The following is a 72089-nucleotide window of genomic DNA, read 5'->3' as shown; positions in this document are numbered from 1 at the left end:
CTAAAAAAACTCTTTATTATGCTAATTAGATTAAAAACGAATTTGCAAATTATATTATCTTGAGCCGACCCTAAACCCTAACTCGTTATTCACGTAATCGATCATATAAATTCAATTAACCTTGCAGTTAGTATCTCAGCATCATCGCCGTCCTTAACCCTACGCTTAATCGTGTTATAATCTTCTGTGGATCGTGTTTTTGATCTCGTCTAGGCCGGCTTCTGTTTCGTCAATTAAACCTTCATTTAAACGTTTTTGAGGTAATAGAACAGATGTTAATACTCGTCGTCATACCTATTTCATTAACCCCAAGGTTAATCGGCCAATCGATTAACGATTTGGCCGATTAGGAATTTAGGGTTCATGAGCTTTTGGGTTTAATTCTGTTGCTGGTTATTATTTTGTTTGTTTGATGTTTATAACAAAAGATTTGATAGTTCAGTTGGTCATGCGTCTGTTTAATGGGTACTGGGCTGGAGTGCGCGGGTTCGAACCCCTCCAGACCCGTTTTGGTTTGTTGTTTTTGAAAAATTCATATTCATAACATATAATTTGGTTTATTTATCAAACAATATTGTATATGTTAAAAATACAATAAATAATCAGTTTTTTTTATATAAAACCGACATATTAACGAATCACTTTTTCGATATATGTTAAAAATACAATAAATAATCAGTTTTTTTTATATAAAACCGACATATTAACGAATCACTTTTTCGAACATTGGAGAAAACCATATATATGTATACATTAATCATTAAAAGTTTTGATTTAAAAAGGTTTCGTTTATTTAAAATACATAATATACCCTCTTATTTTACGTAAGTATTTACATGTACCATTTATTATAACTTTAACTAAAAAATACGACTTATGAATAAAAGTCTTTTATAAGTGATTCTATTTTATATAGATTATTATTTACAATTTCAATTGATAAGTACTCATTATTTATACATTTTAAATAAATTATTATAACTTTAATATTTTTTTATTAGTTAAAGAATTTATTTTACCTATAAAATTATCTTTTAGAATGAAAGTTTAAATAAATTATTTTGAACTCAATACCCGTTCATATCTTGAGTATCAATTAGTTCATCTATTAATTCGTTGTGTCCTTCGATTATAATTGCTATTTAGGGATCTTTTCGTTGATCATCGCGACATGCGTAACTCATAGTATTCGTTTCTTTATCAACTTCCAACCCTTGCTTAACCACTAAGGTGAGTATTTCACTCCTCTCTTTTACTTATTTTTAACCGTTTTGGGGACTTATGCGTTCGTAGATATTTTTATATTATATAGTACTCAACCACAACTGTTTATCCTTGTGTGTTTATCAGTTTGCCTAACTTGCTATTTGCTTGCTTATTTTTATGCTATTGCTTACTTCGGCAACCGATGTCCATTTTTATGGCACGGTTTAGTCCTTGCTTGGTAACCAATGTCCATTTATATGGATTGGTTGAGCCCTTTCTTTATGGTTGATTTCTTTATGGTTTGCTTTCTTTATAATTGTTTGATTGTTATGTGCTATGGCTTATCTGTATATCTCACAGGAACAGTTTGCACTTTTATTTATTACTATTATAATGTCACAAGTCTAGTGTTATACTCACTCAACCTTGTGTTGACAAAACTATATTATTTTCAACGCATATGCTGGTTATCGTGTGACGTGATTTTCAAGATTGTTTGAAGCAACTTAGGATGCATGCTAGAGAAGAAGATACAATAATTTAATTTTGAATGTTTGTTGTAATTGTTTATTTATGAGTTTGATGTACTTGTTTATTTAATTAAATTTGATAGATATTGTCACATTTAATATTGCATGATAGTACCTTGAGAGCTGTGACAATCAGTTCACGCCCCGGCATTTCCGCCGTAGGTTGGGGTGTGACAGATTGTGAATCAACAAGGAATCCAAGTAGACCCCGGTAAAATTGAGGCCATTAAGAATTGGCAAGTACCTAAATCGCCGAAAGAAATTTGCCAATTTTTGGGATTAGTCGGGTATTACCGACGATTTATTGAAAACTTTTCAAGTATTGCTCAACCTTTAACCCTCCTAACTCAGAAAGATCGAACGTATGATTGGGGAGAAGAACAAGAAATGGCCTTCCAAACGTTAAAAAAAAAGTTGTGTGAAGCTCCAATATTAAGTCTGCCAGATGGAACTGAGGATTTGGTGGTCTATTGTGACACATCTCGTAAAGGTTTAGGATGCGTACTGATGCAAAGAAAGAAAGTAATTGCATATGCTTCCCGACAATTAAAAGTACATGAGAAGAATTATACGACCCACGATTTGGAATTGGAATCAGTTATCTTTGCCTTGAAGATCTAGAGACATTACTTGTATGACACCAAATGTTCCATCTATATTGACCACAAAAGCCTACAACACATATTTGATCAGAAGGAGCTGAATATGAGACAAAGAAGATGGGTAGAACTTTTAAATGATTATGGTTGTTAAATTAAATACCACTTGGGTAAGGCCAATATAGTAGCTGATGCTTTAAGCCGAAAGGACCGAGTCAAACCGTTGAGGGTACGAGCACTTGGGATGATTGTCCAAAGTAGCCTGACCGAACAAATTCGTGTTGCACAAGTCGAATCCTTAAAAGAAGATCAATTAAAAAGGAAGAACTACACAGGAATGAGAAGAATTTTGAGAAGAAAATCGACGAAATATTCTATTATAAAAACTGGGTCTGGATTCCAACACTTCATAAACTTCGCGAACTGATTCTTGATGAAGCACGCAAATCCAAATTTTCTATTCATCTAGATACTAATAAGATGTACAAAGATCTTAAAGAATTCTACTGGTGGCCTGGTATGAAAAAGGATATAGCGATGTATGTAAGTTAATGTGCAACTTATGCAAGGGTTAAGGCTGAATACCCAAAACCTTAGGGAATGTTGAAACAACCCGAAATTCCCCAATGGAAATGGGAACAAATTACCATGGACTTCGTGACGCACTTCCCAAGACCTCTCGAGGGCACAATGCCATTTGGGTAATTGTAGGTCGATTAACCAAATCCGCACACTTTATTCCAATCCGTAACACTTACTCTACCCAGAAACTTGCCCAGATTTACATTGATGAAATTTTGTCTCGACACGGAGTACCTCTTTTAATTATTTCTTATCGAGACAGTCATTTTACTTCACATCTCTACCCGAATTGACCTGAGTACTGCTTATCGTCCCAAACAGATGGCCAATCTGAGCGAACTATTAAAACCTTTGAAGATCTACTTCGTTCTTGTGTACTGGTTTTCAAAGGAAACTGGGATCAACACCTCCCGCTAGTTTTCTTACATAACAGTTACCACAGTAGTATACAAGAGACACCTTATGAAGCATTATATAGGCGAAAATGTAGATCGCCACTTTGTTGGACAGAAGTGGGTGATGCTCAAATTACAAGACCTGATTTAATTCAGGAAACCACCAACAAGATCCACAAAATTAAACAAAAATTGAAAGCTGCCCGTGACTGACAAAAGAGTTATGCCGATATTCGCAGAAAACCGTTATCTTTTGAAATAGGCGACAAGGTGTTTTTGAAAGTATCGCCGTGGAAAGGTGTTATAAGGTTTGGAAAGACCAGTAAATTTTCCCCGAGATACATTGGACCTTTCGAGATTATTGCAAAAATTGGTCCCGTAGCCTACCGATTAAAACTACCCTTAGAACTGAGCACTATTCACGATGAGTTTCATGTATCGAATCTGAAAAAGTGTTTGACTGATGAAACGACAATAGTACCACTGGAAGATGTTCAGATTAATGAAAAGCTCAACTGCGTAGAGGAACCGGTGGAAATTGTGGACGGGAAAACCAAACAGTTACGACACAACAAAATATCATTGGTAAAAGTTCGGTGGAATTCTAAACAAGGACCCGAATATACTTGGGAATGAAAGAACGAATTCTGAAAGAAATACCCACATCTGTTCCCTAAAAGGAAAACCGATGACACATTAAATTTCGAGGACAAAATTTCTTAACGGGGGGGGGGGGGGGGGGTGTGACATTCTTGATAATACGAGGTATACTATATTCACTACGTAGCGAGTAAACGTAAATCGGTTAATTCGTAGTGCTTAAACGAGTAACCGACTGATACAGATTATGACCAGTATATATACTGAGGGGTCATATACGAGTTATATATTATAGTGGATAACATATTGATATTTAGGCACCAGTACGTTTAAAACCATTTAAACGAAAAAGGTTTCGTTTATTGATACGCTATGAGTTTAAACGCAATCGCTAACATCAAACGAGTATTGTAGCATCAATCAAGCCGAAAAAGATTTTTAGAACACTTATATGACATGATTTAAGCAATACATGAAAATATTTTTGGTTTTTACAACAATTTAATATGTTTTTATTATTTTTCAAAAATGAGTAAAAACCGTTCGTTTTCGCCCTGTTTGTCGCACCCGAACTAGTTTTTTTGCGAAAAACTGAACCCGCACCTAAATGGACTAGAAATTTACATATTCTCATGCAAAATAAAAAAAAAGAAGAAAAAAACAAAGGTAAAGGACCCACCCCTAAGTTTCGATCGGAACAAAGGGGGATTCCCAAGTCTTCTTTTTTCTTCATTTATAAGCATTCCCAAAGTCCCCAATTTCCATCTTTCTAAGCTTTTATCCCTGCTCCATATTTTTTCTCTACCAAACCAGCCAAGAACTAAGGTAATAACATGTTTTTAATGAGTTTTTAACATGTTTTAATCCAAGGATTAGAGATTGATTAGTAAAAACCATATTTAATCATGTAAGAACCTTCAAACTGGTACAAAACATATTTTGATGTTAAACATGTATAAAAAGTATAAACATACAATTTTTTGACCAAAAACACGGATTAGAACATGAATATGACGTTTTTACGGTTCAAAAGTTCGGTTTGAAACCAAAACCGAAACCCTAATTAAAAAGGTTTTTCTATGGATGATTTATGCTTGGTTTGATGTTATATGATATGTAGATACACTTACTTTGCGACCGAAGACCCGGAGATTCGTTTAAAACATCGAAAATCACCGAAAACCGACAAGGTAATACCGTATTACTCGTTTAGGGGCTGTTTGTGTTTCAATTGTGACATGCTTGTTTTTAGGTTATGAAACTTTTCAGGGATATTAGGGATCACATAAATGAGTTTCTGTTAAAATTTGGTAATTTTTCGATAAACGGAGAATATTTGGCGAATTTATTACCTTTTATTGGCGTTTATTCGGGAAAAATAGGTAAACTTCATGAAAAATTATGAAATTTGTCTTGAAACCTAGAATTGTTTTTTTAAGAACACTGGAAAAATTTAAGAACATTTAGAGATGTCTAAGTATCTTTGTGCAATTGTGTTTTAATCGAGTTTTAATAGCCGAAAAATGCGCAAAAAGGCATTTGGCCAAAGAGTTAGATTCTAGAGATTTTTCACGGGCTATGTGAGGATATTGAGACCACTTGGAAAATTATCGAATTTTTCGGATGTCGTTTGGTATAAACGGGCTATTTATTACTAAATTTTAACACATTAAATGAATTTTTATAAATAGATAATTAATCAAAAAATTTCTGAAAATATTTTTATAAAATTCTCCATATTTTAATTTATTTTTACAAAAATTTCCATAATTTATATTTAAGTGCATAATTAGTTATGATTAATCAAAGATTTAAACTATATATTGTTTTAACGAAACCGGCAGTTTTATGTTTAACGAACTGACTGATATGTCAAAATATCAAAAGTGGTCAAATATCATAGTTTCAAATGAATTTGATAAAAACGAACTTTTTACGAGAATTCCGGACAATTCGGGTGGATTGTACGCGTTTTGTATAATCAAACCCGTGTGAAAACGGAAACAAACCCTGTGATCAATCCAGATACCGAAACCTTAAAATTCTTTTATAAATTAAATCATTTTATCAATAAATATGTTTACTTAAGTTTATGTGATCTTACCTAATCCCGAAATACATAAACAATCAACTTGGCTATGCTCGGAAAACGGTGAAACTGAGCCAAATATGGTTTTCAACATTTCATAGTATACAACCTCACAATCTAAGACTATGGTCATGTTCTGGGCCTAACAGCTATACCCAGACTAGTTATACAGCCCGATTTAGCTTAAACATTGTACTAGTATTAACAGTACGATACCGGTTATAGGATTCAAGCTATAATCGAGACACATTACTTACTGATACGTATTACCAGCTTGAACTACGCAAAGGTGAGTTTCACGACCCCACTTTCTAAACCATTTTACGAACTTTTGGGGTGGAAAGCAAGTTTACATATACTTATATACTTGAAAACGTGTGATGATGTGAATTATCTAAGTACTAACACTTGAAAGTCCCCACAAACACAAGTGATTAACTTCGTGCCGGTGACGTGTGGATAGTACTATCGGTTTGACAAACCCAACTGACAAGGCCGGTGGGGTGTGCCGGAACATGTTAACCCAGTTGCACATTGTCATTTAAACTTATTACATACTGCTATGTGGTGTTAGACATAGTACATACTTGGGGCAAAGTGGCTGCTAAATGCCAACGGTAGTGCATGGGCAGGGGTGGCCATGTGTTTTAGCTCGTTTCGGTTTCACTTGTGGCTTAGTATAATACATCATACACATACTTATATACATATATACTGCGAACTTTACGAACTCGTATACTGATTTTGTTCGTACTCGTGAAACTTGAAACTCACAAACTAGACGTAGTTGACCCGTTTTAACATGCTTTTCAGGTAAGCCGAAGTTGGAATGAATTGCTTACGTGCTTGGTGTTAGAAGCAAAGTTGAATAGCTGTGAATAGATGCAAATACGTACTAATGAATAAGAAACCGAGAACTGGTTATGTGATTTTCATCTAGTTTGTAAACTTAGTACCAACCCATGTAATATAATGTAAGTTAGTTTGTTGAATTTCTTTATAAACAATGTGTTTGATACCAGAGTTATCTGTTACATTCCCGTATTACGCTTCCGCATTTACCTAGTCGGGGTGTGACATGTGGACTCGTTCTTATTGATACGAAATCAAAGTACTTGGGTAAGTGTATGATCATACTAGATGAGGATATATAAGGATGAGATACCAACCACCAAACATAAAATAAACAATTAAGAACATAGAGCATTATCATAGAGCATGCAATAATCACACATAAACATATATTGAATTGTGTTATAAATAGATAAATAAATAAAATGAGTAATTTAAATAGGGTACATGCCACCCCCAAAATTTAAAAGATGAAAAAGGGGGATATGTAAACTCACATGAAATATATGTTTATGTGTGATTATTGCATGCTCTATGATAATGCTCTATGTGCTTAATTGTTTATTTTATGTTTGGTGGTTGGTATCTCATCCTCATCTATCCTCATCTAGTATGATTATACACTTACCAAAATACTTTGATTTCATATCAATAAGAACGGGTCCACATCTATTTAGTTGTTTGCATTTTCATATGAATTGTAATACTCATCATTTACATATGAATTGTGATTTCTCTCTCTCTATATATATATACAAAACTAAAACTTATGTATTCTCACCAACATTCGTGTTGACAAACTCTATTTTTATACATGCTACAAGTACAAGTAATTTACATTGATCAATATTGAAGATATTAGTTTTACCATAGGATATTCATTCTAAACCCAAAAAGTATGATGTATTTATTCTGTATATTGAATTTGTGTACTTGTTTTAGTGTTAATGAAATTAATTAGTTATTGTCGCTTTAATTAGTCTCTTTTGAGCTACTGTCCAATCAATACGTTACTCCCCGGCATGTTCCACCTTTGGTCGGGGTGTGACAGATTGGTATCAGAGCCGCAGGCTATAAGATAGGTGGTTAGATATAACGGCCTAGTAGCATGCTTAGGGTCCCTATCTGTGATATGCCTTTACGTGTTTGCACCCCGAATTATATTATTGATTGCAGTATCTTAAATAGTATTTAATGATTTTATATTATTCTTGTACACAAAAGCAAACACTTAATCCGAGGCTGTGTCTCACTCTCAAAATTGTTTACAAACTTTAGAAAAAAAAATGGAAAATTCCTTAAGAAATCCCGCCTTTTCACTCCCCTCTCCTTGATGAAGATTCGTGTGACGGATATGTAGTAAATTGTAAGAGTGCCACACTTGTTTACCGAACACTTGACACCAAGGCTTGCGAGCCTAAGGAAGTGCAATGCGCATAAATCTCAATCAACCGTGAGACCCGCTTGCCTTCTTGGAGTGTTTAGTAAGGGTGTGGAACTTATTAAGAGAAAGCGTATTACACCAAACGAATCCGAATCTACTATCCTGTTTGTATCAAACGTGGTCATGTGACGATCACACTATTAAATCAACGATGAGATTTTTGTATAACTTTTTTTTTATTTTGTTAAAAATGAATATTTTCTCAAATTATCAATTTCATCAATACTCTAAGTTAAGGTTATTAAAATTGTATTTTGTATTCTAAGTTAAGGTTATTAAAATTTTATATTGTATTCTCATGAATTTTCACAAAACTCGAAATCTCACATAGATATATAATTTTTTTCCCAGAACATATCCCAACAATCATCTCTCAACTCCAAAATATGAATGCTCCTAAATCATCCACAACTCCGAACCCAATTGCTTGCTCCATCAAACAATACAATAGTGCCAAACCGCCCGAATACTTCGGTATCGACGGTGCTACTATTCTCCTCCAATGGTTTGAAGAAATGGAGAGCGTGTTCCTCCACTGTGAGTGTCCCAAGGACAAGAAAACCACTTACGCCTCTAGCGTACTCAAGAAGAATGCCCTCAATTGGTGTAAGGGTGAGAAGCACACGCTTGGCGTCGAGGTTTCCATTGCCTTGCCATGGGATGACCTCAAGAAACTCATGCTCAAGAAGTTTTGCCCGAAAACATGAACTTCAGAAGTTGGAAGAGGAGTTTTGGAATTTGAAACAAGAGAGTGGTAATGACACCATCTACAACGATCGTTTCCATGAACTGAGCCTTCTCATTCCCCACATGGTCACTCCACTTAAACGTTCAATCGACAACTACATCTCGGGTTTGCCTATGCAAATCCAAGATTCCGTCCTAAGTCGTGACACTCAAAACCTCCATGATGCCATCACCTTTGCCAGTACCCTCACCGAAAACCACGTTAAGGTCGGGATCTTAACGGGGAAAAATTCCAAGAGGCTCAATTATAAGCCTGCATCCGAGCCCACCGGAGGACCCAAGCCCGAATCTTCCAAACCCGAGTCTTCTAAGCACGAATCCTTGATGTGTTGTAAAACACATTGACTTTCCGTAGCATTTTTATCATATTTTAATTGTTTTTAGTTTAATTATTAAGTCTTTTTGGTTTGTTTATGAGTGATTTTACAAAGTTGAATATTTATTTGTAGGTTTATAGAAGATGGTGAAAAAAGAGGCAATTTGGAAGAGTTTAGGGGCCTTTTTGGTCAAAGTTTTAAAGTTTAAGCAAGGCCCGGTCCAAGCCCACTAATTAAAAGCCTTATAATATATTATATTAAGTTAATATCAAAGATAATCAGCCATTATTCAAGCCAATACCCGAAATCACAAAACCCTTGCTTGGGCAGCAAGGGTTGCGATCGGACAGCAAACAGCAGCCGCCGGCAAAGAGAAAAAGAAAGAAAAGAAGAAAGCTGTTGGCGGCTGAGGGCTGTGACGGCTGGAGGAAGAAGAAGGTGATCTTGGGCAGCTGCTAGGGGCTTCAAACATCCACAAATCTCAGCCATAAACCCTAAGTAATTGATCATAAACTTTAAGTATTGTTCAAGAACCCTAATTTGATTGATTTGGTCTTTTGTTTTACATTGTTTTGCAATTGATTGATAGATTGACTTGTTATTGATTGAGTTTGGATCTTGAATGAGTTTTATCATGTTTATATTGATGTTTATGATGTTTACTTTGATTGTTTGTGGCTGTCCAAAATCTATGTTAGGCTAATCTTGCTTGTTCTACCTAGGATAGATGATTGTTGAGTAGTTTAGACTCGTTTAATGGATTGTTAATGTTCAAGACTTAAATTATTGATGTAAAGTTTAACTAAAACATGAATTAGATTGTGTGTGATGGCTGTGTTTTATTTGTTATTGCTTATAATCCTCTTGCATTAGTTAATTGAATTGGTTTTGATTAATTGATTGCTTGTTAGACTCTTAACTTGGTGTTTCGGGTTTATTTGCGGGGTGTACAACCGTAGGGATAAGTGGGTAATATATCATCTAAAATCAGTTAAAATACACCTTCTTTGAGACCGAGAGGTGATAAGAAGTAACATTGTCTCATTGCTTTTACTTGTTAGAATTAAGACCGCGCAAGAGCGGGTTTTGTCTTGTCAAGTTTGAGTGTTTATGTGCAATTAGTTGGTTTAATTTGGGTTAAGTTAAATTGTTCCTCTATCCTTGGTTGCGTAGTATTCGTCTCCATTAGGATAGTGTGTCGAGGAGACCGAGAGGAGAGTCGACATTTGAACACGTTAATAATTGTTTGTCCGGTTTGTTCTTTAAAATCAACTAAAATAAGTTAGAGATTGTTAGAGAGACTGAGAGGTAATTTGACTTTCTTAAACAAGCTTTGGTTGTGTCATCTTTTATAACCGGTGTCTTGAATATTTTCAATCCGTTGTCTTGTTATTTCTTTCAACATGATTCATTCCTAGGTAGACGTTTTTACATATTGAATTTGCACTAAAGTTTTCTAGAAGTTTCTTGTTAACAGTTTTCTTTTAATTAAGTTAAGTAGTTAAATAAAATTTTAAAAATTAAATAAATATTATTTTGGTAAGTCTTAATTAGAGTTTCTTAATCATAAACTTTTTCACGTGTCTTTGAGTTCGACATCCGGACTTCCTTGATGCTATACTATTTATGATCGGTACACTTGCCGGTTTTGTGTGGTTTCTATAGGATTTTCGTTTTATAAATTTAAAGCTTAATTGTGATTAGTTCTTTATTTATATTATACATTTTCACACATCAATCCTTCAAGCACAAAAACAATAACTCTCCCCACTACCGCAACAATAAAAGAAAGTCCAATTCCCATAACTATGTCTTGGCCCAATCGCAAACCCAACCCACCAAGAAGCCCTACACAGGACCCCACCCATTATGTGATACGTGTAACTTTCACCATTCGCCTAACCTCAAGTGTCGACAATGCACCCATTGCAATCGATTTGGTCACCTCTTTACCACATGTCATGAACGCAACCAACTTTTGATGCAACCATTTACCTCACCTCCTACCCAACCCCAAACATTACCCCATGCTCAACCATTTACTCAGTCCCCTCAACTATTAGAGCTTGTTACAATTGTGAAGACCCTAGCCATTATCGCAATGCATGCCCAAGACACACACTCATGAACCAAATTCAATCCTACCCAATCCAAGCTCAACCCATCCAAGCAATTCAAGCCCAACCCATGCAACCAATTCAAGTCAACCAAATCCCAATCAACCCACCAACCTCAAGTGACCAAGCTACTCAAGGACATACGTGTTACATCAACGGTTCCCAAGTCTAAGCCTAACCAGTTATGAAGACATGCTACGGAAAATACATTTCTTTTAATTAGTTCTTTTCATTTAAATCTAATGTATTGACTTCATTAAATCTTCAGTTTTGTTATGAGTGAGAATTTTGGTTATTTATAACGGCATTCGATCTCTCAATTATTCATATCTTGTCGTTTATTGCACTATTTATTGTTACACAATTTATTATCATGATTTAAGCGGTCTATGACCGGTTATTTACCAGGACTATGTGCATGGTGATGTGCATAGTTATCTAATAGTACCACATTTGTATCATAAACTATCTATGACCGATTTCCTACAAACGTTTTGGAAATTGGGCTATGAACATGTGTTATACATAGTCATCTAATAGGAGTCACATGTATAAATTTTATTTTGATATTTTAACACACGGCTACCCAAACCCTCCAAACTCACCACATTCTCATGGTACTCTTTCCTCATCATATCTGATTTTATAATCTTGATTCAAAGCCTCATCTAGTATTATATTCTTTAATCATGTGTTTTGTTGACCTATTTATGTGTTTAGTTATTCATGAAATTTGTTTTCACCTCAAGTATTTCAAATACACCGAATGTGTAAGATAGTTATATAATTTCAAATTTTCCTCAATCTATTTGTTTCACCTTGTTTTATTACTTTCGTTGATTAACTTAATAATTCCGTTATATTTTGCAAATTTGTTTACTAGTTATTTATGGTCGTCAAAGTCCACTAATTTATTTTGTTTCATCACTCTTGACCAAATAATTACCTTCAATTATCAACTAAAAAAAAGTTTTCTTCTACTTTGTTTTCGAACCCGCACAACGGGACGAACCATGTGCATCATGTGACGATCTAAATAATTATGAGTGCACGCATAATTATCAAAATCCTCGTATGTAAGTCATGGTGAATACGATTGTGTGTCATAACACGGAATCTAGGGTGATTTTGGGTAACGGTACAAATATCGATGTGATAAAGGCATGGTGGATACGCCGCTAGTACATCCTATATATAAGTGTCCTTATCATGTCTTCCGTTTGTAGCGTTATTTGGGTCACCTGAAGATCTTTGTTATTTATTTATTTTTTTATATATAAAAAAAATCTCTTGACAATTACCTTATTTCTTTATATTATGTTTTTCTATAATTTTGGGATAAAATTTTCAAAAAGTTGTGAATACTGTAACATTCGTCAAATTTAAAACCCGAAAACCCGACTCGTTTATTGGTCCCAACAAGAAAGAAAGGGGGGGGTGGCTGCTCGACGGGAAGAAGGAGAAAGAAGAAAAGAAAAAAAAATAACTTTTAAACATATTGCATTTTGGTCCCTGGTCTGTAGGTGTGGATTCAAAAGTGGTATTAAGTTAGATGGGGGGGGGGAGTATTATTGCATATAGTTCATCGTTATTATCAATAAATAAATAAACGAAGTATATATACTTAAACGAATGCGGGAATTTATTTAGTAATGAATGTTCGAATAATAAATGACGCAAAAGAGAAATAAACGGGTCGGTTTTTCGGGTTTTAAATTTGACGAATGTTACACAATGAGCTAATAGTGAATATTTTCTTTTTACTAAACTTGAGACCAACAAGTGATACTCGAATAAACTTTATATGTTATTATTATTTTTGTTGTTATTATATACCTCAAAATTAAATGCATCTCATAACACAAATTTGAGTAATGAAATATCAATATTAAATTTAAATTCAAGTTATTAGAATATGTGATAAAGTTTCTTTATTTCTTTGTTTGGGATTTGGACAGTGACGTAGATAGAGAAAATTTGGCCAAGGGTTTATAGGATTGCATGGAAGTGGGCCCAGATCTCTAAACTCATACCTAACATTAATTGGGGTGTGAAGTAATAGGGCACGAGCATGTGGTGTCGGCAAAAGTTAGTTTATAAAGGATTTTTAAGTTCGAATGAAAGGATATAGAGAAAAGACCCATTAAGAATTGGAGAGTTTTTTGACAGCTGTGGTCATATTATTCTTTTGGTTTGAAGGTCGTTTAAGTAGTTGAGGCATGTTATCACTGTCAAGGGCTACAGCAACGAAGGAGCAATATTTAGGGTTTGCTATTTGTAAAGCCTCGTTACCGGTGCTCTACTTTGGACATTGGATTTACTAATAAACACAGTTCTAAATATCATATTTAATTAAAACTTTACGCGGAATATAAAACTTTCATAACATTACAATAATAATTCATAACTTGACTTAAAACATTCTTGTCTTTCACATCAAACATAAAACAACTTGCTTCATCAAATGCCAAACTTTTATTCTTCCACCATGTCACACGCCCATCTTAGGCCTGAGTGTATGACAAACAGTTGGTACCACATTTGTAAATAAATCAGAGTTACGTATTAAAAGCGGAACTCTTGAAAATATGTGGATTAAAATATAATATTTACATATACAAAGGACGGGATTAAAAGTTCCCGTATAATGTTTTAAGGTTACTTGTTTTAATTACAAAACCACCATTTTCTTAATATTAAGTTTAACAAAAAGATCCGAGCCATCAGATATCTTAAGCACTTCGCCATCTCAAGCACTAATCTTGTTTACCTGCAAAATGTTAAAAAAAATATTTCAGCAACGAATGCTGGTGAATATGCTGACGCTAAAATATTTTCTTTTTACTTGATCACCCCTCGAGACATAACTTAGGTCCGGCCCATCATGGCTTAGGAATAATCAAATTTTAAAACAATACAATTTATAAACTCAAGTCTCTACACAAAGCACCCCAGCAAGCACCGCAGCGTTCGACATTACTTAGGTACTATATGTATACACATGGTCATTACTCCCTGCAGGCGAGCGTGACTATAACCAAGTGTAGTGCGATGTGCCCACCGCATTTTACCACATATGTAAGGATCCAAACAAACGTATACTACAGCCTGAGGGCTAGATTTATACTCTTGTTTATAAATGTTTTAGAGACACTTAGTCTCATGTAAAAATTTTCATTTAATACATTTGACTCATTTGAAAACAAGTTTGTAAAGTTGGGGCGTATTCACCTTTTTGAATTTGAATCGGCTACAAACACCGTCCGAGGGTCTTTCCCGTTGCTATCTTGCACCTATAGTACGAGTATAACATTCTGTTAGTCGGATATACAAACCGGCTTAAGACCTTTAGTCTTTTATAATATTTACCTCGATGAACCTTTAGTTCAAATCTTACTATCTTTACTTTAAAACCTTTAATTAAAAAGTATTCTTTTTCTTTTATAAATTAAAAGTCTTTCTTATAACTTATATTCTTTTATAATATAAATCTTTATTTTATTTTCCTTAAACCCTACGTTTTTCTTCTCTAAGAAACGTATTCTTTTCTTTTCTTTATTATTTAAGAATAGTTACTATTACTTAAATAATATTCTATAACAAACAATCATATAATATAATCACATTGATAAATATATATATATAGATATATTTATAATTCTATCTTTTCTTTTCTTTGTTATTTTCTTTTATTTATCGAGGCATCGAGTATAACCTCGACTTAAGGTTTTAGCCTTTATTTTATTATTATTTTATCGGGCATTATGCCTAACTTTGTCGGCTTATAAAACCCTACACACTCGAGCAGCACTTCAACGCTACTTTGCCTTCTTTTTCTTCTTGATCAAACCCTTATTTCAACACTCTTTCCTTGGCACACAAAACAATGTACACCAACACTTCACCACTCGTCGGCACGCTTTACGAGGCGAGTTTTCAAGGCGTCGGGGATGGCAACACCTTCTTCGTTAGATCGTCGTTGGAATGAGGCACGAACTTCAAGGAAAAGGGCACGAAAATCGAGGATTATTGACACAGATTTCAAGGTGATTCGAGGGTATAATTCTTAGGTTTAGAGAGATGCTAGAGAGATGATATGTGTGTGAGATTTGAGACGTGAGAAGCATGAACCCGTAACTTGCTATTTATAGGCAATTTCAGGGGCCCATCGAGATACGTGATGGCCTCCCTGGATCACCCGTCGCGTATCGCGGTGTAGGGTCGCATCGTCACCATCTAGACATGACACGTGGCTCCACGTGGCAGGTGTTGCGCCACTTGGTGACACGTGGCGAATGTGCTGCCACGTGGTGACACATGGCGGAGGTTGTGCCACGTGCGGACACGTGGCACGCCACATGCCTTGAGTGTTAGACAACCCATCGCGATACGCGATGGGTTTTTCTTCTGATCCATCGCGTATGGCGATGAGTCAGGAAACCAAAATTTTCATTTTAACCTCTTAGGTTTGGAATTTGACAGTTTTGGTCATTTGACTTTGGAACTGGGTTATTTTTTATCCGATATTTTCACGGTGTTACATCCTCCCCACCTTGAAATAATTCTCGTCCTCTAGATTGCTTCTTAGAACAAGTGGGGGTATTTCTTCTTCATTTCGAACTCAAGTTCCCATGGATATTTGGGGCCTCTTCGTAAGTCCCACTTTTCTTTCCGAATTTTCAGGGTTCGTCTTTTTAATTTCTTTGTTTTCGAATCTTCTATTTGAATTGGTATTTCCACAAATTTTAAGTTTTCATTTATTTCAACGTCTTTTAATGGCATAGATGAGATTCGTTGGCTAAACATTTACGCAGATTCGAGACGTGGAATACATCGTGTATCCCTTGAATTTCCTCGGGTAGTTGCAAACGATATGCAACAGTACCAATTCGTTCAAGTACCTCAAAGGGTCCAATGAATCGAGGACTTAGCTTCCTTTCTTACCGAAGCGAACTACGCCTTTCCATGGTGAGACTTTTAAAAGATCTTTGTCACCAATATTGAATTCCAACGGCCTACGACGGATATCGCGTAACTCTTTTGGCGATCACGAGTCGTCTTAAGTCGTTCTCGGATTTGTAGAATCTTTTCGGTGGTTTCTTGGACTATTTCAGGTCTAGATAACTGATTGTCTCCAATTTCAGACCAGCACACGGGCGTTCTAAATTTTCGACCATATAAAGCCTCGAATGGTGCGGCTTGAATACTTGTGTGATAACTATTATTATATGAAAATTCCATTAGGGGAAAGTGATCATCCCAACTTCCACCTGAGTCTATCACACAAGCGCGGAGCATGTCTTTCAACGTTTGAGTTGTCCTTTCTCTTTGCCCATCAGTTTGTGGATGATAGGTGGTGCTAAGGTTTAATTTTGTGCCTAACGCTTGTTGGAAGCTTTTCCAGAAGTGAGACGTAAAACGACTGTCTTGATCAGAGATTATAGATAACGGTACTCCATGCAAAGCAACGATGTTGTTTACATAGATCCGTGGTAAGCTATCCATTAAGTATGATTCATTGATGGGTATGAAGTGTGCGGATTTTGTTAATCTATCCATGATAACCCAAATAGCATTATGTTGTCGAGTCATTTTAGGGAGTTTAGTGATGAAATCCATGGTTATTAACTCCCACTTCCATACGGGAAGTTCGGGTTGTTGAAGCAGTCCCGATGGCTTTTGGTGTTCAGCCTTGACTTTTAAACATGTTAGACATTTTACAACATGCGAAGCGATGTCCTTTTTCATCCCATTCCGCCAGTAGTTCGGTTTGAGATTTTGATACATTTTGTCACTATCGGGGTGCATCATGTATTTGGATTTACGAGCTTCATTTATAATCTTTTCACGCAAGTCTCCAACGATTGGTACCCAAATCCGGTTTCCCATTCTAAGGATACCATCGTCACCTTTGACTAGCGAGTCAATGGTGCTGTTATGTTTTTCGTCAGAAATCTTGTTTTCATTGATAGCTTGAGTTTGAGCGAATTTGATTTGTTCAATGAGATCAATTTGGAGTTCTAATCTTAATGCCCCGACTCTTTTTGGTTTTTCATGTTCCTTACGACTTAAGGCGATGGCCACAACATTGGCTTTGCGTTCATGATAGACGATTTCGCAGTCGTAATCATTTAATGTCTGCATCCAGCATCGTTGACGCATGTTGAGTTCTTTTATCTCGAAGATGTGTTTCACGCTTTTATGATCGGTGTACACGATAAACTTGACTCCATAAAGATAGTGCCTCCATATCTTTAATGCAAAGATTATGGTGCCTAACTCTAGATCGTGAGTTGTGTAGTTCTTTTCGTGCACCTTGAGTTGACGAAAAGCATAAGCGATCACTTTCTTTCGTTGCATTAGTACGCATCCTAAACCGGAATGAGACGCATCACTAAAGACAACAAAGTCCTCAGTACCTTCTGGCAAGGCCAGTATAGGTGCTTGAGTGAGCTTTTGTTTAAGTGTATCGAACACCTCTTATTGTTTTGTTCCTCATTCATACTTGATGTTTCTGCGAGTCACATAAGTGAGGGGAACAACGATTCGGGGAAAGTTTTCAATGAACCTTCGATAGTAGCCGGTCAAACCTAAGAAACTTCGGATCTCGGTTGGAGACTTTGGAATTTCCCACTTAGAGATAGCTTCAATCTTAGCGGGGTCCACTTGACTACCATCGACATTAATGATGTGACCAAGAATTTGCACTTCGTGCAACCAGAACTCGCATTTAGAGAACTTGGCGTACAACTTCTCGGTTCTAAGTGTAGGTCCCCCCCGGGGGCGTCGCTGATCGATACGAGATCCGCACGAGGTCTAGGAGTGCGGAATCCTCCTAGACTCGTTTATTGGTGTATAGATGAAGAACACAAACACGTACACGAACAAATACACGAACAAATACAAGAACGGGATAAACAAATCTGCAGATTCTTTATAATAATAATTAAACAAACACGTTACATACCGTAACATAAACAGAAACACGTCCGACCCGAGGTGAGCTCTACCTCGGGTCGTCCCTAACGACACTCTCTCTCTGTTTGTTCTCTCTCGACACTCAAACTGTAACACACAACTCTCTGAATTCTGGATCCTTAACCCTAAACACGACACACACATATATATATATATAAACTTCACGGGCTTGGGCCTGTAGGCGAAGTTGTTACAACTTCGCCTGTGGCGAAGTTGATATAACTTCGCCTGTGGCGAAGTTGTTATAACTTCGCCTGTGGCGAAGTTGTTCTAACTTCGCCTGTGGCGTTCCGCTGGTCAGAATTGCATAGCGACGGTCACAAAATGCATCAACAGTCTCCCCTTTGACCGTTGCTCTCAATTCTAACAAACACGAAAGATCATCTGTTACAAAACATGCACCAACAGACTCCCTCTTAACTGATGATCTTCTGTTTGCTCTTCAACCAGCCGTGTCTGAAACTGTCTTGTAGCTTCACAAATCTACCAATAACCCAGCGTCTTCCATATCAGATCTCCCCTTCAGTGTAAGCTTCTCCGACTATAATGATTGAGGTCTTTGAAATGCATGCATCCTCGTGCCAATAGATCATCTCAACCAATCACGTGAGTCCATCTGACTTCACCAACACGTGAAGTTGGGCGTCCTCCACAACTTCACCAACTCGTCGGCATACGATAAGGTTTAATCTTCAACTAGTCAACATCAAGTGATCAATTTCATCACAAAACCACCTTGACAGAATCTAACACATGACCATTAATTAATCCGAAGCATCTTCAATCACCAGGGATAATGATCAAGAACATAAACACTTTAGTTCCCGATTAAATCCAACTTGTTCCAGAATTTTCACTCTAATAAATAAGCATCACGTTTCAGGATCCAATTCTCGAACGCCTTGAAAATAACATAAATAATATGCTCTGACCGCAATCCAGTAATGACAAAAACCTTCAGTTCAATTTGACTTTCTTCAGTTGGTCAACCTCGAACAACAACAATTTCATTGCCCACAAACACCCAAATATGTGTCAATATCCAGTTTCAATCAATATCCCATTCACAAACTCAACTCCATATCCAGAGTTGACACGTATTTGTTCACACGTAAGACCCAGAGATAACAAGTTTCACTTGTTGACGGAACAACATCTTCGGTCTCACAATAATCGTGTACACCGGGCCATACAGACGAAAACACCAAAATACTTTTTTTTTTCCGTTAACTTCGCCTAAAGTTAACTTCACCTAAAAGTCAACTTCGCCCCTCAATAACTTCGCCTGGCCATAACTTCGCTTGGCTGCTAACTTCGCCTGGCCAATAACATCGCCGAAACCCTACGAACAGTGACGGCAACTTCGCCTGAATCCCATAACTTCGCCTGCGGCGCTGTTCAGCCAAGAACGCATCAGATTCGTGGCAGAAACACCAAAACGCCGATCTCGAACCATAGCATAAGAGCCTAAGGCTCTGATACCACATGTAGGTCCCCCCGGGGGCGTCGCTGATCGATACGAGATCCGCACGAGGTCTAGGAGTGCGGAATCCTCCTAGACTCGTTTATTGGTGTATAGATGAAGAACACAAACACGTACACGAACAAATACAAGAACGGGATAAACAAATCTGCAGATTCTTTATAATAATAATTAAACAAACACGTTACATACCGTAACATAAACAGAAACACGTCCGACCCGAGGTGAGCTCTACCTCGGGTCGTCCCTAATGACACTCTCTCTCTGTTTGTTCTCTCTCGACACTCAAACTGTAACACAGAACTCTCTGAATTCTGGATCCTTAAACCTAAACACGACACACACATATATATATATAAACTTCACGGGCTTGGGCCTGTAGGCGAAGTTGTTACAACTTCGCCTATGGCGAAGTTGATATAACTTCGCCTATGGCAGAAGTTGTGCTAACTTCGCCTATGGCGAAGTTGTTATAACTTCGTCTATGGCGAAGTTGTTCTAACTTCGCCTGTGGCGTTCCGCTGGTCAGAATTGCATAGCGACGGTCAAAAAATGCACCAACACTAAGTATATCAAGCAAGGTTCGAAGGTGAATTTCATGATCAACCTTAGACTTAGAATAAATAAGTATGCCGTTGATAAATACGATAACAAATTTATCCAAGTAAGGTTTGCAGATTCGATTCATCATATCCATTAACACAGTTGGTGCATTAGTATGTCCAAACGGCAAGACCGTGAACTCATAATGTTCATACCTTGTTTGGAAAGCGGTTTTAGGAATATCTTCAGATTGAACCTTGAGTTGATAATAACCAGAATGAACATCGATTTTTTAAAAATAGCTTGCGCCTTGGAGTTGGTAAAAAATATCATCAATTCGAGGGAGTGGATAACGGTTCTTGATTGTGACTTTATTCAATGCTCGGTAGTCAATGCACATTCTCATGGATCCATATTTCTTTTTGACAAAAAGTATCGGCGATCCCCATGGTGATGAACCCGGTAGAATGAAGCCTTTCTTGAGAAGCTCGTCGAGTTGTTTCTTTAATTCCTTCATCTCAGTTGGCGCTAAGAGATACGGTGCTTTGGCAATCAGAGCAGTACCGAGAATAAGATCGATACTAAACTCTACTTCACGATCGGGAGGGATTCCAGGAAGTTCGTCGGGAAAGACATCGGCAAAGTTGGAGATAATAGGTACGTCTTTTATCTCGTTTGGTTTGGATTCTTCAGTGACGTAGGCCATAAATGCTAAGCATCCTTGATTCAAACATTTGTTAGCCCTAATCATGGAAATTATGCTAACTTGACCAGCGTCTGTATCCACTTCAATTCGAATAGTTCGTTTATCAGGGGCTTGAAGTTCGACGGTTTTGCTATTGCAAATTATACGAGCATGATTGTTGGATAACCAATCCATACCAAGTACAATATCAAAACCAGCATGAGTCATTGGCAATAATTGAATGGGCAGAATATAACCAGCTAAAAGAATTTTTCCGTTATCAAAGGCTTCAGAGATTTTGACTATTTCGCCGCTAGCAGTCTTGACGCTTAGAGTTTTATTTTGTTTTGTTAAAGGTTCGTTTAATAGACTACAAAAGTTATAATCTATAAAACTTAAATTGGCACCCGAATCAAACAAAACTCTAGCATATGTGTCATTGACTAAAAACGTACCGGTGATGGTTTCTGGAATATCAGGAGCCTTTTTAGTGTCAAGAACGAAGACTCTTGCGTTGCCTTTCTTGGCTTGACCACTTCCACCCGCCCCACCAGTAGCGGGTTTGTTCTTGGGACACTCAAAGCTCAAATGCCCTATTTCTTTAGAATTGTAGCAGGTCATCTTCTTTTTCCAGCAATTGGCCGTTGCGTGGCCGGGACTATGACGTGATTCACAGACAGTTGCGGTGGAAGACGAAGCAAAGTGACATCAACCCCTGTGATACCTTCTGCAAAATTTGCATTGTGGGTTAGGATTAAACCCTTATTTGCATTGGTTAACACCTTTGCCCTTGAATCGGGCGCTTCCCCCAGTCTTCCTTTGATCGTTGGTCGACACGACCTTTTTGTCTTATTCTTTATTGCAGACAAGGCCGCTCATGAGGTAACCGACTAACTCCATCACAGAGTCGGCAGTTTGTGGGAGATGAGACCTCACCATGTCGCGGATTTCCCGCGGAAATCCCCATATGTAGCGTGTCACTTTTTTGGACTCAGGGTTAACCAGCTGGGGAATGAGGCGACACTACTCGTGGAATTTGGTGTTATATTCACGGAGGTTAGTTCCTACGACCTTATGGTTGAGAAATTTGGTCTGGATTTGGTCAGTTTCGTGCATAGGACAGAACTTTGCCATTATCAATTCTTTGAATTCCTCCCACGAAAGGTTGTACGTCACTTTTCTTCCTCTACTTAGAATCAGCGTGTTCCACCATTCCAAGACCTCGCCCTTGAACATTTCGGCGGAGTATTGTATCATCTCTTGATCCGAACATTTGCTTATTATCACTATTGACTCCATCTCCTAAATCCATCTTACGGTTAAAATTGCGTATTTGTCACCGTAAAATTCCTTGGGTCCAAAGTACATGAAGTCTTTGAACAAACAACCACTTATCTTAAGTTTCTTAAACTCTTGTCTAATTCCACCATAGGCATTGGACTCATGAACGCTTTCTTTTATATGAGAAGGTTTAGGACGACTTAACAGGTTTTCGGGAATGCTCAACGGATTGAGATTGCCTAGATTGGGATCTAGCTTCGGATTCAACCCTAACAGCTTCTTTTGTCATTTTCTAGATTTGATTCATATATTTATCTTGGATTTTCTCTTCTTGTTCTTTTTCATGATCTTCCTTTTTCTTTTCATTTATCATATTCTTTTCTTGAAGCTTCGACATTGTTACTTTGATGCGACATTTGTTCTTTTTCTTTTTCAACTTTTTCCTTTTAACTGAAATTTAAAAAATTTCTTTTCTTAAAATTCATACTTTTTTTATGTCACACATTATATATATCATAAAATTATATATATATATATATATATTTACAACATTCATATGTAAATCGTTTACTTGATATACATATGTACCTATTCTTATTATTACACATATTACACACATAACACACGCACAACTCTTCCACACTCATCCTTCTTTCATCTCATCAATCCTTGATAAACTTCTTGACCATCTTTGTCATCTTGTTGCATTTTCTTAGAAGTTTATCTCCCATCTTCTTCTTCTTTTCATCTACTTCTATCTTCTTCCAGAGGTCATCAGTCTCATGCTAGGCTCGGTCCAGGTTCTCTTCTTGTGATTGAGGGATCTAATATGGGTATCCGTACCTTAGAGGCGGATCACGATAACCCATCATTACTACGTCATAATGGTTTTTCGGGTCTGGATATGGAGATGCGGTCACATCATAGAAGTAATGCTTCAGCCACTTCATTTTGTTCTCGAATTTCGTTGGCATGCTCTTCCTTCGTCGGAATCATGCCTTGATAAGGTGGAAAACTTGATGAAGATTTGAGTTCTTCAAGATACTGTACATAAGGATTGACGGAACCATAACTTGTATTCTGGTGGTAGAACGGTTCTTCCATCGGTGTTGTTACGTCATTGGGGTTTTCTGGGTATTCTTCCTCAAGGTCCTCTTCAGATTCCTCTTTCGGATCCTCTTCTTCCTCAGGGTCCTCTTCCTCCATTGGTTGGGTAGTCTCTATCGAGGGCATGCAAAAAGTTTCATACGACATTATGACTCTCATTCTTGGTTTTCGGGATGGTCCATCAGAAGGATTGGGGTGAAAATTCACGTTGTTGAAGGCAGATGGTCCGGTATGCCATCGTCGTTGATCGGAATGACATTGAATCCATTCCGAAGTGGGGGATCTTCGTTCTTCCTTTATTTGTTTACCAGCGAGAAAAGTAAATGACGGATGAGGGTTTGGCGATAGGTATGTTGGGACTTCAGATGGATAGTATGGCGGAATCTCCATTGGTTGATATGTGGGGATCTCCGATGGATGGTACATAGGCACATTTGAGGGATGGTAGCTTGAATGTCTTGGTGCATGATATGCTTGACTTGGTCTGTCGGGTAAGTTGATCGGACTTTGCTCAGTGCCAGGAAAATGAAATGGTTTGGTTTGGTCATGTTCTACGTCGGGGTTAAAGGATGCTTCATAATAGTCTTCACTCATGTTATCTTTTGGAAAGTGTTCGGTGATTCCAGCTCGTCTTGCTCTACGTTCATAGTTCTCCGCTATTTTCTTGAAAGACATCTAAGTTGGGTGGTTTAGAGTGAGGAGGGAAAGAAAAGGTTACCAGCCTATCTTATCCCTATTCAAATAAAACAAGTAATAAAAATATTTTTCTTATACTTGGATCGAAGCTTAGGTATTATTATATAATATCTAATTCTCTAAGATCGATGGCTCTGATACCAACCTGTCACACCCCCATCTTAGGCCTGGGTGTATGACCAACAGTTGGTACCACATTTGTAAATAAATCAGAGCTACGTATTAAAAGCGGAAGTCTTGAAAACATGTGGATTAAAATATAATATTTACATATACAAAAGACGGGATTAAAAGTTCCCGTATAATGTTTTAAGGTTACTTGTTTTAATTACAAAACCACCATTTTCTTAATATTAAGTTTAACAAAAAGATCCGAGCCATCGGATATCTTAAACACTTCGCCATCTCAAGCACTAATCTTGTTCACCTGCAAAATGTTACAAAAATACGTCAGCAACGAATGATGGTGAATATGCTGATGCTAAAATATTTTCTTTTAACTTGATTACCACCTCGAGAAATAACTTAGGTCCAGACCATCGTGGCTTAGGAATAATCAAGTTTTAAAATAATAAAATTTATAAACTCAAGTCTCTACACAAAGCACCCCAGCAAACACCGCAGCGTTCGACATTACTTAGGTACTATATGTATACAATTGGTCATTACTCCCCGCAGGTGAGCGTGACTATAACCAAGTGTGGTGCGATGTGCCCACCACATTTTACCACATATGTAAGGATCCAGACAAACGTATACTACAGCCTGAGGGCTAGGTTTATACTCTTGTTTATAAATGTTTTAGAGGAACGTAGTGTCATGTAAACCTTTTCATTTAATACATTTGACTCGTTTGAAAACAAGTTTGTAAAGTTGGGACGTATTCACCTTTTTGAATTTGGATCGGCTTCAAACACCATCCAAGGGTCTTTCTCGTTGCTATCTCGCACCTATAGTACGAGTATAACCTTCTGTTAGTCGGATATACAAACAAGCTTAAGACCTTTAGTCTTTTATAATCTTTACTTCGATGAACCTTTAGTTCAAATCTTATTATCTTTACTTTAAAACCTTTAATTAAAAAGTATTCTTTTTCTTTTATAAATTAAAAGTCTTTCTTATAATTTATATTCTTTTATAATATAAACCTTTAGTTTATTTTCTTTAAACCCTACGTTTCTTCTTCTTTAAGAAACGTATTTTTTTCTTTTCTTTATTATTTAAGAATAATTATTATTACTTAAATAATATTCTATAACAAAGAATCATATAATATATTAACATTGATATATATATATATATATATATATATATATATATATTTATAATTCTATCTTTTCTTTTCTTTGTTATATTTTCTTTTATTTATCGAGGCATCGAGTATAACCTCGACTTAAGGTTTAAGCCTTTTATTTAATTATTATTTTATTCAGGCATTATGCCTACCTTTGTCGGCTTATAAAACCCTACACACTCGAGCAGCACTTCAACGCTACTTCGCCTTCTTTTTCTTCTTGATCAAACCCTTATTTCGACACTCTATCCTTGGCACGTAAAACAATGTACACCAACAGTTCACCACTCGTCTGCACGCTTTACGATGCGAGTTGTCAGGACGTCGGGGATGGCAACACCTTCTTCATTGGATCGTCGTTGGAATGTGGCACGAACTTCGAGGAAAAGGGCACAGAAATCGAGGATTATAGACACGGATTTCGAGGTGATTCGAGGGTATGACTCTCAGGTTTAGAGAGATACTAGAGAGATGATATGTGTGTGAGATTTGAGGTGTGAGAAGCATGAACCTGTAACTTGATATTTATAGGCAATTTCTGGGGCCCATCACGATACGCGATGGCCTCCCTGGATCAACCGTCGCGTATCGCGACGTAAGGCCGCATCGTCACCATCTAGACCTGTCACGTGGGTCCATGTGGCAGGCGTTGCGCCACGTTTTGACACGTGGCGAACGTGCTGCCACGTGGTGGTGAACTTGCTGCCACGTGGCGGAGGTTGTGCCACGTGTGGACACGTGGCACGCCACGTGCCTTGAGTGTCAGACAACCCATCGCGATACGCGATGGGTTTCTCTTCTGATCCACCGCGTATCGCGATGGTTCAGGAAATCATAATTTTCGTTTTAAACACTAAGGTCTGGAATTTGACAGTTATGGTCCTTTGACTTTGGAAACTTGGTTGTTTTTTAACCGATATTTTCACGGTGTCACACGCCATGTGTCCCCGCTCAAGCCAGCTGTCTCATCCTACTCACCTGCGTGCATACTAAAAGTCAGTTGCGCCGATTGAGTTCTAGTTAATCACATATCATACAATACATACACTTACCTTCAATTATGCATCCGAAGACGCATAATAATTACTTTACTAATTTTCTTTCATTTCATAATTTCACACATATATTCATACTTTATTACTTCCGTACTATATAATTATTGTTTTTTCTATCTCAGATATTATTAGGGTCTGATCCCTTCCTTTTATATCTCAGATATTATTAAGGTCTGATCCCTCTTTCCTTTGTCTATTTCAGATATTATTAGGGTCTGATCCCTTTCTTGTGTATCTAAGATATTAGTAAGGTCTGGTCCCTCTGTACTTCTCTATCTCAGATATTTTTAAGGTCTGATCCCTTTCTTCTCTATCTCAGATATTATTAGGGTGATCCCTTACTTCTTCGTTTTCGTACATTCTGTCTTTACATACCCGTAACATACATATGCATTCTTTACTCATTCATACATATTCATATGTTGTAGATATATCTATTGTCACACCCTCAAATCCACTAACGGAGTTTTACCGTCAGAGGGTGTGAACTAACAGGATCAGAATCATTAGTTATAATCAAACCATAAATAAAGTTTTTCAAGCCACGGAAACGTTTAAGTGTAAATAAATGCGGAAGCGTAAAACCTTTAACCAAAAGTTGCGTCACGCAGGACGACTTAAAAACCCAAATAATAATAACAGTTTGAAAATGAGTTTGCATAACATAAGCGTTCAAAGTAATGCATGATCCTATACCGCGTGCCCGCCTCGGCTACCTGAGAATAACATACTAAAAGTGTCAACACGAGGTTGGTGAGTTCACAAGTTTATATAAAATAAAGCGTTTAGCGTTTTGCGTTACCAGATAGTGTTAAATCGATTATATATCTATAGGTAGCTAGCCTTTAAAGCAAGTATTACTAAGTGTTCGACACCGAAGCTGACTGTTTATCATGTGCCTTGCCACCAGGTCTATCCCGACCATGGTAATGTGTTAGCCAAAATTACACCCACTCGACCTCCAGTCGAGCTTAGCGTTGGGTGGGGTTTGTCAAACCCAGTAGTACTACTCAACAGTGACTCGCTATTTTCCAATACTAAACGGTTCGATGTGTGAAGGACTTCAATTGTTTCGTTTGCCACTTAGCCTTTACAAGTGATATATAATTTCATAACAAAATCTAAAAGCGTTTCGGAGTATGTTATCTCCCCCAAGTGAAAAGCGTTTAAAAAGTTTAAAAGGGGAAAGTGAAACTCACTGTTTGCGAAGAATTCCAAAAACAAGTCACCCAAGTGATGCGCGTCACAGAAAACTCTCACTAGCGTTCTAAAAACAACAAGGAGTTTTCTAAGTGTCGGAACTATTATCGAGTCTCTAGACTCGGCACATAATTCCTATGCACAAGATACGTTTCGTGTTTCGTTTGTGACTCGTGTGTGACTTAACAAGCACATTTGTGATACGTTACATGTTGTGAACAATTATTTACGTGTCAAGTATTAATAGTGTACATTACTAGCAATTATTCCCCGCAAAGGCAATTTGGTCAAAACATAACAATTATCTAGCAATTAGCACGTTTCATGTATTTTCACAAAGTTCAGCAGCTAGTTTCATCAAGACAGAATTCTACTTGAAAGATTACTCTATTCAACAGATCATAGCATCTCAATTAATTCACCAAAAATCTTCACAAAAACATACATGAGTTAGGTTTCCAGAACATATTTTATTGTATTTTTATTCTTCATAGATTTCTCACAATGATCAAAACATTACAGCAAACTCACAACAGTCAAATTCATGCGCAACAGAATGTTATTTGTTATTCCCGTTAAATGAAAAATCTAATTAATGCAAGACCAATTGGGTTAGGTTCTTAACTCAAAAAGTTAACTTCCAGAAGTGGAGCTAACCCATTTGGTCTTGTAGTTCATGAGATATGCTAATTACAAAACAACTTAACAGCAGGTCTCACAACTCAGATTTGCACTTCAGTTTTGTAAAATCATAAAGATTAACTTTTACTCGTCCAAAAATTACAAACTTGGACTTTATAGAAACTAGACTCATTATAGTACCCTGTAGTGTTTACAACCTCAACCAATTTCCACATTAACAATTAGTTACAGTTGTCTAAACATAACTTACAATCTGTCCAGTACCAGTTTTGACCTTTAATCATATTTAAATCGTTTGAGCAACCAAAACACCTCCAAATTAGGCGTGGTTGGACTTTCTGAAAACTAGACTCAGAGTACTATCTTGTAGACTCTAAATAGCTCAGTTTGCTTTTATATTCAACAAGTTACATGTCGTTCAAGTTAAACAATCTCTGCTGTCCAAAACTCATCAAGCACAAACAATCGTCTAACATGCATCCTAAGCATACGACATATCTCAAAACATGTAACGAGCATAATTAATCACAAAAATCAGTAGTAACCCTCTAGGGTTTACAAACAATCAATGATTCAATGATCTTTCACCGTTCAAAATCACATTTGATTATCAATATCAATAACTAACACATAATCAATCATCCTCTAGCAACAATCAAGCATAAGAACACTTATTCATAATTTTCGTGACCTAGGGTTTTAGATTAACCCATTCAAGATCAAAATTAAACATGTAAAATACATAGGATAGTTGTTTATACCTTCCTAGCACCTTAATCTTCAACCAAACTTGAAAGATCTTGTGTGTATGTGTGTGTGTGATTGACGGCAGCCAAAAGCAAGGGGAGGGGGGGGGGGCAATCGGTTGAGAGGGAGAGAGGGGAGGTTAGGGTTTATTGATATTATTAATAATAACATGTTACATCAAGGCCCCTCTACTTCTAAATATTATTTTTCTAGCTTAATTTAACTTGTTTGCATCCTGAGTTAACGTTCCATACAATGTTATCACATAACACATAAGTCTAACACATAATTATCACATAATTATTGTTTTGATGTTTTTCGTTTATTCACCAATGGTTTGCGTCAACTCATTTGCGTTTTGGTGCAATCCCGAAAGACTACACATGTAGTAATTGTCAAGCGTCATTTAAAGTCTTAGTTTAAATGTAATGAGATGTGCGTTATAGATCCAGTGATCTTAAGTTTGAATTGACGGAGTTTGAGTTAACGGAGTTAACCTGAAATTGACGAGTGTCACATCTATCATACACATTCATCTATTATTTACATACCTCCCTTAACAGCACGTGCAATATTCGAAGATCGTTCACATTCAAGATATACATAATTAACATATAATCATACATGGCATACACTTACCATTTATGGTAAGTGTATTAACTATCACATCGAGTATGCACACAGCCCCGAAAACATAACAAGGAAATGGGGCTAGAAACTTACCTGAACTCGGTTACGTTCGCTGTTAATGGTTATTCCTTTCTTGAGCTGTGCACGACTAACTGTATAACAATTACACGTATCCATTAACTATCAGTATCCATATCGTGTTTCTAATTTAATTATTACCTTCAACGAACAGGGGTCCGGGGGCAGCGCCCCTGGCAGCAGGGTTCTAGGGGCGGCAGCCCCTAGCGGAGTCCAAGGGGTAGAGCCCCTGGCTGGGGTAAACGAATCACTTGATTTTCAATCTTAACATAACGAATTTGTGAGTAACGAATCACCTGATTCGTTATTCAGAACATAGCGAATTAGTGAGTAACGGATGACCTAGTTCGTTATCGTAATTATAACGAATTGGGTGATCTAATTCGTTATCTTGGCAGAAGGAATTGGGTGAACTAATTCATTATCTGGACATAACGAATGGCGTCAATCTCATCCAGACTTTGACTCAGAGGTCAAAGTCAAAATCTCCAAGAACAGTAAACAGTCTACAAACATCAGATCTGCGATTCACCCTCAAACCTTGATGAAATAACACGATTTTGGTATCAGTAGACTCGCAATCTCAGCACTAACAAACTGTAATCATCCATTCATTTAAACATCGGGTTTTAAAGGGTGTGATTTGATGTATACATACATATGGTTTCTTTATACACGAATTAACCCATCAAATATTAATCAATTTCAGTAAGTTTTGTTGCATTCGTTTTTCACCATACTCAATCAGATCTATGATTTCCAAACGAATCCGAACCTAAATGAACGAGTTCTCGTTATAAACGTACCGTAAACGAGTCGGTTTACGAATTCGAGCTAGTCTTGATGTAGTTTTGGATGGTTACGATGTTCCAGCACCAACAAGCTTGGGTTTTCACCTTCGGATCTTGTCTCGGGATATAGGATGGTGTTAGTGTGTGTTTTTGATGGTGTAGGCTATGGTGTGGAGATAGATAAAAATGGAAAGGATTAGGGTTTAAGGGGTATTTATACTCCTTTAAGCACATGGACCTAAGGCCCATTCCATCACTTATTCCATCTTCTAAAGCCCTAGCCCAACCTGTTACAGTTTATTATCTAAACCGATACACGACACATTATTGAATAAACGAAATTTTATTATTATAATCGAAAGTGGGATGTTACACTATTTGGTTTATTATCGTCACATATATTTATCATCATGGACTATTTTTTAACTCAGACTTGTTTAATATTGTTTATTATGAGTAGCTAAATACTTTGCACTACCTAGGTTTTGGTTGAGTACTATGTTATATTAATGGTTTGACGAACCACTACTGATTTTTGGTTGATTTGGTGTTATGGTAAAGTTTTTAATTAGTTTCTTCATGATATTATTGAGTAATTAAATTTTATTATTGCTTTAATAATTATTCCACTTGTGTTTAATAGTTTTTAGTGATTTATAGACACATGATTGGGTTGTCTACTTTGTGTTTTCAACTTGTTTGCGATTTATGGTCGAAATAATTATAGGAATAATTATTGAGAGCGTATTAGATTTTATTGTTCTATTACTAGAGAGGCCGGGAGGCGATATAGTGTTGTTTCAACTTTGTCTTTTGCATGTGAGTGAGTTATCCTAGGTCCATTAGATTATTGTGATACAAGTCATGTTCAAATAAATTAATAATACCCCCTTTATATTAATAACTATTGTATTCAAGAGACTGGGAGGTGATTTGGATTTTGGGGTACTGTAATATTATTAAGTAAGGTGAGACCGGGAGGTGATCCAAACCTTAAACAATTGAGTTTCACATGTCATTAGAGTTGTGTCATATTTTTAAGATATTGTTTTTCAACCAAGTCAAGTTCATTAAGTATTAATTTAACTAGTAGGATTCCATTACCTAGGTAATCGTTTCTCATAATTGTTTTAAAACCCAATTTTATAAAGTTTTGTTTTTAGTTTAATTTATAATTAGTTAAGTATTATTAGTTTAATTAATATAAAAAATTCTAAAAATCAAAAGAAAGTCTAGGTTAGTAATCTTTTAAGTTTAATAATTAGAGTTTAGCCATAGTGTCCTAGGTTCGATATCCGTTCTTACTTGCTATCTACATTACGACCGGTACACTTGCCGATTGTGTGTGGGTTTTTAGGTGAATTCGGTAAAACTTGGTTTTTAATATTATATACGTTTTTCACACATCAAGTTTTTGTCGCCGTTGTCGGGGGACACTTGAAAATACTTTGTTTAAACCGAGTTGATTGCCAGATATGTTTATCTGTTTTTTTTAGTTGTTAATTTTCTTTAGGTGCCTTTACTTGCTATTTGTGCCTTTAGGTTTAGTTTTCCTTATAAAAAAATAATAAATAAAATAAAAAAATCTTTAAATATTTTTTTTAGATTATGCATAATACTCATTCTCAAGGCCCACCTTTATTCGCTGCATCAAAGGAGCCTGAGAGAGTTTCACGAGCGACTTAAAGAGGCTACAAATAGCGAGAGTGATTCACCCGACATCCAGATACACGTATCTACTCCTTGAATTGATATGGGCGACGCCGTTGCACCGCCGAGACAAACCGTTCATGCTAGAACCAACGATGACATCGTGGGAGCCCGATCTAAAATTGTCCGACCTGCTGCGACTAATACCCAAAACTGGCAAATTCCCTCTCACGTCATGAATTCCATCACCTATTCTGCTCAGTTCCGCGACTTGGAAGACAAAGATTCTCCGGGACACCTGTCCCGATTCATGCGGATCTGCGAAACATTTAATATTAATAATATCTCATCCGACGTCATTCATCTTAAGTTATTCTCATTCTCACTTTCCGGCCGTGCTGTTTCATGGTTTGTCTCTCTTCCAAATTCCTCAATCGCCACATGCGCCGACTTGCAATCCAAGTTCCTTAGGAAGTATTTCCCTCCATCGAAGGCCGGGCGTCTTCGCGAGCAAATCCGTTCTTTTCATATGGACCCTGATGAGTCCTATAATTTTGCGTGGGAGCATTTCCAAACTCTTATAAGTAATTGTCCTCAGCATGGCCTAAACGATTGGGCTGTGGTTGAAAAATTCTATAATGGTCTTACTCCCAAAACCCAACAACGGTTCAATACCGCCGCTGGAGGAAACATGCTCGATAAACTCACCATAGAGGAGGCTGAAGAAATGTTCGAAAGCATTGTATTAGGGGATCAGCATACACCGAGTATAAGGTCTGTCTCGGCTGCCAAGGCCGCAGCCATCTCAGCATCACGTGGAGTGCATCATGTTGAACAGAATATGAGTGTGTCGGCAGATGTGGAGGCACTGAAGAGGGAGCTCAGAAAGCTTAAGTTTCAATCTCGTAGGTGCGAGATATATCGTGAAAATCATGAGACAGCCGATTGTCCCGTTGATTCTAAAGAGGAGGTAGATTTTCTTTCTAATCAAAATCTTTCCTTCAATTCAGGGTGGCGAAACAATAATTCTAACTCTAATTGGCGGGCAAGTAACTCCGGTTATCAGCAACGCCAAAATATGTTCTAAGAACCCGCCCCCGAACCTGCTCATGTACCAAATAGTACTTCCAAGATCGGAGATGTTGGCTAACCATTCTCAATTGTTAAATCAGCTCTTACAAAATGATTCCAACACCAAATCCACTCTTTTGCAGCATGAGACGTTTATGAAGGGACAACCGGTCGCTTTCAGAATCTCGAGGCCAAGTTTGGTGAGTTGTCCTCAAAGATTGATCAACGACCCTCGGGGAGTCTTCCAAGTAACACCGTCCCTAATCCTAGTCCCACCTATTCTAAACCATTTCAAAATTCTCAGGCCAAGGCAATGACCACCCGAAGTGGGCGAGGTGTCCTTAGAGATACACCAAGTGAGGAGGAGGAAGTTGATGAGGAGCTGGAGATGGAAACACCGCCTTACAAGGTGAACCAGAGGCGAGGCTCAGCAAGTACCTCACGGTCAGGTGGTGAGTCAGTTGAGAAGGATAAGCAGGTTGAGCAGGAACCGGTGCGCGTCTATAAATCAAAACCTCCATATCTCGGTCGTCTAGTGAAGAAGAATGTTTCGGAGCAGTTTTCTAGGTTTCTCGATGTGCTTAAGAAGCTCCATGTGAACATTCCATTTATTGAAGCTCTCGCGAAAATGCCAAAACACGCCAAGTTTCTTAAAGATTTGCTCACTAATAAAAAGAAACTTGGGGAGCTTTCGACTGTTACTCTTAGTGAGGAGTGTTCTGTCGCTGTACAGAACAAACTTCCTAGGAAGATGACAGATCCGGACAGCTTTACCATTCCTTGCTTGATTGGTAATCTTCATGTTAGCAATGCTTTGGCCGACCTCGGTGCAAGCATTAACCTCATGCCCTATTCTGTGTTTGCCAAACTTAACATGGGAGAGCTGCTTCCCACCTGAATGAGTATCCAGTTGGCAGACCGATCTTTGAAGTTTCCAATGGGCATTGTGGAGAACATGTTGGTGTAGGTGGACAAATTCATCTTTCCGGTCAACTTTTTCATTCTCGATATAGATGAGGACTCGAACGTTCCTTTCATCCTCAGCCGTCCTTTCTTAGCCACCGCACGCGCTCTCATCGATGTTGCCGATGGCAAATTGACTCTTCGAGTTCATGATGACACGGTCACATTTGACGTGCAGAATTCCATGAGGCATACTCAGCAGCATGATGACATTCTCTACTTCATCGACACTTTCATGATGCATGTAGGCGACTATCTTACGAAGGTCTGCAAGAGAGACACATCCGACACCCAGATCATCGATGTAGAGAATCAGTCATTCGAGATGACATAATTTGATTATGAATCTGGATCACTACAATTATGATATCAACAAACAAGTATCGGTGCGGAATACCAAGACTTGGTGACTCAAGAACACAAGTAAACACAAGAACGTAACACTGGGATTGCTTCAAAGCACACGTATTATTAGTATATGTCGGGTGCTGAAGCACTATTACAACCTCGTCTCGTAAACACGTAGACGGCAAAAATACAAGTGAATGAACAACAAAACCCTATACAATACATATACTATATATAGAGAACCAAAACACCTAAGCCCATACGGACCAAAAGCCCACCGAGATCTCTTAAGAGATCTCGGCTTACATGTTAAACCCATAGCCCAAGCCCACTTAGTATAGACTAAGTACAAACCATACAAAACTAGGCCCAACAATCTGATGGATGGAACTCTCCCCCTCAATAGTAGAAGCATCTTCGGACGTGTTTGGCGAGCAATCGGTTTCTGAAGATTCCTTGGGTTGAGTGTCAGTTGCAGGTGAATATTACTTAACTCAACGACGTCATCATCCAGTAATGGGGAAATGTGAGACACTACCTGTGAATTACTTTTTGCAGCTTCCACTGTGGGACCACCTAAAGGTTCCGTGTTGATGACTGGAAACACGTTGAATGGTTTGAAGAGTTCGTTGTAATCGAATAACCAATCGAGACCAACACGAGCGTCAGTCTCATTTTCTTCTAACCAACACACTTCATAAGACTCTAGAATCTCTTTGGTTGATTTATTGTATACACTGTAAGCTGTATTACCCGCGTAACCAACAAAATAACACTCATCAACTGTGGTCCCGAACTTTGGAGTAGACTCAAGATTTAACAGTGTGCAGGGACAGCCAAACGCTCAGAAGTGTGCAACATAGGGTTTGTGACCATAAACAATCTCATATGAAGTCTTCATTTTGGACTTCTTAATTATCACCCGATTCTGAACATAGCAGGCCGTATTGATGGCTTCTGCCGAGAAGAACAGTGGAAATTTGGAGTCACACAACATAGTTCTTGCCGCCTCTATAAGAGTTATGTTTCTTATTTCAGCTACACCATTTTGTTGTGGTGTTCTAACGACGCTATACTGACGAAGCACCCCTTTTTCTGAACAGAAATGATTCAATGATGCATTCTTGAATTCCATTACATTGTCACAACGAATTCCTTTCAGCTTCAAGTTCAGTTGGTTCACCATTAGTATCACGAACTTCTTGATTAAATCTGCAGTTTCACCCTTATTTGACAAGAAAAATACCCATGTAAAACAAGACAATAATAGCTACGAGAAAGACTCAAAACATGAACTGGTCCAAAAAGGTCCATATGGAGTAATTGAAAAACTGATGATATGGTATTAATCAACTTTGGCTTGTGAGATTTTCGATGATGTTTACCCAAAGCACAAGCCACACATTTTTCAATAGTCACAAGATCCTTGATTGGTAAACCACGCACCAAATTATTTTTAGCAAGGCGATTCAGATTTTTATTATTAGCATGACCAAGCCGACGATGCCAAAGCATTGCATTATGTTCTGACACTTTTGAAAACAAACAGGTTATTTCGTCAGGAACATTTTTGTTCATGTCGATCACATAAGCATTATATTTTCGTTGTGATCAAACAAGAATCCAGTCTTCTGGTATAATTATACCAGGTTTCAAATTCAGACACTCTTTCTTAGTAAAATGAGTTGAAAAATCTTTGTCACAGATTTGTGACACGCTCAATAAACTATGCTTCAATTCAGGAACAAAATTGACGTTTTCAAATTTTAGAACGCCGTTACTTACAGTACCCTTCTGAGTGATCTTTCTCTTTTCTCCTCCCGCAAAGGACACATACCCACCATTAACGCCTTGTTCTTGAGTTTTTTAAGCAAGGAAAGAAAAGGAAAGGAGAGGGAAGGATAAGAAAGGGAAGGGGAGGGAAGAAAAATTTTTTTAGTTAGGTGTGTTCTTGAGTTGGAAGGAAATTAGAGGAAAGGAAAGGATAACTATGTTAAAAAATAGTTATCCTTAGTAATCATCCCATTTTTGGGAGGATAACTTATTGGGAAAATACATTAATTCAATCCCTCCTAACTCCTCCTACTCCTTTCCTTTCCATCCAAAAAAAAACTCAAGAACACTCATTTTTTAACTATCCTTAGTTTTCCTTTCTTTTCCATACTTTAAAAAAACTCAAGAACAAGGCGTAAATGTCTGAATGTCGTGTAGTTGGGTAATGTATCCTATCATGTGCCTGGAACAGCCATTATCAACATACCAAGGTCTGATGATATTCTACCATAGTTGTCCCTGCACAAAGTGCAGGATTAGTTAGTTTTGGTACCCTGTCCATACTTACACTGGGTGACCCTGATTCATCTACAGTCGTCACGGATTGCCATGACATTCCTTTATATCATAAAAAAATAGATTTTGTAGAGACTTTCGCCGAAGATTTAGGCAACCATCTATATCTGTATGATTTGGAATTATATGTACGAATGGTTGTCGTACTCTGGTGTTTTGGATGTTGAAGGAGACGAATTAGCCTTTTTCTCTTGTTTTGGTCTAGACTTAGTGCTCATATTTGAATTTGAACTTGAAACACCTTTTCTGACCTTTCTTTTAGACATGTTAGGTTTGATCTTATGAGGACTAAACCTGCCAGATTTGTTTCGATTCCAATCATCGTCAAAGGAACTAGCCTGATAATGCCTGAATCCTTGCCTGTACGCGTTATGAGGCATGTAGGGCATATTCCTCTGATAAAATCCATAATAAGGAACATATGGACGATGTGGACAATTTCTGGCAATATGACCAGGAGTGCCACAGTTAAAGCTAGTTTGACGTGTTATGAAAGAATCATTTAGGGCAACTCCTTGTCTGGACTGATTGTGTGGACCAGTCTGCTTAAATCTGTGAGAACCCATGTTATCATCTTTGAACTTATCACCTTGTCTGTCATTAGAGCATCCTTCTTTGACAAATTTAGGTGCTATGTATTTTTTAAATGTTTTTGAGTTTTTAATTTTATTAGAAACCACATTATTAGAATTCAAAGTTTCAACCGAATCAACCACACAAAAATCCTTACTCTTTAAAGCAGAGCCCACGCAAACAGTCGGAATAACATAATTCAAAACAGGAAGTTTTAAAAAAACATCAGAAACAATATCATTATTAAATTCAAAACAAGGGTTGTCATCCTCATCAGTCCACTCCTTCACATTTACTTTTTCAGCACAGGAAGTAGATACATTAGAATCGTTCATATTTGAAGTGGTTGGACCAGCATTCACCGAACTGGTCCCATCACCTTTATCTTGTTTACCATACTTCATGTCCTTTATCTTTTCTTCTTGTTCTTTGGTGACAGGGGTATGGACATAATTCTGGTTGTATGGTGGGGGAACTTGACTATATCCTATTCCCTCACCTTCATTTTCTTTCCACCACAATTGGTTTTCAATCATTGAGTTAACTACTTTACTGGAACCATCGAATTTTTTAAAATCAAGTTCAGCCTTTTCAAACTTACTAGTTAGATTCAAGAATTCTAACTTGGAGGCTTCCAGTTTAGCAGTTAACTCTGCAATTTCTTGTTTGGCATCAAGGTGGTGACAACTTTTTATACTAAAATCAGACTTAAGCTTAGAAATGTCCTTCTTTTGTGCTTCTATTTTGTCTAGAAAGCCCTTTACATTTTTCTTAAGTTTAAAATTTTCTGATTTTATTCTCTCCATATCTCTAGTTAGGTTATCATTATGAAGCTTATACAATTCTATTTTTTCAACACAATTTAAAGAACATGGTTTAAAACTTACCTCAGATGAATTTGGAGAAGTGAACGTCATATACGCAAATTGAAGCTCCTTGACCTTCTTCTCAGTAGCATTTTATTCTCCAGTGTCTTCAACATTGCCAAAGTTTGCAGTCTGATTTCCAATGTTGAGTGCAACCATTTGACCTTCCCAAGAGAACTGTTGAGCAACCATACCTCTTTCACCATTACCTGAATTACCTCCAGCCTCACCTCTGGCATTCCCAACTGGAACCAATGCCCTTTCCGTATTTCCATCCTTCGTTGGGTTAGTATATTCACGAGCAAAATGCCCTGGCTCGTGATAGTTTAGCTTCTAAGAGTGTCCTGGTTAAAACCCATCTTTTGATTATTAGGCATGTTCCAATTTTTTCTACCCGTCCTCTTAGTGAACTTCTTCGCACGAAAGACTGCCATGACGATTGCCACGAGATGTCCATTTCTTCAACATCATCAAGATGGATCTGATCTAGTTCAGAAGCAACCATAGGTTGAACCAAGTCTCCAGCCAAAAATGCATTATAGCAATTCATGAATCCCGCCATTAGAGCTATATTCTCTTGAGTCTCTTTTGATATGGTAGGGATATGACTGAAGTTCTGACTGGAAGTGTGAGCAGTTTTTCCAGTATCATTTGAAGACAGTCCAGACTTGGTGAAGAATACTAGAGCTAGTTGGGGTGGGATGGATGATGATGATGATGATTGACCTCGAGTGGATGAGAACATCTGGAACTTACCCTGAGGTGGTTGTTGAGTAGCCTTGAATAGTGAGAAACTGTCTTGAGAAATAAGAGCACTGTCGGAGGCAACATTATATCCAGCTGCACTGTAAGAGCTTGCATGATTTATTGCACGTTGCTTATCATCCATATCACATGCTTTAATAGTGGCTATCATTTCACTCATACCCATTTTGTTGAGGTCCTTAGTCTTTTTGATAACCGCAACATTCATGTCCTAACTCTTCGGCAATGAGTTCACCAGCTTGTTGTTTATTTCTGAAGTTTGGAGATAAATCCCTGCTGATCTCATTTCAGTCACAAGTGATATGAATATTTGAAGTTGGGATTCCAACGTTTCTCCCAAAACATGATTAAACATATTGAACTTTTGTCGCAGCAGATCTTGGTGACTTCTCTTCATATCTTCATTCCCCTCATATACTTCGATCAGTGCCTCCCATAACTCTTTAGCAGACTGAACTTCTCTAAACTGAAGAGCAATATCGGGTGAGAGTGCCATGGTTAGAGTGGAGAGAGCTTTCTCGTCTTCCTCAACATTAGCAAAATCATCATCGTCATACTGTGCAACTGGTTTCACAATGACCTCATCAGAGTTAACCCTTTGATAGGTCATTTTTTAAGGTCCCCTAACAATACTTTTCCAAATTTTGGAATCTTTCATCTTGGTGTAATGTTCAAAACGAAATTTCCATTCACTAAACCCCTCATGGGATAAGAGACGGGGTATACGAGTGTCAGTCCCCATGATGGAGTCAAGTTCTTGATGAAGTGATGAATTGGTTGAGTTGTTACCATTTGTTAACTGTTCCATCTTAGTTGGATTAATTGATTTATTTTAGGTCCAAAAATTACTTAAGTCCAATTATAAAACCCAATTCCAAATCAAACAGGCCCAAACAGTTAACTGGGTTGTGAACAAATTCACATTGGTTGACCGAGTCTGACAGAGAACTCAAAGTATGACGGAGTTTAACCGAGAACTACTATGGCCGATAACTACTAGTGGCCGAGAACTGTTCTTGGCCGAGAACAAGTAGTAACCGAGAACCAACAGTAGCCGAGAACCAACAGTAGCCGAAAACCAACAGTAGCCGAGAACCAACAGTAGTCGAAAACCAACAGTAGCCGAAAACCAATAGTAACCGAGAACACAGATTGTCAACAAACTCGTAACAAACTCCCGAGAAAAAGGGGATTTTGATTTGTTTCCAAACCAAAATCAGTTCTTTCCCAAAACTTCATTGTTTCTTCTCCGGTCACGTTGATCACCGGAAAAACAATCAAACCACCAAGAACACTATTCTTGAATCTTTGATATCACAATAACGAGCCTGAATAAGGTCTAAGGCTCGGATACCAATTGTAAGTCTCGAATCTGGATCATTACAATTATGATATCAATAAACAAGTATCGGTGCGGAATACCAACACTTGGTGATTCAAGAACACAAGTAAAAACAAGAACGTGACACTGGGATTGCTTCAAAACACACGTATTATTAGTATACGTCGGGTGCTTAAGCACTATTACAACCTCGTCTCGTAAACACGTAGACGGCAAAAATACAAGTGAATGAAAAACAAACCCCATACAATACATGTACTATATATAGGGAACCAAAACACCTAAGCCCATACGGACCAAAAGCCCACCGAGATCTCTTAAGAGATCTTTGTTTACATGTTAAACCCATAGCCCAAGCCCACTTAGTATAGACTAAGTACAAACCATACAAAACTAGGCCCAACAGAGTTGTAGGAGAAGGAGGAGCAACAGTTACCTGAGGCGGGAGGACACGAGCCGATCATGAGTTCCCAAATATTTTCTAATGCCCTTGTGGTTGAAGAACGAGAGTTTCAGATCGAAAAACCATCTGTTGAGAACCCCCATCTTTAGAGCTAAAATAGTTACCATCTCACCTCGAGTATGCGTTTTTAGGGGAGGGGTCTCAATTTCCCGTCATCATCTCTTCGAGTTTGGAGACGGAGGAGAAGGAGAAGTTGACGGTTGTTCTGAAATCTCATAAGCATGCCATCGCATGAAAGCTTATGGCTATCAAAGGTATAAACCCGTCATTTTGCACACATAAAATCTTTATGGAAAACGAGTTTAAACCTGTGGTTTAGCCGTAGAGGACGCTTAACCCGAACATGCAGGAGGTTGTTAAAAAAGAGGTTATTAAGTTGCTCGATGCTGGTTAGATTTTTCCGAACTCCGACTCTGATGGGTTAGTCCGGTCTAGGTGGTCCCCAAAAAGGGCGGTATGACAGTTATCACGAATGAAAAGAATGAGCTCATACCGAAACGGACTGTAACAAGGTGGATAGTTTGCATAGACTACCGCAGACTTAACGAGGCCACACGAAAGTCCACTTCTTGCTTCCATTCATCGATCAGATGCTTGAGTGTTTGTCAGGGCAACAGTTCTACTGTTTTCTTGACGGATTTTTTGGTTATTTCCGGATCCCCATCGCCCTGGGTGATCTAAGAAAAGACCACATTTACATGCCCTTTTGGCACATTCGCGTACCGACGCATGCCATTCGGATTATGTAACGCTCCAGCCACATTTCAGCGGTGCATGATGGCAATTTTCCATGAGTTAATCGAGGATTCCATGGAAGTCTTTATGGATGATTTTTCCGTCTTTGGGAATTCCTTTGATGACTGACTGCATAACTTAGATGGAGTGCTCGCTACATGTGAAGAGACGAACCTTATGCTTAATTGGGAGAAATGTCACTTTATGGTTCGTGAGGGTATCGTTTTAGGTTATAGGATTTCTAGTGCGGGGATTGAGGTAGATAGAGCTAAGGTAGACATCATTTCCAAACTTCCACTACCCACATCCGTGAAGTTTATTCGTAGTTTCTTAGGTCATACGGGATTCTTTCGCCGATTTATAATTAAAGATTTCTCGAAAATCTCCCGTCCGATGACCCAGCTTCTAGAGAAAGATAGGTCGTTTGATTTCAGTGAGGAGTTTTTGAGGGCCTTAGAGTTGATTAAGGAGAGGCTAGTGAGTGCTCCTATTCTTGTTGCTCCCGATTGGAATCTTCCGTTTGAGATCATGTGTGATGCGAGCGATTTTCTGTTGGAGCCGTCTAAGGGCAGCGCAGAGAGAAACATTTTCATCCCATATATTATGCTAGCAAGACCCTTAACGATGCTCAGGAGAATTACACCACGACAGAGAAGGAACTTCTTGCAGTTGTTTTCGCGTGCGATATGCCGTTCCTATCTTGTGCTTATGAAGACTATCATTTTCTCTGATCATGCGGCTCTGCGGTACTTATTCGCTAAGAAAGATGCGAAGCCCCCGACCCATTCGTTGGATCCTTTTGTTTCAAGAATTCGATATAGAAGTTAAAGATAAAAGAGAGGCCGAAAATGTCACTGATGACCACTTGTCATGGCTAGAAAATTCTGACATGGACAAGACCCGGGAGAAGGGAATTGGTGATGATTTCCCGGGTGAGACTCTATTGTATGTAAAGGCGAGTGAAGAGGGGTTTCCATGGTTTGCTGATCTTGCTAATTATTTATCCTCTGGTGAGTTAGTGCTCGGACTGACATATCAGCAAAAGAAGAAGTTCTTTGCAGATATCAAGTTCTACATTTGGGAGGATCCGTACTTATTCCGTATTGGCACGGATCAGGTGATTCGAAGATGTGTTTTTGGTGATGAAGCTCGTAGTATTCTTAGCATTGTCATGAGGGCCCGACTGGTGGCCATTACGGTGCGACTTATACCGCCAAACGCGTGTTTGATGCGGGATTCTATTGGCCGACTATTTTTCGGGATGCACATGAGTTTGTTCATTCGTGTGACGCGTGTCAGAGAGCCAGTAACATCTCATCCCAAAATGAGATGCCCCCAAACCCCATCCAGGTGGTTGAGATCTTCGATATATGGGGAATTGATTTTATGGGTTCGTTTCCTATCTCTAGAGGGAACATATACATCCTCGTTGCTGTCGACTATGTGTCCAAATGGGTGGAGGCTCAAGCTGTGACATTCGTCAATTTCGAGCCTCGATTAGTAGTTGTTTTGTAAACTTTATTGATGTAAACCGACCCGTTTGTAAACCGAAACCTTTGATATAAAAAAAATGACGGATTTTATGTTACAATACTGTTTTACACTTGTTGGGTCTTGAAAACATTCATTTCGGTCTTTAAAACGCTTAAAAATCACTTAAAACGAACTTCGGGGGCCAAAACTGCCGTTTTTGAAAATCTGGAAAATAACCCCTTCGCGGGGTGCGACGGGGCGGTAGCGTAGCACGAAGGCAGTAGCTGCAGCTGCACGTTTTTTTGTTTATTTTTATGTAAACATGTGACCAAAACACCCCATTTTCATGCAAGACCCTTTATGCTTGACCATTTCAACTTACCCTATATATACACCACCCTTTCCATCCATTAATCTTTGCTACAACTCGAAATTCTCTCACAAATTCAAAGATTTTAAGGTTATTTTCATTGTCTTCTTGAAGGTTTGACTTCTAAAAGTCAAACTGAGTTTTATCTTTAATTCTAACTTGTTCATCTAACATTACTAACTCTTGAATATGGTGGTACAACATATATATAATACACACCCCTTATTTCCTTTATTTATTACTTCACCGACTCCGTTCGGTTAAGTTTCGAATGTCATAAGGCAAGGCTTCATGGAGGACTTCGTGTTCTTGATATATATATACACACACATAACTTATTATACATATCATTTATGCCTAACTTCTGCTCATTTTAGTTTGTTAGTCACATTTACAAGTCTTGGGTATGTAGAATCCATCTATGAACTCATTGTGAGATGGAAACCGAACCAAACCGAACTTTTGTTAAAAAGACTTGTTGTTGACCTTTTTAGTTGTAGAACTTAAATATTTTCATTTGTACATTTTTATACAAGATCTATGGTATATGGGTATGTAGAATCCATCTATAAACTTGTTGTAGATGGAAACCGAACCAATCCGACTTTTACTCGGTTAAGACACACAAGTGTGTTTTTAGCTATCAAGACCTGTATATTAATTTAAAAATAATTTACAAACTGATTTTAATTATTATCTTAAGTACTTGGAATTGTTGGATCCAACTTGATCTCATAACATAGTTTGGACCGACAAAACCGAACACCCGCTTAACATGCGTTGTTAGTTTTAAACAATAGATCTACATACTTGATTAAGTGTTATTATATTTTAAATGAGTTATCTCATGACACTTAATATTTTGGAAAGTTCACTTTGGGTTTGACCATTTGTCAAGACCGGAACCGACAACCCGAACACTCGTTAAAAATCCGTTTTAGTATCTTTGTCCCAATGGAACTTGCATTTTAGCATTTTTCCCACCTTCATACTTAACATTGGTTAAGTAAATATTAAGGTTAGATACTTTAACCCGGTTTTGAGCAAACTCACATTTTTAAAGAGTTATTATTATAAATTCTTAAATAGTTACATTTTAAACCTTGAACTTTAAATTGTTTACCTTTTTGCAACAATTATTTTATTTAAAGATCTCCAAGGCAACCTTTCTAAATCCAAGACTTCTTTTATTTTAGACTTCATACGTTAACTCGTCGTTCCGGCAAATCTCCAAATAATCAAACTTTCAAATTTATTACTTGAACGTGAGTAACTTCATACCCCGTTTTCTATCTTTTATTTTGGGGGTGACATTTCATCTTATCTAAACTAAATGTTTTATACTTGGGTCTTATACCACAAACGTTGTTGTATACCTTACTTGAATAATTGCTCGATTTGGTGTTCTATGCTTATTTGCCTATGTGTTTATCGCTTTTGGATGGTGGAACTATAAATCCTAGACCATTTGGCAACCCCTCATGGCAAGGTGTCGTTAACGTAATACATTTAACGATAACTATAAAATCCTAAACTATTTGGCAACCCCTTATAGTTGGGTGTCGCTAACTTGTTAGCGATAACTATTTATCCAAGTTTATAGCTATTATTTATGGTCTTGTATACTAGTTTTGTGGCTTGCATACTATATATCTATTGTTCAAACTTATGAATTGCTCACCAACCTTTGTGTTGATAAACTTTATTTTACGAAATGTTATAGGTTTGCATCTAGGTTGATTTTGGAGTTCGGTGAAGAAAACGTCACAAATACCGTTAGGATATTAGAAAAAATGAACAATATTTGTTTTGCTATATTTTGTTATATTTTGTTGCATTTGACTTATGAATATTTGGTTATGTGACATTTTCGATGTTGTGAAATGAAATGAGTTTGTTAAATATTGTCGCTTTAAATAGTGTCATGCGCTTATGAGCAATCGTTGCACCCCGGCATGTTCCGCCGCCTTTGGTCGGGGTGTGACACAAGCCTTACCTCGAAATGATGCGCGAGTTGTAGTGAAATTCCTTCGAAAACTCTTTGCTCTATCCGGTACTCGTAAGGCCCTGATCAGTGATCGGGGTACCCACTTTTGTAATGCTCAGATGGATAAGGTTTTGAAACGTTATGGGGTCACCCATCGACTTTCTATGGCTTACCATCCTTAGACTAGCGGTCAAGTGAAAAACACCAATCATGGTATTAAGAGGATCTTAGAGAAAACGGTTGGGAACAGTCGCATGGATTGGGTTGAAAAGCAAGATGATGCACTCTGGACCTTCCGTACTTCTTTCAAAAGGCCTATCGGGACCACTCCCTTTCGGCTAGTTTATGGAAAGGCGTGTCATCCCCCTGCTGAGTTAGAACATCGTGCATATTGGGCTTTAAGATCCGTAAATCTTGATTTATCTGCGGTGAGAAAGAGTCGTTTTCTTCAAATTCATGAGGTTGAGGAGCTACAGAACAAGGCATATGAAAGAAGTTGGGGGTATAAGGAGCAGATGAAGGAACACCACGATAAACATTGTTGGGCCTAATTTTATATGGTTTGTACTTAGTCTATACTAGTGGGTTGGGCTACGGGTTTATCTTGTATGTCGAGATCCCTTTTGGATATCTCGGTGGGATTTTGGTTCATATGGGCTTAGGTGTTTTGTTCCCTATATATAGTGCATGTATTGTATAAGGTTTTGGTTGTTCATTTACTCACTGGTATTGTGTTTTGACCGTCTACAAGTTACTAGACGTGCGAGTATTGTAAGTGCTTAAGCACCCGACATATAATAAACATACGTGTGTTTTGAAGCAATCCCGTGTTACATTCTTGTGTTTATTTGTGTTCTTGAGTCACCAAGTATTGGATTTCCGTACCAATACTTGTTTATTGATATCATAATTGTAGTGATCCAGATTCGGGACTTACAATTGGTATCAGAGCCTTAGACCTTATTCAGGCTGGTTATTGTGATATCAAAGATTCAAGAAGAGTGTTTGTGGTGGTTTGATTATATTTCTGGTGAAACTGTAACCGGAAAAGAAGAAGATAATTTTTGGGATAGATTTGATATTGGTTTGGAAACAAATCAAGATCCTTTTTCTCAGGAGTTTGTTACGAGTTTGTTGACAATTTGTGTTCTCGGCCAAAACAGCAAATAGTAGTTATCAGCCAAGGCAATTCTTGGCTGTTGTTTGTTCTCGGCCAAGACAGTTCTCGGCCACTAGTAGTTATCGGTCAAAGCTTGGTCAAACTTCGAGTTCTCGGTCAAAGATTGTTCAAACCTTGAGTTCTTGGTCAAGCTCGGTAAAACTTTGAGTTCTCGGTCAAAGTTTGGTCAACTTGGTGGTTTTCGATCAACCAGTGTAAACTTGTTCACAGCCCAGTTAATTGTTTGGCCTGTTTGATCTGGACTTCGACTTTAAGTTTGGAATTATGTAATAATTGGACCTAAAATAAATCTTTAACCCAATTAAAATGGCCCAGTTAACAAATGGTGGTAATTCAACCGATTCATCACTTCATCAAGAACTTGACTCCATCATGGGGACTGACACTCGTATACCCCGTCTCTTATTTCATGAGGGGTTCAGCGAATGGAAATTTCATTTTGAACATTACGCCAAGATGAAAGATTCCAAAATTTGGAAAAGTATTGTTAGGGGGCCTCAAACAATCACCTATCAAAGGGCTAACTCTGATGAGGTTATTGTGAAACCAATTGCACAGTATGACGATGATGATTTTGCTAAAGTTGAGGAAGATGAGAGAGCTCTCTCCACTCTAACCATAGCACTCACACCTGAGATTGCTCTTCAATTTAGAGAACTTCAATCTGCTAAAGAATTGTGGGAGGCAATGATAGAAGTATATGAAGGGAATGAAGATATGAAGAGAAGTCGCCAAGATCTGTTACGACAAAAGTTCAATATGTTTAATCATGTTTTGGGAGAAACGTAGGAATCCCAACTTCAAAGATTCATATCTCTTGTGACTGAAATGAGATTAGCAGGGATTTACCTATAAACCTCAGATATAAACAACAAGCTGGTGAACTCATTGCCGAAAAGTTGGGACATGAATGTTGCGGTTATCAAAAAGACTAAGGACCTCAACAGAATGGGTATGAGTGAAATGATAGCCACTATTAAAGCATGTGATATGGATGATAAGCAACGTGCAATAAATCATGCAAGCTCTTACAGTGCGGCTGGATACAATGTTGCCTCCAACAGTGCTCTTATTTCTCAAGACAGTTTCTCACTGTTCAAGGCTACTCAACAACCACCTCAGGGTAACTTCCAGATTTTCTCATCCACTCGAGGTCAATCATCATCATCATTCACTCCACCCCAACCAACTCCAGTATTCTTCACCAAGTCTGGACATTCTTCAAATGATACTGGAAAACCTGCTCACACTTCCAGTCAGAACTTCAGCCAGATTCCTACCATATCAAAAGAGACTCAAGAGAATATAGCTCTAATGGCGGGATTCATGAATTGCTATAATGCATTTTTGGCTGGAGACTTGGTTCAACCTGTGGTAGCTGCTGAATTAGATCAGATTCATCCTGATGATGTTGAAGAAATGGACATCTCGTGGCAAATCGCCATGGCAGTTTTTCGTGCGAAGAAGTTCACTAAGAAGACGGGTAGAAATAACTGGAACATGCCGAATAATCAAAAGGTGGGTTTTAACAAGGACACTCTTAGGTGCTACAACTGTCACGAGCCGGGTCATTTTACTCGAGAATGTACTAATCCAACGAAGGATGGAATTACGGAAAGGGCTTTGGTTCCAGTTGGGAATGCCACAGGTGAGGTTGGAGGAAATTCAGGTAATGGTGAAAGAGGTATGGTTGCTCAACAGTTCTCTTGGGAAGGTCAGATGGCTGCGCTCAATATTGGAAATCAGACTGCAAACTTTGCCAATGTTGAAGACACTAGAGAAGAAAACGCTACTGAGGATAAGGTCAAGGAGCTTCAGTTTGCGTATATGGCGTTCACCTCTCCAAATTTATCTGAGGTAAGTTGCCAACCATGTTCTTTAAATTGTGTTGAAAAAAAAGAACTGTATAAGCTTCATAACGATAACCTGACTAGAGATATAGAGAGAATAAAATCAGAAAATTTTAAACTTAAGAAAAATAAAAAGGGCTTTCTAGACAAAATAGAAGCACTATAGAAGGACATTTCTAAGCTCAAATCTGATTTAGTATAAAGAGTTGTCATTACAATGAGTTGCTGAATTAACTGCTAAACTGGAAGCCTCCAAGTTATAAATCTTGAATCTAACTAGTAAGTTTGAAAAGGATGAACTTGATTTTAAAAAATTCGATGGTTCCAATAAAGTAGTTAAATCAATGATTGAAAACCAATTGTGGTGGAAGTAAAATGAAGGTGAGGGAATAGGATACAGTCAAGTTCCCCCACCTTACAACCAGAATTATGTCCCTACCCCTGTCACCAATGAACAGGAAGAAAAGATAAAGGACATGAAGTATGATAAACAAGATAAAGGTGATGGGACCGGTTCTGTGAATGCTGGTCCGACCACTTCAAATATGAACGATTTCTAATGTATCTACTTCATGTGCAGAAAAAGTAAATGTGAAGGAGTGGACTGATGAGGACGACGACCCTTGTTTTGAAATTAATAATGATATTGTTTCTGATGTTTCCTTAAAACTTCTTGTTTTGAATTCTGTTATTTCGACTGTCTGTGTGGGCTCTGCTTTAAAAAGCAAGGATTTTTGTGTGGTTGATTCAGTTGAAACTTTGAATTCTAATAATGTGGTTTCTAATAAAATTAAAAACTCAAAAACATCCAAAAAAATACGTAGCACCTAAATTTGTCAAATAAGGATGCTCTAATGACAGACAAGGTGATAAGTTCAAAGATGATAACAGGGGTTCTCGCAGATTTAAGCAGACTGGTCCAAAAAACCAGTCCAGACAAGGAGTTGCCGAAAATGATTTTTTCATAAACCGTCAAACTTGCTTTAATTGTGGCACTCTTGGTCATATTGCCAGAAATTATCCACATCGTCCATATGTTCCTTATTATGGATTTTATCAGAGGAATATGCCCTACATGCTTCATAACACGTTCAGGCATTTTCAGGCTAGTTTTTTTGACGATGATTGGAATCGAAACAAATCTGGCAGGTTTAGTCCTCATCAGACCAAACCTAACATGTCTAAAAGAAAGGTCAGAAAAGGTGTTTCGAGTTCAAATTCAAACATGAGCACTAAGTCTAGACCAAAATAGGAGAAAAAGGCTGATTCGTCTCCTTCCACATCTAGAACACCGGAGGTTACGACAACCATTCTTACCTATAATTCCAAGTCATACAGACATAGATGGTTGCCTAAATCTCTGGCTAAAGTTTCTACAAAATCTATGTTTGATGATCAAAAGGACATGTCATGGCAATCCTTGACAACTGTAGATGAATCAGGGTCACCCAGTGTACGTATGGACTGGGTACCAAAAACTAACTAATCCGCGTTTCGTGCAGGGACGGCTATGGAGGAATATCATCAGAACTTGGTATGTTGATAGTGGCTGTTCCAAGCACATGACAGGGGACATTACCCAACTACACGACATTCAATCTTTTAACGGTGGGTATGTGTCCTTTGCGGGTGGAGAAAAGGGAAAGATCACTCAGAAGGGTACTGTAAGTAACGGTGTTCTAAAATTTGAAAACGTCAATTTTGTTCCAGAATTGAAGCATAGTTTGTTGAGCGTGTCACAAATCTGTGACAAAGATTTTTCAACTCATTTTACTAAGAAAGAGTGTTTGAATTTGAAACCTGGTATAATTATACCAGAAGACTGGATTCTTGTTCGATCACAACGAAAAGATAATGCTTATGTGATCGACATGAACAAAAATGTTCCTGACGATCACAACGAAAAGATAATGCTTATGTGATCGACATGAACAAAAATGTTCCTGAAGAAATAACTTGTTTGTTTTCAAAGGTGTCAGAACATAATGCAATGCTTTGGCATCGTCGGCTTGGTCATGCTAATAATAAAAATCTGAATCGCCTTGCTAAAAATAATTTGGTGCGTGGTTTACCAATCAAGGATTTTGTGACTATTGAAAAATGTGTGGCTTGTGCTTTGGGTAAACATCATCGAAAATCTCACGAGCCAAAGTTGATTAACACCATATCGTCAGTTTTTCAATTACTCCATATGGACCTTTTTCGACCGGTTCATGTTTTGAGTCTTTCTCGTAGCTCTTATTGTATGTTTATTACTGATGATTACTCACGTTTTACATGGGTATTTTTCTTGTCAAATAAGAGTGAAACTGCATATTTAATAAAGAAGTTCGTGATACTCATGGAGAACCAACTGAACTTGAAGTTGAAAGGAATTCGTTGTGACAATGGAACGGAATTCAAGAATGCATCGTTGAATCATTTATGCTCAGAAAAGGGGGTGCTTCGTCAGTATAGCGTCGTTCGAACACCACAACAAAACGGTGTGGCTGAAAGAAGAAACAGAACTCTTATCGTGGCAGCAAGGACTATGTTATGTGATTCTAAACTGCCTTTGTTCTTCTGGGCAGAGGCTATCAATACAACATGTTATGTTCAGAATCGGGTGATAATTAACAAGTCCAAAATGAAGACTTCATATGAGATTGTTTATGGTCACAAACCCACTGTCGCACACTTCAGAGCGTTTGGCTGTCCATGCACATTGCTGAATCTTGAGTCTACTCCAAAGTTTGGGGCTGCAGCTGATGAGTGAAATTTTGTTTGCTACGCGGGTAATACATCCTACAGGGTATACAACAAATCAACCAAATAGATTCTAGAGTCCTATGAAGTTCGTTGGTTAGAAGAAAATGAGACTGACACTCGTGTTGGTCCTGATTGGTTATTTGACTACAACGAACTCTTCAAACCATTAAACGTATTTCCAGTCATCAACACAGAATCTTTAGGTGGTCCCACAGTGGAAGCCGCAAAAGATAATTCACAAGCAGTGTCTCACATTTCTCCATTACTGGATGATGGCGTCGCTGAGTTAAGTAATGATTCACCAGCAACTGACACTCAGCCGAAGGAGTCTTCAGAAACTGATTGCTCACCGAACACGTCTGAAGATGTTGCGACTGTTGAGGGGGAGAGAGAGTTCCATCCATCAGATCTTAGGGTGCACACTGTTTCCCGATGCCATTCCAAATGAATATGTTGCCGGTACTTCCTATTCCCACAGTACGGCGACATCTGGCTGAAAGAATCACCTTGTTGATTTTAGTGAGAGCGTGTCAAATCTTCGACCTAACAATGATGTTTTCGATCATTTAATTCCGTCGAAAATCCAGAAGAATCATCCGATTGAAAATGTCATAGGTCCCATTGAAGCGGGAGTGTCCACCAGAAGTCAGACAGGACACATAAACAGTTGTATGTTTTCCTTCTTCATTTCTCAAATTGAGCCAAAAACTGTTGAAATGGCTCTTCAGGAACCTAGTTGGGTTGATGCTATGCACGAAGAATTGAATCAATTTGATAAGTTGAAGGTTTGGAGATTGGTTAAGTTGCCGGAAGGAAAGAAAGCTCTTGATACAAGATGGGTCTTCAGAAACAAGCAAGATGACATCGGGGTTATTGTTCGAAATAAGGCACGATTGGTAGTTCGTGGTTTTCGTCAGGTTGAGGGGTTAGATTACACTGAAGTCTATGCCCCAGTGGCCAGACTTGAGGCTATTAGAATTTTTCTTGCCTATGCATCATACATGGGGTTTACAGTGTATCAGATGGATGTTAAGACCGCGTTTCTGTATGGTGAAGTCAAGGAGGATATTTATGTTGATCAGCCATCGGGTTTTGTTGATTCTAAGAAACCAAATCACGTCTACCAGCTAGAAAAGCATTGTATGGGTTACATCAGGCTCCTCGAGCGTGGTATGCTACATTGACTGCGCATATTCTTGATCATGGCTACAAGTGTGGAACCATCGACCAAACCTTGTTCCGGAAAACTGTCAGAAAAGATTTGATTCTCGTCCAGATCTATATCGATGATATCATCTTTGGATCCACCAGCGCTGATTTATGCACAGAATTTGATAGTTTAATAAAGAAGAGATTTGAGATGAGTTCGTTGGGTGAAATGACAACGTTTCTAGGGCTATAGATTCGCCAAAGCTCGACAGGAATTTTACTGCATCAAGGGAAGTATGTTGAAGATATGCTGACAAGGTTTGAACTTCAAGATTCTAAGAGTGCCAACACTCCCATGGCAGAAAGGACACTATTGTCATCTGATCCTGAAGGGAGTCCTTTAGATCAAACGTACTATCGTTCGATGATTGGGTCTCTGATGTATCTCACAGCCAGTCGTCCTGACATCATGTTTGCAGTCTGCCAATGTGCTCGTTTCCAGGCTAATCCTAAATTCTCTTATTTAATTGTTGTTAAACGTATTTTTAGATATCTAAAGGGACAACCAAAGTTAGGTATTTGGTATCCCAAACAATCAGAATTTGATCTTTATGTTTTTGCTGATAGCAAGTATGGTGGAGATGACATAGACAGGAAATCCACGTCAGCTGGTTGTCAGTTCTTAGGAGACCGTCTCATTTCATGGCAGTGTAAGAAACAACAGACGGTGTCTACCTTGACCGCCGAAGCGGAGTATGTTGACGCATCTGCTTGCTACTCTTAGGTTATCTGGATGCAAAACCAATTGTTGGATTACGGTTTGGAATTTCTTGACACTCTTATTTTCTGTGATAATGATGCGGCCATTGAAATTGTAAAAAACCCAGTTCAACACTCTAAAACCAAGCACATCAATATTAAAATTCATTTTATGCGTGACTCTTTAGATCGAAAATTGATTCATCTTGAACAAGTTCACACTGACAACAATGTGGTGGACTTATTTACAAAACCGGTCGGAACAGCAAAATTTAATGTTCTTGTGGGTTTTCTTAAAATGCTTCGTTTCGAGGATTGAGTCTTTTTGGGTATAATTTTGTACTTATTTGTTTATCTTTGCGCAAATTTAGGGGGGAGAAAAAAAATCAAAAAGAAAAAATTTGTGTGTGCGTTGTCTTTATTAATGAGAAAAATCAAAAAGACAAAAATAGTGTGTGCGCGTTGTATTTATTTAAAAAAAAAATTAAAAATTGCCTTTCAAGATTCATTCTCGCTTAAAATTTGTCGGTTGCTCAAGTTTGAAGGACATATACTTGTATATGGTTGGTCCGGTGTTCTACTTGTAGTTTCACAGGATAGCCATTTACCTAATGATTGAAAGCACCCGGGGTGGTTATGATGTGTTTTGTGTTTTATATTCTTTCACTTAAAATTATGTCGGTAACTCTGAGCTGGAATGTGTTTTCATGCATGTTTGGTCCGGTTAACCACTTGTGGTCATACTGGATAGCCATTTACCTGAAAGCTTAAAGTGACCGGGGTGACTGAATTCTTAACATGTGTGCTTTATTTAACTCCCTGGGAAGTGATATTACTATTCAGTTAACAGCTTTTTAGAAGCTTCAAAATATTTTCAAATGAAAATTGATCCAACCATTGGAAAATGATAGATAAATTGTTTTTGTGTGCCTAACGGGTGAAGTTATTAAGCTTAAAAGGCTCTAAAACAGTCATTGATTTGTATGGTAGCTTTCCATGATGCGTAAAAGTTGAGGTGATATAAACTAAATATGCTAAACTTAATGTGGAGAGTCATTTTGAAGAAATGTGCATGTCTCCAGATACATCTCTCCGAATGATAGGCAGAAAAGCAATTACCCAGTCATACACGAGCCCGTTAGTGTCTTGATCACCAAAATATTGTATTATATTATTCATTTAAATATATATATATATATATATATATATATATATGAAGAGTTATTTTTATCCTATCAATTTATTCTATCAAAAATCTATGTTTTTGAAAGCTTAGAGGGTCAAACTAGAACTAAAGATATGGTGGCATAAAAGTAAGTCCTGTCATCTCTCGAATGAAAGGCCTGTAAATCCGGATGGCTTGTAAGTCCAACGTTCAACCTTAAAGCTTAAAACTATGTTTACTGTCTATAAAATCTTTTGATCAAGCACTAGGGGGTTGGAGTCAAATTGGGTTGATCTAGGGAAAGCCAAATACGCTTTGAGAAGAGATAGGAGGCATCACAGATCCATGAGTGATATTCATGTAAGCTTTATGCCGAACTGAACACTAATCATATCACTGACACAAAGAAAATCATGCTAAGTATGTTATACCTGCTATCAACCTGTCTCTTTATGTTATAATAACGTTGAACATGAATCCAAGTGACAGCCTCGTAAACGATATGATTTCATGTTCGGATCTTTTCATAAAAAGGACGGAGTTTTTACATAAACTAAAATCTAATCACAATCTTATAAAATTAAAGGAGTTTCTTTGTATGTTAATGTTTTTTTATTCTATTTTATTTTTATTATGTTTTATTTTTATCTCGAATCTACTCCCCTCGGAACGTTTGAATTGACTGAGTTTGTTCTTAATATAGGTTTTTAGAAGGGTGTTAGGCTGGCTAATTTTGGGTCAACTTTAATCTGGGCTGAATGAATGCTTTTAAGCCCACTGTGGGTTCTCGGCCCATGTTGGGTGGGGTATAAGTAAAACCCCAAAAACTTTTTATCTTGTACCCTTCTCATTCTTACTGCTCCACTTCTCCGTCTCTCTAAACTTTCTCCGGCAACCGAAAGCTCTCTTGCATAATTTTAATTAACCCCCATTAACTTGTTGGTACCCATTGATTATTTCACAGGTAAATGAGCAAAATGGACTTGATCTAACCTCTATGAGGCTTGTGTTCTTCTAGGTTTTGACACTTGAATAGCTAAATGCTATGGACTAATGGATGACCCGGATTCATGGATTATTAGGACCTGTGATTAGTTTGTTGGTTGATGTCTTAGGGTTTATGGAGGTTTTCGGTTACAGGCTTAATGGATTTTTATAGGTTTAGTGGAGATCTCGGCCACTTGAAGAAGATGACACTCTATCCAAGAAGGAAACCAAAGGGTTTTCTGTCAACAGCTGTTAAGGTGTTCTCGATTGACTTTCGTTTACCGAGATCACCTAGACCTGACCGAGAACTACGGTTCTCGGTTAAATATTGACCGAGAACTCTTGTTATCGGTTGACTTTAGTTGACTGTTGACCGAGATCACACTAAGTTGACCGAGATCTCCTCACCTGGGCCTAAAATTGACACTTGGGCTTAACCAGTACTGTTGTTATGCTCACTTGGGCCTTCAAATGAATTTTTGGGCCTGCTTTCAACTTTATGGCCCAAATCTCTTATAAATCTTGGACTGATTTTGAATGTTGTCAAATGAGTCTATATATCCACTAACTTGATACGTTTGGTGCAGAAATGGCTGATCAGGTTTTGTGAAAATTTGTGGATACTCATAATATTGCTGGACATCTATTTCATCCACCCATAGCTCACAAAGAATTCAAGTCTATGATTGTCGCCCTCAACACCTGCAGGTTTTCACACGCACTACGAGAAAATCCTGTTATATGCAAGACGATGATCACCGACTTCTGGAAGAATGCAAAAATCAATCAACAAGGAGCGGATGGAGATGTGTCAATAGACTCCAAAGTACGAGCGAAGCCACTGATAGTCACGGAAGCTATCATCAGAGAGGTGCTGATGTTTGGTGATCAACCAGATTAACCAACTGAATATTCTCATACAGCTGTCTCTGAGATCCTCACCAGGATGTGTTACGAGGGTACCTATCCTCCAGCAATCAAGAAACTATTTCACCCATAATGGAGATTCTTAATACATACGTTCTTTACTTGTGTGTCCGGAAGAAAGGGAGGATCAAACGAAATTAGCCATACTCAAATGTCTGTCATGGTTGCTTTGATCATGGATTGGAATTACAACTATTTCAAGTTCGTCTTCAATGAAATGATGAACAATCTGAAAGGGAAGAAGAAAGTGATGTTCCTCATGTATCTAAGATTCTTGCAGATGATTTTTGATTTTCACCACACCGATCTCGTCAAAACCGTTGACACCTTGGATATGAAGTCAATGGGACCCAACACCTTTGGGTTAATGAAACAGTCTAGAAAAGGGTCCAAGGTTGTATATCATGGCCTAAATGCTCTGGTGAAATTTGGACGATTTGCTGAGACAGAAGCTGAGCCAATCATAGCTCAGGTTGCTGATGAGCATGCGGCACCGGTTCAACCACATGCTGCGACTTTTGAAATTTCTGATGATGAAGAAGATGAGTCAGAACATCGTCAGACAGATACCTCACCAAGTGCTGAGAAATTAAGTGCTTTTGAAGCTGCCAAAGCTTTATTACAGTCAACTGCGCTGAAACCTCCTCAGACAGTTACTGAAAACATTAAAGAAGACTTGAGTAAAGAACCAACCGCTGATCTCATCCCTCGTAAACGTAAAAGGATTGATCCGAGATCCAGCGAGTTGGACAGTGAAGCTGAAGCAACAACCACAACACCAACACAAACAACAACCACCAGCCTACAACCACAAGCTTCTCAACCTGAGTCACATGTTCCAGAAACACAAGCAAAACAAGATACATCTACTGTAGAGCCGTCTTTTCAAGATTTGTTGTCTAGTGAGTTTTCTAGTGATTTTAACTTCGAGTCAGATATTCCACACACCGACACTACAGATATTCCCTCAGGTTCATCTGGCCCAGTTGTTCAGGGTCAGTCAAGCTCAGGTACATCAGACAAGATTGCCCAAATTCTTGCTATGCAAGAAACTTACTTTCAGAACAAGGGTAAAGGGGTGGTTCTTGAAGATGCCCCTGTTGACATTCATGCATTACAACGTCGAGTCTTTGAACTCGAGCAAGATTCGGTAGTCAAGGATGTCCGCATTCAAGAAATGGAAGCGAGCAACTCTGAAAAGGATTCCAAGATTAAGGAGTTGCAGTCTGGTATGGGAGGTTTAACAGCAATGTATCTTGACCTCCAACAAAAGTTATTTCAAAAGTTTGGAGATGAGTTTAAAAGCAATGATGATGTGGTATCTCAAACACCCACAGTTGATCAAGGTAAAAGCACTCCTATTCGCCCAACCGACAACATTTATGAGTCTGAGACCTTGAAACAATATATGTCTGCACCCCCAATCACCAAAGAAAAGTCAGATCGAGTTCAGAAAAAGCTGATGGTGATGAAAAACTCAAACCAGAATGTTGAATCATCAGATCATCTAGACAGGTTCATCATGACCGTCCAGGAAAACTTCTCAGATAAATATGGTGATCGTTCGGGAATCGTGTCATGGGGCTTTGATGCTGATAAAAGTATGTGGTGGGTTAAGAGAAAGTCTGGGAACACAGAGTATTACAAGAAGATGAAGGATTTTGGTTCCTGGACTAAGGTGGATCTGAGTGACTTAATAAACTCCCCCTTTGTCAATCCATCAAATGATAAACGTGGTAGAGACTTTTGGAACTTTCTGAGAAGTCAGGTTGATAGAGGCTTCCCAAGTATGACAACATCTGAGTCGTTCTTAAAGAAAGCAAAGGGGGTGATAGATCCAAAGACAGGGAAAACAATGGTCAATGTCATGTGACCTGCTACAACGAAAGCCACCCATATTCCTGTACCTGATGCAATTCCAGACGGTACTTTGGATAATATGAGATTCTGGACTTATGACAGTGCAACTGCCACCGCTATTGTCAAACTTGAGAAGGGTAAAGGGCAGTATAGATTTGTTGATCAAAGGGATCTGCTCAATTTTGGAGAGAAGGACATTCACACTCTTAGCACATTCCAGATTAATGCTGAACCGATCTTTGAAACGGCCGCTATTGTCACTCTTAGCACACGAGCATGGTTGTGTCTATTATCAGATGCAAGTTTTGGGCAGGTGCGTTAAAGGATGCAGATGTTGACAACATGGAGCATGACTGAAGACAAAGCTACAAAACAAGGGGGAGACTGTTGGGCCTAGTTTTATATGGTTTGTACTTAGTCTATTCTAGTGGGTTGGGCTACGGGTTTATCTTGTAAGCCGAGATCTCTTTTGGAGATCTCGGTGGGCTTTTGGTTCATATGGGCTTAGGTGTTTGGTTCCCTATATATAGTGCATGTATTGTATAGGGTTTTGGTTGTTCCATTACTCACTGGTATTGTGTTTTGACCGTCTACAAGTTACTAGACGTGTGAGTATTGTAAGTGCTTAAGCACCCGACGTATAATAAACATACGTGTGTTTTGAAGCAATCTCGTGTTACATTCTTGTGTTTATTTTTGTTCTTGAGTCACCAAGTATTGGATTTCCGCACCAATACTTGTTTATTGATATCATAATTGTAGTGATCCAAATTCAGGACTCACAAACATATTAAGGGGCCCAAAGAGTTTAAGTGTGGGGATAAGGTGCTTCTATATAATTTCCGTTTGAAGTTGTTTCTGGGTAAATTGAAATCCCGATGGGCTGGTCTGTTTGTTGTGAATGAGGCATTCCCGTATGGAACGGTTGAGATAGAGGCTGAAGACGGACATTCTCGGAAAGTGAATGGTCATAGACTGAAGCATTATGTTGGAGGTCCACTTGGTGATCGCGAGGAGGAGGCGATCTACCTTGAACCTCCTAGAGAGTAGAGGAGGAGAGCACACTCGGGACTTCGCCCGAGTTGTAGAGTTTGTTTAAAATATGTTGCATTATTTTCTTTTAATTTTATCATGCTTTATTTTATTTTTCTTTGAGTCTTTTTAGTATTTAGAGTCTGGTTGATGTCTGCTTTGGGTTGTTTTGAGTTTTATTTTGCAGGATTGGATTTTCTTGTTCGTACTCAATCTCCATTCGGACGAGGATTTTTCTGCCCCTGTCATATTGTAGAGGACACTAAAAAGTTGCGGCCGCGAATGAAATGTTATACGGTCGCCTTGGAACGAAACTTGTGAAGATAATTTCATTATTACCAGGGGAGTTTGTTCACTTTATTGTTTTATTTGCTTACATTTTTTTATTCCACTTTATTTTCTGTCTTTTTCTATTCCTACATTGGGAACAATGTAGATTTTAAGTGTGGGATGGGAACTGACGTTTTCTTTTGGTAAAAAAAATTAAAAAAATTAAAAATTAAAAAATATATATATATTAAATAATAATAGTAAATTTCAAAACAAAAAAAAAAGGTTTAAAGAAAAAAAATGTCGCTTAAAACTATTTTTCTGCATTAAACAGGACATGATATTATTACCGGTGATTTTGACAACACTCTTGAAAGTTTTTAGAAATTTTAAAAGAAAAAGAGTTTTTAAATCAACACATATAATGGGATGTGACTGAATGGGTAGACTCCGTAATTGATGTGTCAGTAGGCTCAACCCATTAAGAATGAAAGGACAGTATGAATTTAGACTTAATTGTACTTAAATTGCTTGACTTTAGTGGGATATATGTTAGACTTTAAAAAAATGGGATGGAAGGTCGGGTCATACTCAAGTCTTATGTTTAGTTTGATCGTAAAAATTAATTTTTCTAAAAATCTGAATAGACTAATCATACGATGCTTGGGTAGGTTTAACGTTAGGGTATGCCTAAGTAGCCTGTGATATAAACATAAATTTCAAACTTCTAGTTTTAGTGGTTAACACTTCAGGCGTATGTTTTTATAACCTTAAATCCTGTATTGATGGGATGCCTCAGGGTTCGGAGACCATGGGTCTATATGCGGTATACCATCTGGGCATTCATATCTCATAAGTGGATTTATGAATATTAAAAAGAGCTCAAAGAGCAAACCCACAGTTTTTTCTGCCAAACAATAGTCATTAAACTTGATCATATCGTACTTCAAAGTACAAAATACACTACTGACTTGATCATCCACACTGTTAGTCATATGGGGTCCCCTTGCTCGCGTCCTATTACCATTAAGAAACGGACCCAAGGGACACGCCATATGTAAGCCTACAGATGAATTCGTGCATATTCACTTATGGTGATATACTTCGGGGGTATTGCTTGATAACGAGGGTATGTCATGTAGTGAGGAACACTTACTAGTTAGTTACTTAATACATACCTTAATCATATATAATGGCTGCCTGGTAGACCTTGATGCTTAAGCTTAGGTGGATAAAAAATATCCTTGATCGTCTTTAGCTATTCTTAAAAAATGGTATAACATGTTTTGATCAACTAGATATAAGGTTTAAGTCAATTTGGGGTGGCTCGGTTCCGGTAAAACCATATATAAAATTTTTCAGTTGTGGGTCCCACTAGATCATATAAACTAATAAACTTGTCGCATCTTACTTGTCTCGGTAAGTATTAATGGGCATGGGTTTAGGAGGACAACAATACTGGCAATCAACCGGATTCATCTTCTTAGGTGAATTCTGATAAGTACACAACTATGTAGTTGTCAGGTTTTAAAGTGGATAAGTATATCGGAAATAAGAATTAATATGTTTTGATAGTTTTTGAATATTAAATATAAAAGTAAAAACTTCAAGAGTTGTGGGTTTATATTGTGTATCTTGGTTATGATCCAGTGCAAAATAACTTTTTCAGGGACGAAAAATGTTTAAGTGTGGGGATATTTAATATGGGCTAAAATATAAATATATTATAAGTATTTATTACACTTTTGAATAACTTTATGATTGTTTTTTGCTACATAAGTCGTCTAATTGGTTCGTATTTAAAATTCTAAAGGTTTCAAGAGACAACGAGCTAAGTGAGTATTTTCTTTATAATAAACTTGAGACCAACAAGTGATAATCGAATAAACTTTATATGTTATTATTATTTTTGTTGTTATTGTATACCTCAAAATTAAACGCATCTCGTAACACAAATTTGAGTAATGAAATACTAATATTAATTTTAAATTCAAGTTATTAGAGTATGTGATAAAGTTTCTTTATTTATCTGTTTGGGATTTAGAAAGTGACGTAGACAAAGAAAATTTGACCAAGAGTTTATAGGATTGCATGGAAGTGGGCCCAGATCTCTAATCTCAAATCTAACATTAATTGGGCCATGAAGTAATACGACACGAGCATGTGGTGTCGGAAAAAAGTTAGTTTATAAAGGATTTTTAAATTCGAATGAAAGGATATAGAAAAAAGACCCATCAAGAATTGGAGAGTTTTTGACGGTTGTGGTCATATTATTCTTTTGGTTTGAAGGCTGTTTAAGGAGCAGAGGCAAGTCATCACTGTCAAGGACTAGAGCAACGAAGGAGCATTATTTGGGGTTTGCTATGTGGTTTATTATCGTCATATATATATTTATCATCATGAATTATGTTTTAACTCAGACTTGTTTTTTATTGTTTATTATGAGTAGCTAAATACTTTGCACTACCTAGGTTTTGGTTGAGTACTATGTTATATTAATGGTTTGACGAACTACTATGTAGTTTTGGTTGATTTGGTGTTATGGTTGTTCATGATGTTGTTGAGTAATTAAATTTGATTATTGCTTTAATAATTATTCCACTTGTGTTTAATAGTTTTTGGTGATTATTAGACGCATGATTAGGTTGTCTACTTTGTGTTTTCAACTTGTTTGCGATTTATGGTCGAAATAATCGTAGGAATAATTATTGAGATGGTATTAAATTTTATTGTTCTATCACTAGAGAGGCCGAGAGGCGATTTAGTGTTGTGTCATCTTTGTCTTTTGCGGGTTTGGGTAATAGTTGCACGAGAGTGAGTTATCCTAGTTCCCTTAGATTATTGTAATACAAGTCATGTTCAAATAAATTAATAATACCCCCTTTATATTAATATATATTGTATTCGAAGAGACCGGGAGGTGATTTGGATTTTGGGGTACCGTAATATTATTAGGTAAGGTGAGACCGGGAGGTGATCCAAACCTTTAACAATTGAGTTTCACATGTCATTAGAGTTCTAGGGTGTCGTAGGTGAGGCCGGGAGGCGATCTAGCGTACTTTAGTGGTCTTTAGTGTCATATTTTTAAGATATTGTTTTTCAATCGAGTCAAGTTCGTTAACTATTAATTTAACTAGTAGGATTCCATTACCTAGGTAGTCGTTTCTCATATTTGTTTTAAAACCCAATTTTATAAAGTTTTGTTTTTAGTTTAAATTATAATTAGTTAAGTATTATTAGTTTAATTAATATAAAAAATTCTAAAAATAAGAAAGTCTAGGTTAGTAATCTTTTAAGTTTAATAATTAGAGTTTACCAATAGTGTCCTAGGTTCGATATCAGTTCTTACTTGCTAGCTACATTGCGACCAGTACACTTGCCGATTGTGTGTGGTTGTTTAGGTGAATTCGGTAAAACTTGGTTTTTAATATTATATATGTTTTTCACACATCAAGATACGATTAACAATCAATTTGTACGTCAACTGATTCGTATAACCTTCCTAATCGTAAATCAATCAGACACAAGCTCTGATACCACTTGAGAAACCATAACTGATTGATAACGAAACATTATGTTAAGGATCTAGTCTTTGATATGATTACGATTAAGCTTGATTACATTAACTGTGTGCATTGTGTGTGTTAAGAGAACAATTGGACAGAAGTAACAGTACACAATTGATAATAATAAGAACTGATTAATAATTCAATACTTATAGGGTATTTGTAGGAGATGACCTCATTCGTTATACAAGTCATAATGAATGAGCGTCATTCGCTATCATACGTTAATTCCTATACATTATACTAACGAATCAGCACATTCGTTAACATGCTAACGAATGAACACGAATAAACATACGGGGACTCATTTGTTATTAGCTACTCTAACGAAGGAGTCTTACATTATGACGAATGTGTTTTAAAATGACCAAAATACCCCTATACTTGACGCATAAACATGTATAAACAAAAAGCATTAGGAGTGAGTGTAAAATCTTTTAAAGCAACTTAAAACCCAATAAGTTTCACACAATATTAAATGCATTACTCGTTTAGACATTTCATTAAATGTAGGCTTTAAATTGTATTCATCAAATCATATTCAAAAGTGATTCTTAATCTTCCATCATATAAATTACCAATGTGATTAGTATTTCAAACAATCAATGTTAGTTAACCTTATTTTTAAACAAAGCAACTTTAACTTTAAAAACTCAACTAATCAACACGATTTAAACCCACCATTCGTAACCATTATCTTGGGTTATAAAAACATACCTGACTTAGAAATAAACTCGTAGGAACGATACTTGACTCAATATCAACATGCATTCAACTAATATGATAATTAAGTCATTGTTATCTCTTGATTATGAAGACATCATTCCCCTTTACCTTGTGCTCTTGCACCAGAGTTATTTTCTTTCCTTTTTCACTTAATCAACTAATTTTTAAAAATCTCCTAATAGTATCTCCCATTAAATTAAAATGTAGAGTTTTAGAATTTAGCCCTCAACTTTGATTGTTTATACATATTGTCATTAACTTTGGTAACTAACATTATATTTTTGTTTTTCATAACTTGAATAATAAATTACATCAACCATATATATATCGAATTTATTAAATTTTAGGGATGTTATAGAGAAATTTGTACATCGTAAAGTAAATATTATATATATATATACTAGTTTTTATCCCCCGTATTACGGTGGTTGTTTTATATTGTTTGTTCTAATATTTATTTATTTTTTGAATTTATATTTTTTTATTGTATGAAAGTTAATAATATATTTATGGTTTGATTATAAATTGTTTCACAAATAAATAAGATCTTATAACCCGGTTTAAAAGCTATATGGTTTTGATGAGACCCAAGATCCGTTTATTTGTTTTACTATAAAATTGATTTTTTTAATTATAAATAATATTTATGAAAGTTAATAATATACTTATGGTTTGATGAGACCCAAGACCCGTATATTTTTTTACTATAAAATTGGTTTTTAATTTAATTTATATATATATATATATATATATATATATATATATATATATATATCTTTTTTAAAATAAATAAAATATTAATTTTTAGTATATCCTATTTTATAGGATTTTTACATCAATAATTTGGTGAGAATAATTTTTATTTAATGAGATGTTATAACCCGTTTAAGGAATATATGGGTTTGGTAAGACCCATACCCATGAATTCGGGTCAAATGCATGAGAAGCCTCCAATTAAAAATCAAACAAATCTGGTGACTCCAAAAAAAGGGGAGCGACCACATCGCGACACGTAGGATTTTTATGTTTTCGTTTATTTATATTATAGATAGGGGATGGTTCAAGAGAGAAATGATATTACTGCAAGAAATGCGAGAAATGAATATATGCTACTAGTTTTGTTTTAAGCTTTAAATGCTTAAAGCTAAATAAAGAAAGTATTAATCATTTTATTTCTTCAATTAATATAACTAATAAACCATAATACTTATCTACTTAATTAATATAACTAATTAAATTATTATAATTGGAAAATATTAAGAACTCAATTATTTTTATAATTTATTTTTTGTGTCTTGAATTTTTATCCTACACAAGTATAATTTATTCATACATTAAAATTTCTTTCTATCCAAAACTAATTTCTTCCAACTCAATATATTAATATTCATCAACACATACTTACATTATAATGAATAATACCAAAAAACTATTTTACATGTGTTTGCATTAGATATCAGCAAAAAACATACTACTTACACAAAAACGTATAATATACACTTGTTCTAAGAATAAGACAACATATAACCTATACACAAGATTCATCATCAATAAAATACACACGCGCACGAAAACATATAACCTACACACGAAAAACATACAACTTACACACGAAAATTTTATCTAACAGAAATACAATTTATTCATACATAAGTTCTTTTTATTCAAAACCAATTTCTTCAAACTCAACATATCAATATCCATCAGCACGTAGTTACATTGTGATGAATAATGCAAAAAACATCTTACACATGTTTGCATTAAATGTCAATAAAAAATATACAACCTACACAAAAACATATTGCGTACACATGTTCTAAGAATAAGAAAACATATAACCTAAATACGAAAAACATATAACCTACGCATTTGTAGAATATGTGTATCTCTGTGTAGTTTATATAATTGTTTATGTCGAATTACATATGTAAGTTGTATGATTTTTGTATGTTGTACGTTTTTATTGTTCAAAACAAGTGTATGTTATATAACTTTGTGTAGATTGTATATTTATTGTTTATATTTAATGGACACATTTGTATGATATTTTTTTATTATTATTTATGAAAATAATTTTGATAGGCATACCAATTGAAAAAATATATATATATTATGTTTTGATATTTAGTGTTAAAAAACACGTTGATATATATTAATAAATTTGAGTGGAAATTATTTTTTTAATATAAAGAAATAGTATTATATGAATAAATTATATTTAAGTTGAATAAAATGAAGAATGTGTAAATAAAAAATAAAACTAAAATAGCGTTTTTATCCTATTATTATAGTTAAATTAGTTAAATATATGAATTAGAGAGAGATTTGTTATGATTATATTAGTTGTATTAATTGGAGAAAGTGTGCATTTATTGTTGCATTTACATCTTTTTATTTATTTTTAAATATTTAAAACATAAAATAAAACTAGTGGCTTATATTCATTTCTCGCATTTCTCGTATTAATATCATTTCTCTCTTGAACTTAAACTTGTGTGTGTATATACATATATAATTTAATTATTTTTTAATTTTTTACGGTGCTAACCTTAAAATAAAAGGAAATAAAAAAAATTGATTGGCTGATAGTAGTTTTCTTGATTTCTTTATACTTTTGTGATTATTGGAGGTTGGCAACTACCATGCTCATTTTTTTATTTTGGCTTTGGTGATTGTGAAGCTAGTGAATGTGAATTAATCATCATAAGCGTTTTTTCTAAAACGAATTGGGACGTTTGTTGGCATGCATATTTGGAATCACCACGACAAAGGCCGAAAACATAAGCAAGACCACTCCAAAGGCTAATTGCTCATGGGATGGGATTGAAGTTACATTCCACAAGTTTTGGTCAGAAAAAACTCAAGGAACTAGAGGCGCAAATGTAACACATTATTTCTAGACAAAATCTTAAACATGATGTGTGGGGAGAAGGCTGGACACAATATATAATTGCTTTTACCATCTATGAACAACAATCGTGATTTAAAATTTTTAAAAACGCTTCTTTTGATCTATATGGGTGTTTGTACTTGTTATTGCTCAAATCAAGCGAAACATTTACATTCATCAAAATATACACAACATCAGCCGGTGGGCAAAAGTATATATGTGTGAACCCTTGGGTGGGCAAAAGTAAAATTGCACTAATTTTGACGTTATTTTACTAATCACGTGAAAATAACGTTAAAAGTGGCGGAAGGTTAATCAGGCATCATGTGGTGGCGTTGATAGCCGAAAGACAAGGGCACATGCACCAATCAGCCGGTGTCCTGATGATTGAGTGTTATGTGTCTTATGTCCAAGGCTTGATTCAAAACTACTATCGAGCCGGGGGTCTCACCGGAAGCAGCCTCTCTATCCCTATGGGATAGAGGTAAGGCTGTCTACATCTTACCCTCCTCAGACCCTACCATAACATTGCTATTGGTAGGATATACTGAGTACGATGATGATGATGAAAATATACACAGCATAATATTTCGTATGTTGTTTCTTCTAGAGTACTAATTATTTCATAATTACATCAATATTTTCTTACCCCTCTTAGGATTATTTTTACATATCTTTTATCTCTTATGTATATTCAATAAATTAAAAATATAGGGGACACACGTCAATTTGTAGTTCGTCTAAAAGTTTGTTTAACCGCCTCTCCATTCTATTGGATGTTAGATGTCACATGTCAATTTATGTTGAAGTATAGATTTTGATGTTCTCTCTCCTGGTTAGTAAAAAAGATTTTTTTTTTCCTATTTGGTAGACAATATGATTACATCATAAGTTCTATTATTCAATTATTTTTTTAAAAAATCATCTATAAGAAATTATATGATATGTTATTTACAACAAATACTTAAAAATAAAAAAAATAGTATTTCATATCAATCAAGTTGGAGAGGGTGGTTCAAAATGCCTAATACACATGATCTTATTATTTATCTATTAAATATGTAATGTTCATGTTTTAAAATTGTCTGTAAGGTTTGGTTTCACTTGTTATTTTTATAAAAAAAAAGTTTGGTAAGTGACTATACCTTAAGAACAAACATGACACTGGTCTTTTTATTTAGGGAGACGGGGCATCCTATGGCATTCTTCGAACCACACGATAACAACGTAGCCACATATGTGGGTATGCATGGCTTCAAACCCACATGGTTAACCTTTGCAACTTGATCAACTTATGTTTAATTTAATTTAAATTATTAAAATGAAAGTGTTTTATGGTATTTATGGGTAGATGTTGCGAATAATTGAAGGGTAGAAATGAAATTGAAGGGTAAAGTTAAAATACAAAGGGTGACAAAAATGAGAAGTGTGAGAAGGACTTTTGACAAAAAAAACCCCTTAAAAATAAATTAAATAATAATAATAATAATAAAAATCATAACTCAAAATATAAATAATAAACGAAAAATATAATAAAAACTAAAATGTTTTCGCCATCATACCCGCTCAAAAAAAATAAAAAAATAAAAAAATTGACGAAAAGACACAATAATGAAAATGAACAAAAGTCACAATTGTAACTAAAAAAGACACAATAGATCTCAAAATATAACACAATGTTGAGTAATATAACACAATATAAAGAAAAAAAGGCATAATGTCAATGAAAAAAGACACAATTAATGACGAAAATAAACACAAAACACAATGATAAACAAAAAGACACGACATTTTTCACTTACCATTGTGTGTGTGTGTGTTTTTTAGAACGAGAAAGACGGTGGAAAATTTTTGTGTTTTTACTTTTTCGTTTTTTTATTATATTTTGAGTTATAATTTTTTTTTAATTTTTTTGAGGGGTTTTTTGTGTGGCTAAAAATCCTTCTCATTTTTGTTCCCCTTTATAGAATAACTTGACCATAAAATTGAAATATGTATGTTGTTTGTACTACTATACTATACTAGTAGGGTTGCAAACGAGCCTAGCCGAGCCCGAGCTCAACCAAGCACGAGCTCGGCTCGTTTAACTTACACAGAGCTCGAGCTCGGCTCGTTTCGAGCTCTAGTTCCAATGCTCGAGTTCGGACCATAAGTAGATTTTCAAGCTCGAGCTAGGCTCATGCTCGACTCATTTACCATTTATAAGTTCTTTTTAAATAATTATTTTTATATACTTTTTTCTATTATAATTTTCTGTATACAATAATATATATTATTTAGTTATTTTTATTTATTTTTTATATATATTAATTAATAATTATTAAATATATACTTATAAAATTATATAAATGGTAGGCTCGTTTAGGCTTGTGAGTCGGCTCAAACTCGATAAGTGAAGCTTGGACTCAGGTTCGTTTATTAAATGAGCTTACTTTTTGGCTCGGGCTGAAGTTTGATTAAGCTCGGCTTATTCGAACTTTTTAACAAGCCAATCTCGAATAGATCACGAACAGCTTGCCACTTGAAATGATAAAAAGGACGAAAGTGAAAAGGTTGAAAAGAATATTGGCAGCGATAAAAGTGAGGTCACATCTCCCTCCCGAGGTCAATTCAATCTCCATTAACTTCACTCACCAATTCCATTCTCCAGCATTCAATTCTGGCTTCAATTTGCCTGTGTTTGGTGTACTTTTATTTATGAGCAACTCGGGTACTGTCTGTCAGTCAGTCAGTCAATGTTCATCTTCTTCATTTGCTTTATGATTATCTAGTGAGTTGGTTAAATTATGTTAATCTAGCTAGCTAGGTGGGTTTGTATTCATTCAATAGTATAATGCAGTTGATGATACTACTAGTATTTGTATTCCTCAAATTGGCCCCTAGGACTAACAACAACAACAGAATTGGATTCACTTTTGGATATTAAAAGGGGTATCCAGGAAGACTCTTCCGGGAAGGTTTTCGCCTCATGGAACCCCAACCCCAACCCCAATTCTTCACCTGCCTGCCCCCTTGATTGGTACGGCGTTACCTGCACCTCCGGCCACGTCACAGCTCTCGTGCTTCATGGTTTAGGTCTGGTCGGTAACTTCTCTTTTGCCTCCATTGCCGGCCTTACCATGCTTCGTAATCTGTCCATCTCTGGCAACCGCCTTCACGGGACCCTCTCCAGAGACATTCCCTCCGTTGCATCGTCGTTACTCTATTTGGACCTCTCGTCTAATCTCTTCAATGGCCCGCTCCCTCTTGAGATAACAACCTTAAAAAGCTTGGTGCACTTGAATCTTTCTTTCAACAATCTTCAGGGTATCGTCCCCTCTGGTTTCGGGAATCTCAAACAGCTCAAGTATCTGGATTTCAGTTCGAATAACTTCTCAGGAAACGTCATGGACCACTTGTCACAGTTGGGCGGCGTCGTTCATGTTGATCTTAGCAGAAATGGGTTTCACCGGAACCCTGGATTTGGGCCTCGGGTCAGATGAATTTGTGTCTGCAATTCACTACTTAAATGTAAGCCACAATGCTCTCGGTGGGGGATCTGTTTTTCCCATGACGGGATGCCTTTCTTTGATAATCTGGAGGCGTTTGACGCAAGTCATAATCAGCTTGTTGGAACCCTTCCTTCTTTTAATTTTATAGTCTCTTTGAAGATTCTGAGGCTCCGTAACAATAAGTTATCAGGGTCCATTCCAGAAGCCCTTTTGCAAGAGAGCTCAATGGTGTTGTCAGAATTGGATCTCAGCCTCAATGAGCTTAAAGGTATGTTACTTGAATTGGCTGTTTCTTTTATATAAAATAAAATTGATACTCATAGTGTGATCATTGACCCTCTTAACTTTCCCTTTGGCTGTTTTCTTTTAATAAAATCAGAAAATTGGTTGCCAATGATATTAATCCATCTGTCCCTAATGAACAATTGACTGAATCAAAATGTTGTAAATTGTTTAAAAAAAGATATAGAGTTAGGTGTCATTTTCATACCTGTTGTTTGTTAAATCACGCAACTTTTAGTACCGTTTTTGAATTTAATGCAATTGGATACCTGACATTTCAAAAACATGCAGTTTTAGTACTTTAATCTAACCCCGTCTATTTTGTCATAATTAAGTCAGGGTTAAATAGGTAATTTCGTATATTTTATTTATTTTCTCTTTTGAGTTCAGCGCCATTTTCATACCCGTGGTTTGTTCAGTTACGTAACTTTAGTACCTTTTTTTTAACTATTGCAACTGAATACTTGGATTGGTTTTGAATACATAGGCATACAAAAAGAGACATTACATATAACATATTTAAATTAAAACGTCAGTAAAATACATGATAGAAGATGAAAAACAACCATGAAATGCATAACATACATTTTAGTCTTTTGTTCTTGATTGGCAATTTTCTTCCAGTAGCTTCAAGATCTGGGTTCATCTTAGCCATTGTTGCATCTTCATCTGCATTAATTTTGTTCAAAAGTCCGGGTATGATAACAGTAGCTCAGAGGATCAAGCCAAAGAACAAAATCACAACTCCACACCTTTCAGTATATTATTAATTAGATCATAAATTGGTGGACCAACATCGATTAATTAGGTCAGAAGTGAACATAATTAGTTTTTTTAAAAGACCTTTCTACCCCATCAGTAAAAATGTCGACCATGGTTAAATGATGCCCAAGATGTTCGAACAATGGTTGACGAACCACATGGGCAAAGCTCCATATCGTAATTCATTGAACTTGAAGATGAACAATGGTTAGGGTTTGAAGGATCGATGAGCAAAGGATGATATGTTCATTTAGCAGGGTTAGAGATGATCTTTTAATTGTAATATATAGTCTCTCTTGGTCTGTCTATGTATTCAATACTAATCCAAGTATCTAGTTGCAATAAGTTCAAAAAAAGGTACTAAAGTTGCGTAATTCAACAAACCGCTGGTATGAAAATGGCGTTGAACTCAAAAGAGAAAATAAATAAAATATACGAAATTACCTATTTACCCCTGACTTAATTATGACAAATAGACGGGGTTAGATTAAAGTACTAAAACAGCATGTTTTTGAAATGTTAGGTATCCAGTTGCACTAAATTCAAAAAACGGTACTAAAGTTGCGTGATTGAACAAACCACATGTATGAAAATGATACTTAACTCAAAGATATAAATGAAAGCTAGGGGATGATAAAGTTACTTTTCAGTTAGAGTGGGGTTTGATCACATTGTCAATATGAATTATTATCATAGTTTAGATTATTAAAATTCAAATTTCTTATGATATTCTGGGACAATTTCATATATGTCCATACAAACTTGCTAAATATCATATATATCCAAGTTAAATTCTAAATAT

The 72089-nt window shown here is 36.8% G+C and overlaps 1 pseudogene; it reads left to right on the top strand.

The window, feature by feature from the left end:
• Positions 1-58347: 58347 nt before the first annotated feature.
• Positions 58348-70546, top strand: LOC143568308 (putative inactive receptor kinase At5g10020; annotated as a pseudogene).
• The last annotated feature ends 1543 nt before the right edge of the window (positions 70547-72089 follow it).

This window comes from Bidens hawaiensis, unplaced genomic scaffold (assembly GCF_021521415.1).
Source record: "Bidens hawaiensis isolate Kalapana, Puna unplaced genomic scaffold, B.hawaiensis_p1.1 tig00023903_1, whole genome shotgun sequence".
Lineage (NCBI taxonomy): Eukaryota > Viridiplantae > Streptophyta > Magnoliopsida > Asterales > Asteraceae > Bidens > Bidens hawaiensis.
The sequence above is the reverse complement of the archived record's forward strand: the minus strand, read 5'-3'. Positions and strand labels throughout refer to the sequence as shown.